This window comes from Phacochoerus africanus, chromosome 5 (genome assembly GCF_016906955.1).
Source record: "Phacochoerus africanus isolate WHEZ1 chromosome 5, ROS_Pafr_v1, whole genome shotgun sequence".
Lineage (NCBI taxonomy): Eukaryota > Metazoa > Chordata > Mammalia > Artiodactyla > Suidae > Phacochoerus > Phacochoerus africanus.
This window is the reverse complement of record NC_062548.1, coordinates 25,529,049-25,601,137: the sequence shown is the minus strand read 5'-3', so window position 1 is coordinate 25,601,137 and position 72,089 is coordinate 25,529,049. Positions and strand designations below refer to the sequence as shown.

The window sequence follows — 72,089 nt, the reverse complement described above, 5'->3', positions numbered from 1 at the left end:
ATCAAGATTAAAGACTTTTTTGCTTCAAAGAACATCATCAATAAAGGGAAAAGGCAAACCGCACAGTGAGAAAAATATTTACAAATTATATATCTGACAAAGGTATATATCCACACTACATAAAGAACTCTTACAACTCAACAACAAAATGACAACTCAATTTTAAAATGTTCAAAGGGAAATTCCCTTTGTGGCTCAGCGATTAATGAAACTGACTAGTATCCATGAGGATGCAGATTTGATCCTTGGCCTCACGCAGTGGGTTAAAGATCCAGCTTTGCCATGAGCTGTGGCATAGGCCAGCAGCTACAGCTCTGATTCTAACCCTACCCTGGGAGTTTCCAGATTCAGCAGGTGCAGCCCTGAAAAAAAAAAAAAAAAAAGTGAAAATGTTCAAAGGATTTGAACACATATTTCTCCAAAGATACGCAAACAACCAATAAATACATGAAAAGATGCTCAACATCATTAGTCATTAAGGAAATACAAATCAAAACCAAATTATTGCTATATAGCAGAAATTGACACAACATTGTAAATCAACTATACTTTAATTTAAAAAAAAATTTTTTTGCTTCTTTTTAGGGCCTCACCCACGGCATATGGAGGTGCCCAGGCTGGAGGTGGAATAAGAGCCATAGCCACTGGCCTACGCCACAGCCACAGCCACAGCAACGCCAGATCTGAGCTGTGTCTTCAACGTACACCACAGCTCATGGCAACACCGGATCCTTAACCCACTAAGTGAAGCCAGGGATCGAACCTGCATCCTCACGGATCCTAGTCAGATTTGTTAACCACTGAGCCACAAAGGGAACTCCCAATAAAAAAAATTTTTGAAAAAAAAAACCCACCCAATAAAAAACATTTGGAAAAAAAACTCCCAATAGAAAAAGTTTTGGAAAAAAATCCATTAGATTGTTGTAATAAAAAGAAAAAAAAGAAGAAGGACAATAGTAAGTCTTGATAAGGATGTGGAAAAAAAGGAGCCCTCATACATTGCTGATGGGAGAGCCAAATGGTATAGCTGCTATGGAAAATGTCTAGTGAGCCTCAAAAGTTCAATATAGAACCATACAACCCTGCGGTTCCATTCCTATACCCCAAAGAATGGAAGGATCTGTCAACATAAACACTTGTACATAAACATTCATTCTGCATTATTCAAAAAAGCCCCCAAGTGGAAACCATCCAAATATTTATCAGTTGATGAATGGATCAACAAAACTATCCAGTGGTATATTATTCGGCCAGAAAAAAAGCTGGATAATTATTCCACAAAACATACCAATACATGCTACAACATGAGGGATCTTGAAAATATGAATAAATCCTGAAAACATGATGCTCAGTGAAAGGTGCCAGACACCAAAGACCACAAACTGCATGATTTCATCCACCTAAAATATCCAGAATAGGCAAATCCATGGAGACAAATGATTGTTTGGGGCAGGGATGGGGAGGAGCGGTCAGGAAGCATGAAAGAGGAGTGACAGCTAATCGGTGCAGGGTTTCTCACGGGGGTGACAAAAATGTTCTAGAATTAATGCTGGTGGCTGCATAAGTCTGTGACTCTACTTAAAGCTGCTGAATTGTGTACATTTAAAAGGTAGGCGTTCCCGCTGTGACTCAGCAGGTTAAGCACCTGACCTGGTGTCCATGAGGGTTCCAGCCCTGGCATCACTCAGTGGAAAGCAAAGGAAGGAAGGAAGGAAGGAGGGAGGGAGGGAGAGAGAGAGAGAGAGAAGGAAAAAAAAGAAAAGAGAGAGAGGAGCTCCCGTTGTGGTTCAGTGGTTAATGAACCCAAATAGCATCCATGAGGACACATGTTCAATCCCCGGCCTCGCTCAGTGGGTTAAGGATCTGGCGTGGCTGTGAGCTGTGGTGTAGGTCGCAGACGTGGCTTGGATCTGACATTGCTGTGGCTGTGGTGTAGGCCAGCGGCTACAGCTCTGATTCCACCCCCTAGCCTGGGAACCTCCATATGCCACAAGTATGGCCCTAAAAAAGCAAAAAAAAAAAGAAAAAAAGAAAGAGAGAGAGAGAGATGCCATACATCTTGACTGTGCTGTTTGGTACGGAATTGTATGTGTCTGCCAAAAATCAGAAAACTGTAAATTAAAAAGGGTGAATTTGGGGCGGTGGCGGGGCGGGGGCGGGGGGGGGAATGGTGGATGTGAGAGTTCCCTGTTAGTCTCATGGTTGGGACTTGGCTTTGTCGCCACTGTAGCCTGGGCTCAGTCCTTGGTCTGGGAACTAAAATCCCACGTTAAGCTGTTGCACAGGGCAGCCAATAAATAAATAAATACATAGTGCTATGGGAAAAAAAAATTTTTTTTTTTTAGGTTTTCAGGTGCGACATATGGAAGTTCCCAAGCTAGGGGTCAAATGGGAGCCACAGCGGCCAGCCAGATCTGAGCCACATCTGCAACCTACACCACAGCTCAAGGCCATGCAGGATCCTTAACCCCCTGAGCGAGGCCAGGGTTCAAACCCGCATCCTCATGGATCCTAGCTGGGTTCTTTTCTGCTGAGCCACGACGGGAACACCGGGGGACCTTTTTTTTTTTTTTTAAAGAGTGAATTTTTCTGTATGAATATTATGCTTCAATGAATCTGACTTAGAAAGAAAAAAAAAAGAGTGGGGGGAAGTGTTTTTTCCTCTCATATGGTCAAAACAATCATTTAATTCCATTTTCCCTTCCCAGAAAGCAATCACTTTTACCAGCTTGTGTGTCCTTTCAGCTTCTCAGAAATATGCTAGGTATATACAAGTGCATATGTATGCATGCATGTATCCATATATATGCATACACAAATATGTATACATATAATTTTAGAAGTCTATTACACACTGGTTTTTACTGTGCTTTGCGCTTTATCTATTTTGAGCATCCTTTCATATCCACGCGTAGCAGGCTGTCGCACTAATTTTTTTTTTTTAAGCAGGCAGATAACTTGACCAAACACAGACTGCAAACTGCCATCCCTGGGGTAATCGGCAGCTGACGAATCGATTCACTTTGTGGAACTGTAGTGGGAGTTACCCGGTATACAAGTGTCCTGCTAGGGATTTGGGTAGGATGCGTATAGGAAACTGGGGGTTTCTGCCTTTCCAGGATTGTCCCCTCCATTTCCAGAGGCTGTGTTCGGGCACAGGATGCCTTCGGGTTGATGCTTCAGGCCAGAAAACCCAGGGATTCTGGAAGACTTGTAGCCAGGCATCCCCCCTGACCCCCACCCCAGCGCAGAACTGTACCGCTTTGAAAGTGGGACACCTACCTGGTCCTGTCCCTTTCTTTCATGTGGCAACACCCCGGGAGCATCTGCTTGTTTTCTGGTCATTCCCCAATGCCCTCGGGTAATTAATTTCTTTTTATACTTTGTCCAGAGTTCATAGCTGTTAACTGAACAGGATTGATCTGGGGCATGACTCTACCATGACTGGGCATGGGATTTGACCTCACTTTTTTTTTCGTCTTTTTGCCTTTGCTTGGGCTGCCCCCTCGGCACATGGAGGTTCCCAGGCTAGGGGTCTAATCGGAGCTGTAGCCAGTATCCTACGCCAGAGCCACAGCAATGACAGATCCAAGCCGCGTCTATGACCTACATCACAGCTCATGGCAACGCCGGATCCTTAACCCACTGAGCAAGGCCAGGGATCGACCCCACAACCTCATGGTTCCCAGTTGGATTCGTTAACCACTGAGCCAAGACAGAAACTCCTCACTTTTTTCCCCTCCCTCCCACAATGTGTAGTAGCGTGATGTGAGAATCTCAGTTTCCAGACCAGGGAGAGAACCTGGGCCACAGTAGTGAAAGCATGGAATCTTAACCACTAGGCCACCAGGGAACTCCCTTGCCCCATTCTTTTTTTTTTTTTTTTTTTTTCCTGTTGCAATTGAGGCATATGGAAATTCCTGGGCCCGGGATCAAATTCAAGCCAGCTGCAGCAACATCGGATCCTTAACTCACTGTGCTGAGCTGGAGATAGAACCTGCGCCACCTCAGACAACTCCAAGCCTTAACACACTGCACCACAGCAGGAACTCCACTCTTTGCATCTTTTTTTTTTTTTTTTTTGGTCTTTTTATGGCCGTACCCATGGCATATAGAAGTTCCCAGGCTGGGAGTTCCCATCATGGCACAGCAGAAATGAATCCAACTAGGAACCATGAGATTTCAGGTTCGATCCCTGGCCTCGCTCAGTGGATTAAGGATCCGGCACTGAATGAGCTGTGGTGTAGGTTGAAGATGCGTCTCAGATCTGGCATTGCTATGGCTGTGGCTATGGCCAGTAGCTGTAGCTCCAATTAGCCCCCTAGCCTGGAAACTTCCATATGCCATGGGTGCGGCCCTAAAAAGTTAAAAAAAAAAAAGAAAGAAAGAAAAAGTTCCCAGATTAGGGGTGGAATCGGAGCCAGAGCCACAGCAACACCAGATCCAAGCCACGTCTGCAACCTACGCCACAGCGTGCAGCAACATGGGATCCTTAACCCACTAAGTGAGGCCAGGGGTCGAACCTGCATCCTCAAGGATACTAGTCAGATTCTTAACCTGCCAAGCACAGCGGGAACTCCCCTTCCCTCATTCTTTTTAACTGCCACATTTCACCTTAGGACAAGCCTGCAAGAAAGATATTATTTATGCCTCCTATCTGCAGAGCAATGGGTTTTATGGGCCCGTTGGACCCGAGATCATTTGAGCATTTTGGAATGAAGTGTGTGTGTGTGTGTGTGTGTGTGTGTGTGTGTGTGTGTCCCTCAAGAACTTTATTTGATTTTATTAACCATTTTTTAAAAGTGAAGTATAGTTAATTTACAATGTTGTGTTACTTTCAGGTGTACAGCAAAGTGATTCAGAATATATATTTTATATATATACACACATACATACGTATATATATATATGCAGATTCTATTTCAAATTCTTTTCTATTGCAGGTTGTTCTAAGACACTGAATTTAGTTTCCTGTGCTATACAGTATGTCCCTGTTGCTTATCATCTGTTTTGCATCTCAAACTTCGAATGCATCTCCCCCCCACCCACACCTCTTGCCATCAATATCTCCTTTAGTAACCATCAGTTGTTTTTCATTGTTGTTTGTTTTTTACTTTTTATAGCTGCACCTGCAGCATATGCAAGTTCCCAGGCTAGGGGTCAAATCAGAGCTGCAGCTGCCGGCCTACATCACAGCCACAGCAACACCAGATCTGAGCCCACTTTGCCACCTACACTTCAGCTTGTGGCAACGCCAGATGCTTAACTCATGGAGCGAGCCCAGGGATCAGACCCACATCCTCATGGACACTATGATGGGTTTTTAACCCACTGAGCCAAAACAGGAATACCCATAAGTTTGTTTTCTATGTCTTTGAATCTATTTGTTTGGGGGGGGGGGTTGGTTCTTTTTTTGGCTGCACCCACAGCATGTGGAAGTTCCTGGGTCAGGAATCACACTGGCACCACAGCAGCCACCTGAGCCACCACAGGGACCACAATGGATCCTTAACCAACTGCACTACCAAGGACTCCAATTTCTGTTTTGTGAATAAGTTCATTTGTACTTTTTTTTTTTACTTTGGTTTTTGTTTTATTGCTTTTTTTAGGGCTGCACCTGTGGCATATGGAGGTTCCCAGGCTAGGGGTCTAATCGGAGCTACAGCTGCTGGCCTACACCACAGCCACAACAATGCCAGATCCGAGCCACGTCTGTGACCTATACCACAGCTAATGGCAACGCCGGATCCTGAACCCACTGAGCAAGGCCAGGGATCGAACCTACAACCTCGTGGTTCCTAATCAGATTCACTTCCGCTGCGCCACAATGGGAACTCCTGTACTATTTTTTTGAGATTCCAGATGTAAGTAATATTATATGATATTTGTCTTTGTCTGACTTACTTCACTTAGTATGATAACCTCTAGGCCCATCCACGTTGCTCCAAATAGTATTATTTCATTCTTTTTTATGGCTGGGCAATATTCCATTTTATATATGTACCATATCTTCTTTATTCATTCATCTGTTGGTAGACAATTAGATTGCTTCCATGTCTTGGCTATAGTAAACAGTGCGACTATGAACATAGGGGTGCATGTATCTTTTTCAAATTAGAGTTTGTCTTTTCTGGATGTACACCCAGGAGAGGGATTGCTGGATCATATGGTAGTTCTATATTTAGTTTTTTGTTTGTTTGTTTTTGCTTTTTGTAGGGCCACGCCCAAGGCCTATGGAAGTTCCCAAGCTAGGGGTCAAATCAGAGCTACAGCTGCCAAAGCCACAGCAATGTCCCAGCCATGTCTGCAAGCTACACCACAGTTCAAAGCAACGCCAGATCTCCGACCCACTGAGCAAAGCCAGGGATCGAACCCTGCATCTTTGTGGATACTAGTCAGATTCTTTCCACTGCGCCACAAAAGGAACTCTTTTTTATTTTATTTTATTATTTTTTTTTTTTTTTGGCCTTTTCTGGGGCCACTCCTGTGGCATATGGAGGTTCCCAGGCTAGGGGTCTAATCGGAGCTGTAGCCACTGGCCTACACCACAGCCACAGCAATGCGGGATCTGAGCCGCGTCTGCAACCTACACCATGGCTCATGGCAATGCCAGATCCTTAACCCACTGAGCAAGGCCAGGGATCGAACCCACAACCTCATGGTTCCTAGTCGGATTCGTTAACCACTGAGCCATGATGGGAACTCCTCAGTGGGGTTTTGATTTGCGTTTCTTTAATAGTCAACCCCATGGAGCACCTTTTCACGTGCTGGTTGGCCATCTGTATGTCTTCTTTGCAAAAATGTCTCTTTTGGTCTTTGTCCCATTTTTGATTGGGTTGTTTTTTTTTTTTTGGTATTAATATGTAAGGGCTGTTTGTATATTTTGGAAATTAATCCTTCGTCAGGAGCATTGCTGGCAAATATGTTCCCCCAGCCTATGGGTTGTCTTTTGTTCATTTGCTTGTTTGTTTCCTTTGCTGTGCAAAAGCTTTTAAGTTTAATTAGGTCTCCTTTGCTTATTTTTGTTTTTATTTCCATTACTTTAGGAGATGGATCCAAAGGCAATATTGCTGAGATTTCTCTCAGAGTGTTCTATGTTTTTTCTCTAGGAGTTTTACAGTATCCAGTCTTACATTTAGGTCTTTAATCTATTTCAGGAGTTCCCATTGTGGCTCAGTGGTTAATGAACCAGACTATCCATGAGGACACAGGTTCAATCCCTGGCCTTGCTCAGTGGGTTAAGGATCCGGCATTGCTGTGAGCTGTGGTGTAGGTTGCAGACATGGTTCAGACCCTGCCTTGCTGTGGCTGTGGCATAGACTGGCAGCTGTAGCTCCAACTGGACCCCTAGCTTGGGAACCTCCATATGCCTCGGGTGAGGCACAAAAAAGACAAAAAAAGATTTTGAACTTATTTTTGTAAATGGTATTAGAAAACATTTCAATCTTTTAACACGCAATTGTCCAGTTTTTCCAATGCCACTTATTGAAGAGACTGTCTTTTCATCATTGTATATTTTTGCCTCCTTTGTCAGAGATTAATTGACCATTGGTGCGAGGGTTTATTTCTCGGTTCTCTATCCTGTTCCACTGATTTATGTGTCTACTTTTGTGCCAGGATCATACTGTTTTTATGACCATAGCACTGTAGTATAGTCTGAAGTTAGGGTGTCTGATTCTTCCAGCTCCATTCTTTTTTTTTTTTTTTTGTCCTTTTAAGGCCACACCTGTGGCATATGGAAGTTCCCAGGGTAGGGGTCGAATCAGAGCTGCACCTGCCAGCCTATGCCACATACAGCAATGACAGATCCTTAACCCACTTAGCAAGGCCAGGTACAAAACCTGCATTCTCAAGGATACTAGTCAGGTTCTTAACCTACTGAGCCACAATGGGAACTCCTCCTCCAACTCCATTCTTCTTTTTCTAGATTCCTTTGGCAATTCTGGGTCTTTTGTGTGTCCATACAAATTAAAAATTTTTTTTGTTTTATTTTTTATTTTTTGTCTTTTGCCTTTTCTAGGGCTGCTCCTGTGGCATATGGAGGTTCCCAGGCTAGGGAACCATTTAATCAGAGCTGTAGCCGCCTGTGTATGCCACAGTCACAGCAACACAATCTGAGCTGCATCTGCAACCTACACCACAGCTCACAGCAATGCCAGATCCTTAACCCACTGAGCAAGGCCAGGGATCAAACCCACAACCTCATGGTTCCTAGTCAGATTCATTAACCACTGAGCCACGATGGGAACGCCTAAAAATTTTGTTTTAGTTCTATGAAAAATATCATCGGTAATTTGATAGGGATTATGCGTGTGGATTTTGTTTTGTTTTATTTTGCCTTTTTATTTTGGAAAATAAAATACTTTCGGTATGAACTTGGAAAGGTCACTTAGCCTCAGTTCGCATTTGTAAATCTGACTATATTGATGATGCTTTCCTTACAGGATGGTCTTGAAAGTCAATGAAAGAATTCAACAATGGCTACTGTTCACATGGCCGGCACTGCTCTCAGGTGCTTTATTCTTGGCAATAGCCTGGGTGAGGTCCCATGATCCTCAGCTCCATCTGATGGTGACGAAACTGGGACACGGCAAGCTTGCCTAACTCGCCCCGTGCCCCTCCTGTAGTCCATGACAGAGCTGAGATTCGCACTAGGGCTAATGTGGTGCCTGCATCTGTGTCCTGGCCGTGGTTCTTAATCCTGGCAGTGCATCAGAATCACCTGTACATCCCACCAAGCCCTGCTGCATCAGATTCTCCCAGCTCTGCTTTGGGAACAAATTCCATGCCTGGGCACAGGGTCCATGCTCAAATATGGACATCCTCTTGCCCTCCCAGGCTCCCTTTTCCTGCCTCCCTGGGGAAGATTTCTATCAACAGCCCCTTCCTCCACCAAGTCTCAGACCAGGATCACAGGGTTACCTCTGACCTATTCCTGCGGGATCTATGTCATCAGCCAGCACGACAGGTGGAACAGGTTCCAGGAGCTGGAGGAAGAAACAGCTGTGCTTTGGATCATCCTTCCCCACCTGTCTAAAGCCATAACCTTGTCACATGACTACTGGGAACGATGCTCTGAGACACCGAGTCTGCGCCACCCAACCTCTGCCTTCCAATAAACCACACCTGACAGCCCCATGCTATCTTGGCCCCTTCCAGTTCCCGGAACCTCCCAGATGCTTCTGAAGGTAATTATAGTTCAGCTATGGTACCAGCCATATGCAAATTGCCCTGACTATTCACAGGGGAGGGTCCCACATTCTCATACCCCTCTAGGAAACGCCTCTCGAAATCACAATTTGTTTACACGGCTTTTGTGGTCCTAGGTGATCGGATTCCTGCTTATGTCTCTGGCCTGAGTCCTCTTTCTCCCATCCTTATCCATACTTCGGCCATTCCTGCCTTCTTTTTTTTTTTTATGTGAGCTTTGATCAAATTTTTAAATTTTTTAAATTAAAGTAGAGTTGATTTACAATGTTGTGCCAATTTCTGTCACACAGCAAAGTGACCTAATTATACATATATACACACATTCTTCTTCTCATACTACCTGCCATCATGTTCCATCCCAAGAGATTAGATATATATATAATCTGTATATATCCCAGCCTTCTGACTGAGACTTAATCACACCTCTGGGCTCTCTCTCTCTCTCTCTCTCTCTCTCTCTTTTTTTTTTTTTTAGGGCCACACCCACAGCATATGGAAGTTCCCAGGCTAGGGGTCAATTCAGAGCTGCAGATGCCAGCCTACACCACAGCCACAGCAACACTGGATCCAAGCTGCATCTGTGACCTCCACCACAGCTCATGGCAACTCCGCTTCCTCTGAGCAGGGTCAGCGATCGAGCCCATGGATACTAGTCGGGTTCTTTACCACTGAGCCACGGGGGAACTCCCTCTAGCTCTTACATGTGCCACTCACCCCACCTAGAAACTTCTTCCCCTGGAATCTCCCACAGTTCACTCAAGTGTCCCCTCCTCCCAGAGCCTTTCTTGGCCACTGCCCCCGTCTCTCTCTTGCTAACCTGGCTTAATTCTCTTCATAGCACTTATCACATTCTACCATTATCTGCTCTTTTCTGCCTCATTGCTATTGCAGCTCTCCCCAGCTAGAACAGAAACTCCAGATAGAGTCCTTGTCGTGGCTCAGCAGTTAACAAACCCGACTAGCATCCATGAGGTCATGGGTTCGGTCCCTGGCCTCGCTCAGCAGGTTAAGCATTGCCGCGAGCTGTGGTGTAGGTTGCAGACATGGCTTGGATCCCCCATTGCTGCGGTTCTGGCGTAGTCCAGTGGCTACAGCTCCAATTGGCCCCCTAGCTTGGGATCCTCCACATGCCACAGGTGTGGCCCTAAAAGACAAAAAGCCAAAAGAAAAAAAGAAAAAGAGAAACTCCAGGATAGCAAAACTCTTGCATGCCATATTTACTGCTGCCTAGATCAATGCTAGGAACAAACTGTCACTCAATAAGCATCTCTGAGGAGTTCCCTTCGTGGCTCAGTGGTTAACGAATCCGACTAGGAACCATGAGGTTGTGGGTTTGATCCCTGGCCTTGCTCAGTGGGTTAACGATCCGGCGTTGCCATGAGCCATGGTGTAGGTTGCAGACGTGGCTCGGATCCTGCGTTGCTGTGGCTCTGGCGTAGGCTGGCAGCTACTGCTCCGATTCAACCCCTAGCCTGGGAACCTCCATATGCCATGGGAGCGGCCCAAGAAATGGCAAAAAAAAAGACAAAAAATAATAATAATAAGCATCTCTGAGATGAAAGATGCCTTTGCCATCAGCAGCAAACTGAAGGCAAAGTGAGTACTCAAGGCAGGCACAGGGGACAGATATGACAAGGAATTCCCTACAGCGAGCGTCAGCTCTCCCACTGGAGAATACCGGCTCCATCACTCCTAGCTGTGACCTTGGCCTCACCTCTGGGAAATGAGTTTGGACTTCCCTCTCCAAACCTCAGTTTTCCTCTGTGTAAAACCAGACAGAGAATCAGACCTACCTCAGGGGATTGTCATAAAGCGATCCTGCGTGTTCAGCAGGTGACACAGTGCCGGGGCCGGGGCCTCAGCCATCCTGGATGATGAGTAGGGGAGGAGCATGCGCAAAGCCTGAGAGATGGCCTGTGTACCAGAGCACACAGAGTCACCCCCCTGCCCGCTGGCATTTTCTCGAAGGGTGGGTTCAAGGCCACTGCCTTGCTTTAATCTACCAAGCTTGTTACTCCTGGAGAAGCCAGTAAGAACCACTCCTCAGGTCATTTTGGGGCTCCACAAATAATTACCTCGCAACTGCCAGGTGCCCGAGGGAAAATATAGATGAAGCAGCCGACATCTGTGCCCTCAGAGAACTTAATCTGGGAGCAGAGACAAGATAAAATACAGGATCAAAGATAACAGAGGATGAGTGTGAGATGGAAGAAGGTGGGGGGGAGTGTGTTGGCAGCCTTACTGGTACCCCGAAGAGAAGGAGTCCTTTCCTGTGGGTCCCTGCGTAGGACACCTCTGCTGTCAAATAAGAGTCAGTGATTAAGAGACTGCCCTTCCCAGCCAGGCACACCCTGCTTTAAATCATGGATCCTGTGTGACCTTGAGCACATGAGTTCACCTCTCTGAACCTCATTGCCTCGTTTATAAAACGGGGATACTATTGGGGACCTATCGGCAGAGGTCTTGGGAGAGTTTAAAGAGGTTTGCGTTAAAGCTTTTCTTGGCACGGGGCGTGGTGAGTAGGAAACGGGTAACAAATGCCAGCCACAGTTGTGGTGGTGGTGGTATGTTCACTCTGATTGAAACACTCCAAAGAAACATCGCAAGCGTTTGCCATTTGAATTTATTTTCACGGCGCTCTGTCCCAAGCACTGTCAGGGAATTGCTTTAATGACTTTATGAGGAAGATACTATTTTTTTTAATCCCCTTTTGAATTTGTTTAATAATCTCTTTGATAAGCCAACTATGAGCTTGACATGTAATATAAATACGGTCTGAAAATCAGTTTCCACTCTTTTATTATCTTGGGCTGAAGATGATTTCAAGTCCTTCATGTTCATTTCATAAGACCCATGAAGATTACAAGTTGAAAGATACTATTTTGTGTGTGTGTGTGTTTTTTACACATAACATAAAACTTATTTATTTATATAATCTTTTTCTTTCTAGGGCCGCACCCAGGCTAGGGATCGAATCGGAGCTAAAGCTGCCGGCCTATGCCACAGCGACAGCGACACCAGATCCAGCCTCGTGTGACCTACACCACAGCTCACCATAACGCCTCGGATCCCTGACCCACTGAGCGAGGCCAGGGATCGAACCCACATCCTCATGGATACTAATCAGATTCGTTTCCGCTGCACTGCAACAGGAACTCCCGAACAGAAACTTTTATCATCGTAACCATTTTTTAAGCATACGGTTTAGCAGTCTTAGGTGTATTTACTTTGCTGTGCAACAGTTCTCTAGAGCTTTTTCATCTGGAAACTGAAACTCTTCCTATGTCCCCTTCCACCCACCGCTAATTTCTTTTTCTAGCAAAGGACTCTTTTAACTCTGTTGCACAAATCGAGAAACCCAGACTGGCTACTGGGGGCAAAATGAAAATGAAAAGTATGGGGGCTGCCAAGCTGGCAATTGCAGAGCAATAGACAAGCACAGGGCCCTTCTGAGCAGAGTCATACAGGGCTCATGAAACAAGCCCCTAGAGGAAATCAAGGACCAGAGAAGTTCAGGTATTTTTCCCAAGGTCACACAGCACGTTTTGGAGCCTCTAAAATGACATGACTCCTTCTTCTTCTTTTTTTTCTTTTTTGTCTTTTCTAGGGCCTCTCCTGCGGCATATGGAGGTTGCCAGGCTAGGGGTCCAATCGGAGCTGTAGCTGCCAGCCTATGCCACAACCACAGCAACACAGGATCCGAGCTGCATCTGCAAACTACACCACAGCTCGTGGCAATGCCGGATCCTTAACCCACTGAGCAAGGCCAGGGATCGATCTCGCCACCTCCTGGTTCTTAGTCATATTCCTTAACCACTGAGCCACGACAGGAACTTCACATGACTTCTCTTACTTATCGCAAACTCCCTGCAGGCCGTGGCTTTGATATGTTCCCTGCAATTGCCCAGCACCCAGCACAGTGCCTGGCACACACTGATACTCATTGCAAGTTAATATCTAAGGAAGTGAACTAATAAGTCATGTTCATTCAAAAAAGAAGAGGTTTCTCTGGGGGTCTGTGCTTTGCCTCATCTCTGGCACAATAGCATCCTTTTCCCACTCCTCTTCTGTGTTTCCCTAGAGCCCTTGCATTCCTAAGAGAAGCTAGTGTGGCGTGCATCTGTCTGTACATAATGTCCTCTGGCATTTTTATGAGGCCCCACGCCTTCAGAACATTCCTGGGTTTGAGTCCCTCTTTTTGTTTTTTGGCCACACCTGTGGTATGGAGAAGGACCCAGGCCAGGAATCAAACACATGCCACAGCAGCCACCCAAGCCACTACAAGTGGCAATGCCAGGTCCTTTACCCATCGAGCCACTGGGAAACTCCCTCAAGTCCTATTTTTATGATGCAAAGTGAAGTTAGAAGACATGGGACCCTGTCAGGTCACTGGTGGCATGTTCTGGCTCCTGGTCCCCAGGTCACGCGCAGAGTCTGATGACCAAAGTTCCCCTTCTGATCTGAACACAAGAAAACTACAACTGCATTATAAAAGCATAAGCACAGGAGTTCCCGTTGTGGCACAGCAGAAATGAATCCGATGAGGAACCATAAGGTTGTGTGTTCGATCCTTGGCCTTGCTCAGTGGGTTAAGGATCTGGCATTGCCATGAGCTGTGGTATAGGTTGCAGAGGCGTCTCGGATCTGGTGTTGCTGTGGCTCTGGGAGTAGGCTGGTGGCTACAGCTCTGATGAGACCCCTAGCCTGGAAACCTCCATGTGCTGCAGGTGCAGCCCTAAAAAGACACAAGACAAAAAGGAAAAAAAAAGTATAAGCACAACATTGTTCTATTTACAGCTATGGCAGGAAGCGCAGCAAGAGTTTAGGGAGCTAGGCTAATTGGGGTTTTTCTGGAAAGGGACTTCATCTTTCTGTCTGGTTGTGAGCTCCTTTGCTGGCAGCAAAGAAGGGAGGGAAGGAAACTCAGGACCACATCAATGGATTAATCACAATCCAGACCTCATGACCTCTTGTCATCATTGTTCTGTGCACGGCTCCCTTTTAGCTTGAGGACAAGGTCATTACCAGTAACTGTAGCTTCCTTCTCTGTCCCTCATCCTTCCTTCTCAGAGGTAATAAGTATTCCGAATTTTGTGTTTTCCAGTTGTCTTTTTGCAGATGTGTTATACATGATTTGCTGTTTAGTTTAACTTGGTTTTGAAACTCACAGAAAGGGTATTATATAATATGTCATCTTCTGAGACTTGCTTTTTTTTTTTTTGCAGGCAGGGGGTGGGGGGGGCACTGTTCACATGGCACGGGGCAGTTTCCAGGCCAGGGATCCAACCCACGCCCCAGTAGTAACCAGAGCCACAGCAGTGACAAGTCCAAATCCTTAACCCACTGAGCCACCCAGCATACTCCCGAGACTTCCTTTTTTGATTCAGGAACAGCGAAAAAGATGGAGTTCCCGTCATGGCTCAGTGGTTAACGAATCCGACTAGGAACCATGAGGTTGCAGGTTTGATCCTTGGCCTTGCTCAGTGGGTTAAGGATCTGGCGTTGCCATGAGCTGTGGGGTAGGTTGCAGACACGACTCGGATCCTGGATCCTGAGTTGCTGTGGCTGTGGCATAGGCCAGTGGCTACAGCTCCGATTAGACCCCTAGCCTGGGAATCTCCATATGCCTCGGGAGCGGCCCTAGAAAAGGCAAAGACAAAAAGAACAGCTAAAAAGATCCCATCACCATATTATTGCACACAGCTCTATTTTTTCTTTTGCTTTTTCTTTTCACAGCTGCATCTGAGGCATATAGAAGTTCCCAGACTAGGGGTCCAATCAGGGCTATGGCCTATGCCACAGCCACAGCAACACCGGATCCAAGCTACATCTGAGGCCTATGCCAGAGCTTGCAGCAATCAAAACTACTGACAACAGAAAGAAAACAGGAGAATCTCCAAATACTTAGAAATTAAACATTTGTCTAAATAACTCATGGTTCAAGAGGAAGTTGAAGGAAATTACAAAATATTCTGAAGTAAACAAAGAGTAAAAGACACCATATGAAAATCTGTGGAATGGGATTCTGAACCCACTGAGCCAGGCCAGGGATCAAACCTGCATCCTCAAAACACTGTGTTGAGTTCTTAACCTGCTGAGTAGAAACGCCATGTAGCCTTATTTTATTTGGTTTCACCTCTGTACAACATTCTAGTGTCTGGATGGATTTTAATGTATTTATCTATTCTCATATCACAGGTATTTGGGTTGTTTCAGCTTTTTGTTATTGAAAAAAAAAAAAAAGGTTCCAGGAGTTCCCATTGTGACTGGGAATCTGACTAGGAACCATGAGGTTGTGGGTTCTATCCCCAGCCTTGCTCAGTGGGTTAAGGATCTGGAGTTACCGTGAGCTGTGGTGTAGGTCGCAGACTCGGCTCGGATCCCACGTTGCTGTGGCTGTGGTGTAGGCCAGCGGCTACAGTTCCAATTAGACCCCTAGCCTGGGAACCTCCATATGCCACAGGAGTGGCCGTAGAAAAGGCAAAAGAAAAAAAAAAATAAAAGGTTCCAGGATTTCGTGCTATGGTGCAGTGGGATCAGTGGCACCTCTGCAGCACTGAGACTCAGGTTCAATGCCCAGCATAGCGGGTTAAGGATTCAGTACATCGTAACTGCAGTTCAGCTCTGTTCCCTGATCCACAAATTCCACATGCCGTGGGGCAGCCGGAAAATTAAAATAGAAAGAGAGCTTCCATGAAGTTCTTGTGCAAGTACACATGATTTCAATTTTGCCTTGGATGTATAACCAATAAGATATGAAAAAGGTGCTATATTTTTGGTCTGTCTTTTTTTGGGGGGGGGTGCTCACTGCAGCATGTGGAAACTCCCAGGCCAGGACCTGAACCCAAGTCATAGCGGTGAGTCAAGCCAGATCCTTACCCACTGAGCCACACGGAAACTCCTTTTTCTTAATTTTTTTTTGGGGGGGGCCCGCACCCTCGGCATATGGAGGTTCCCAGGCTAGGGGGCTATTTGGAGCTGTAGCTGCTGGCCTACACCACAGCCACAGCAACACCAGATCTGAGCTGCATTTGTGACCTACACCGCAGCTCACGGATCCTTAACCCACTGAGCGGGGCCAGGGATTGAACCCAAGATCTCACGATTCCTAGTCAGATTTGTTTCTCCCTTATCTCCACAATGGGAATGCCTCCTTTTTTTAAAAAAACATAACGCAAAATGTATCATCTTAACTATTTTTAAGTGTATAGTTTGCTAGCCTTAAGTACATTCACTTTGTGGAACAACAGATCTCTAGAACTTTTTTCATTCTGCAAAACAAACCCTATACCCACTGAACATTGTCTCCCTACCTCCCCCTTCTCCAGCCCCTACTTTCTGCTTCTAGGCAAGTAGTATCTTAACCCTGTTTCACAAATTAAGGGATGGAACTACTGATTCAAGGGGTATAGGAATGCTCAATTCTGCGAGATTTTTTCCCAAGATGACTCTTCCAGTGTAGACCCCACCAAGGATCAGAGGGAAGCCCATTGCTCCTCACCTCCAATGCACGACTTTGTCAAACTTCATGAAGTTTGCCAATTGAATGTGTTGAACAAATAAACGAATGAGTGATGGGATATTGATAGTAGGCCACTCATATCAGTTTTTAAGATCTCAGCTCAGGGAGTTCCTGTCCTGGCGCAGTGGTTAACGAATCCGACTAGGAACCATGAGGTTGTGGGTTCGATGCCTAGCCTCGCTCAGTGGCTTAAGGATCCAGCATTGGTGTGACCTGTTGTGTAGGTCGAAGACGCGGCTCGGATCTGGCACTACTGTGACTGTGGCGTAGGCCGGTGGCTACAGCTCCGATGAGACCCCTAGCCTAGGAACTTCCATATGCCACAGGAACAGCCCTAGAAAAGGCACCAAAAAAAAAAAAAGCTCAATTCAGGTGAACTCCAATGGCCTGGTTGAGGATCCAGCGTTGTCACTGCTGTTGCACAGGTTTGATCCCTGGCCCAGGAACTTTAGCAAGCTGTGGGTGCCGGGGGAAAAATTTTTTAAAAAAATTGCTGGAGTGGGGTGTGGAGAAAAGGGAACCCTTCTACACTGTTGGTAAGAACATGAGTTGGTGCAGCCACTATGGAAAATGATATGGAAGTTCCTCAGAAAACTAAAAATAAAACTACCATATGATGCCACAGTCGGGTACATAACCAGACAAACCAGACAAAATTGTAATTCAAAAAGACACATGCACGGAAGTTCCTTTGTGGAACTTGCAAAGGAAGATCCTTTGCAGGTTAAGGATCTGGTGTTGCTGCCGCTCTGGTTAGGTGCCAAGAGCAGTAAGCGTTCCCTCCCTAGCCCGGGAATTTCTACGCCGCTGGTGGGGCCAAAAAAAGAAAAAGGAAAAACAACTCGGGTCGTACAATAACTTAATCAATGACCTTTAGCTTTCAATAAATTGTGCCTTAAAATGCTACTGAAGGAGTTCCCATGGTGGCTTCCATAGATCGTGGGTGCATCCCTAAAAAGACAAATAAAATAAAATAAAATAAAATGCTACCAAAAAGACAACATGGAGTCAACTACAATGTAACACAAATCTTCTAAGAACTAAAACCATCTCTCTGTTTTAAATAGCCAAAAAATAAAAATAATCAAAACACCAAAGATAGAAAGTCCATTTGTGGAGTTCCCATCGTGGCGCAGGGGTTAACGAATCCGACTAGGAACCATGAGGTTGTGGGTTCAGTCCCTGCCCTTGCTCAGTGGGTTAACAATCTGGTGTTGCCCTGAGCTGTGGTGTAGGTTGCAGATGCAGCTCGGATCCCGAGTTGCTGTGGCTCTGGCGTAGGCCGGTGGCTAAGGCTCCAATTGGACCCCTAGCTTGGGAACCTCCATATGCTTCGGGTGCGGCCCTAGAAAAGACAAAAAAGACAACAACAACAAAAAAAAGAAAGTCCATTTGTTAGACCATATTGTGTTTGAATCAAGTCATAATATATATTTATGATTTTTCTTTTTTCTTTTTTTGTCTTTTTGCTATTTCTTGGGCCGCTCCTGCAGCATATGGAGGTTCCCAGGCTAGGGGTCTAATCGGAGCTGTTGCTGCTGGCCTACACCACAGCCACAGCCACAGCAACGTGGGATCCGGGACACATCTGCGACCTACACCACAGCTCACAGCAACACTGGATCCTTAACCCACTGATCGAGGCCAAGGATCAAACCCACAACCTCTTGGCTCCTAGTCAGATTCGTTAACCACTGAACCATGACAGGAACTCCACTTGTTTCTTTATTAACAATATCTTTCACAATTTTGAAAGGAAAAAATAATCCTCACTCTGTATTATCTCCTCTACACAAAAATATTCAAATAGAGTTTAATTTAAAATCCAGAAGGTCATTCATAAGCTAGAGAGAAACATAAGCAAATAAATATCTAAGGTGGGTACTGAATGGCCAGAAATAGCTTTTGTTTGTTTGTTTGTTTGTTTTACTTTTTAGGGCCACACCCTTAGCATATGGAAGTTCCCAGGCCAGGGGTCGAATTGGAGCTGCAGCTGCCGGCCTACACCACAGCTCACAGCAACGCCAGATCCCTGACCCACTGAGAGGCCAGGGATCGAACCCATGTCCTCATGGATTCTAGTCGGATTGGTTTCCTCTGTGCTACAACAGGAACTCCAGGAAGTACTCTTTTAAGTATACAGGTAACAGTAAAAACCATGCAGGAAAAAAGATTGATGGATTTTTAAAATGCAAAAAAAAAAAAAAAAAATTCTTTTGGCTCTGTCTGGGACTTGAAGAAATTCCCAGGCCAAGGATCAAACCCAAGCCACAGCAGTGACAACCTTAACCAGTAGGCCACCAGGGAACTGCAAAAATGTAAAAGTTTTTGTAGACTACAATATAGGTAAATAAATACATAGGTGATATAAAGGCAATCAATCATCTGGGGAAGGGACATTGGTGATAGGGCAACATATGTATTTCCCAGGCTAGGGAACAAATAGGAGCTGCAGCTGCAGGTCTATGCCACAGCCATGCCATGCCACAGCCACAGCCACTGCAATACTAAATCTGAGCCGCATTTGCAATCTACACAACGCTGGGTCCTTAACCCACTGAGTGAGGCTAGAAATTGAACCCAGGAGTTCCCGTCGTGGTGCACTGGTTAACGAATCCGACTAGGAACCATGAGGTTGAGGGTTCGATCCCTGCCCTTACTCAGTGGGTTGACGATCTGGCATCGCCATGAGCTGTGGTGTAGGTTGCAGATGAGGCTCAGATCCTGCGTTGCTGTGGCTCTGGTGCAGGCCGGCGGCTATAGCTCCGATTCGACCCCTAGCCTGGGAACCTCCATATGCCCTGGGAAGCGGCCCTAGAAAAGGCAAAGAAAAAAAAAAAAAAGAAAAAGAAAAAAAGAAATTGAACCCAAATCCTCATGGATACTGTCAGCTTCTTAACCCACAGAGCCACAGTGGGAACTCCCAAATGCAATATTTTGTCAATTAGTCAAGCAACTTGATTAAATATGTTTAATGTGGGTTGTGGGTTATGTTTTGACCTGTTTGATGTGATATGAAGTGAGGTCTTCATAAACGAGTGCCCAGGGTGAACAAAGATTTGGAAAGGGCTCTTGGCTGAGGATAAAATTTGGACCAACCAAATCATGACACTGATCAGGATATTCTCAGAAAGGACACTTTGTCCTCGTCTGGCAAGGTTCTGATCCACTCTACCCCACGGGAACGGCCTCCTTTAAATCAATCAGGCTGATTTAATTAAGTTGGGTTTGGAGGGGTTAGCCAGAGATGAGTGAAAGGATAGAGATTCGCTACATTGAAGGCAGATGAATACCAAGATGATTTGTCATTTTCTTGTCCAGTTTTTCTTCTATTAGGTGTGACACTCCCCCTACCCGCCCCGCCCTCTTTCACGCAGAGATTTTTTTTTCCAAGAAAAGCAGCTGTTCTAAAGTGGACCCAAGAGCAAGAAAATTTTAGCAAGTTACCAAAGAAGATAAAGGTGAGGGAAATTTCTTTTTTATTTTTATTTATTTACTTATTTAGTCTTTTTGCCATTTTCTAGGGCCGCTCCCGCAGCATATGGAGGTTCCCAGGCTAGGGGTCTAATTGGAGCCGTAGCTGCAAGCCTACGCCACAGCCACAGCAATGCCAGATCCGAGCCGCGTCTTTGACCTACACCACAGCTCACGGCAACGCCGGATCGTTAACCCACTGAGCAAGGCCAGGGATCGAACCCGCAACCTCATGGTTCCTAGTCGGATTCGTTAACCACTGCACCATGACAGGAACTCCAAGGGAAATTTGTTACATGTGAAAAGCACAGGTGATGATGTGGTTGAATTACACTGTGTATGTTTGGATGCAGCTGCCATTGATTTGCCAAAATCTTATGGCCACAGTATTTCTATAGATCACATAAAAATGTATTTATTCACACACATTTATTTTTATTTCTCATTATTATTATTATTTTTGCTTTTCAGGGCCGCACCTGTGGCATATGGAGGTTCCCAGGCTAGGGGTCCAATCGGAGCTATAGCTGCTGGCCTATATACAACAGCCATAGCAACATCATCAGATTTGGCTGCAAATTACACCACAGCTCACGCGACGCCAGATCCTCAACCCACTAAGCAAGGCCAGGGATCGAACCCACAACCTCATGGTTCCTAGTCGGATTCGTTTCTGCTGCATCACAATGGAAACTCCTTCAACACATATTTATTGAGTGCCTATTCTGTCCAGGCAGTGTTCTAAGAGCTGGAGATACAGCGTAAGCAAAAGAGGAAAAAAACAAAACAAAACAAAACCCAAATCCTTTTCTTGGCTGGGGGGAGAGAGACGATTTATTTATTTTTGTCTTTTTGCCTTTTCTAGGGCGACTCCCGCAGCATATGGAGGTTCCCAGGCTAGGGGTCTAATCGGAGCTGTAGCCACCAGCCTATGGCACAGCCACAGCAATGCGAGATCCAAGCCATGTCTGTGACCTACACCACAGCTCATGGCAACGCTGGATCCTTAACCCACTGAGCAAGGGCAAGGATCAAACCCACAACCTCACGATTCCTAGTCAGATTCGTTAACCACTGCGCCACGATCGGAACTCCAAGACAGACAATTTAAAAGCAAACATAAACCTTATGAAGTAATGTTGAGTGCTTGGAAGAAAATAAAGAGAAAAGAAATGGAGAATTTGAGAATGATGAGAATAAAAAGTAAAGGAAATGGAGAATGGAGAATGATGAGTAAAGGAATGGAGAATTTAGATAAGGTGGACTCCGGAGATTTTCTGATGAGATGATTGATTTAAACTGAGTTCCGGTAAGAATTTGGAGTGTGTATCTAGGAAGTCCCGGGCAAACTTTGCCACGTCACAGTCATATCTTGGCTGAGTGATCTTGTTCTCGTCAACGAGCTTCTGTGAGCCCAGCCTATAAAATTCGGAGGCTGCAGAAAATGCATTTGTAAATATCAGTGATGATTGAAGTTCTGTGGCACAGTGGGTTAAGGACCCTACGTGGTCACTGCAGCAGCTCAGGTCACTGCTTTGGCGTAGGTCCAGTCCCTGGCCTGGGAATTTCCGCATGCTGAGCGTGAGGCCAAAAAAATAATAATTATAGTGATTATTGCAGTTTATGAATACAATTTTATTACGTTATGAATTTTATGGATGTAATCACTTCCCCAAGCACCAAGGAAAAACATATTTTCATCCATTGAGGGGGTTCTTGGTACAGCTCCCTGAATCTATTATTAGTGATGGAATTTCGGACCCCACCACTGGGCAGACAGTCCCCTGATTCTGCCAATTCAGAAAATGCATGATCGCTAGCTTCAGTTCCCTCATCTATAAATTGAAGATAATGGTAGTGCTGACCACCTCCGGTTTTCTGTTGATGTTGTTAAAGTCACATTTGTTGAGCCACATTGAACCAAGTGCGAGGCATGGTCCTAAACAATGGAAATGTATTCATTTATTTAACCTATAACAACCCAGTAGATCAAGTACGATTTTTAATGGCATTTTATAACCAAGGAATCTGAGGCACGGAGGAGTAACCAGAGTCCCACAGCCAGGGTTCCAACCCAGACAACTGGGCTCCAGAGCATAGCAAAAAGAGTTTAGCCCTGTGCCTAGTACGTAGTAAGAACTCAAGAAACCTTTACAGTAGTGATTGTTGTCATCAGCCCTAGCCCGGGGCTGCTGCAGTTCTTTCTCCGTAGGACAAGCTTTCGGTAGCCAATGTGTTGGCAGGGGAAGTCAGGGGGGGGATGCTAGCATAGCAACCATGGCCTACGGCATAGCAACCATATTGTTTACTTAAGCTGGGGAGCTTGAGGGAGTAGAAAGCGGCTATAGGGAAGGGGAAGTTGGCCCGCCAGCCCTCCGCACGCCACTCTGGCGTGGAACCTAGAGCAGCAGCGATCAAAATCTGAGCTCCCCGCCCCCGGAACCACCCGATGAGCCGGTCCTCTTTGCAGCCTCCCCCCCCCCCACCCCGCCCTTTGAGGCAGATGGTTTCTTCCATTCTCCCGGCAGCTTCAGGTTCCGCGCTCCGGAGTCACAAAGCGCGGGGTCACGTGGGCGGGCCGGTGCGCTTTGTGACGCCACGGGCCCCGCCCCTCGGCCCGCCTATCCGCGCACGCCAGCCCCGCCCCGCGCGCACCGCCCGTGCAATCCCTGCTTAAGAGACCCCGGAGTGGGGCGCTCGCCCGAAGCCAGGCCGCGTCCGCCATAGTGCCTGGCTTGGAGGTGTCGCCGGCGCCTGGTGAGGGCCCGAGAGCGGCAGGGGGGCGAAACAAAAAAAGGGAGCCGGCGGAGCCCTCGCCCTTGCCCGGCGGCTTCCGGGCCTAATCTCGCGGTACTGGGCCGAAAGGCGACGGGAGCGAAAGGCGAGAGAAGCGCGGAGCACTCGGCGAGAGGAAGCGTCAGGGAGCCTCGGCGGCGTCGCCAGGGTCCGCCGAAGCCCCGCGGCCGCTGGCTGGGGCCCGGGGTGGTGAGGAAGCGCTGCGAGGCCTAGCCGAGGCCTAGTACCGTCTTTGTGTCTGAGGCGGCGTTGGCGGCGGCGGCGGGGGGGAGGCGGAGCCGGGGGCGGCCTGCGGGAAGGCCTCTCCTCCGCCGACCGCGCGTTTCGGCCTAGGCCGTGGGGCCGCCCGTGGCCTCCGGGAGGCAGGCGAAAGGGGTCTGTGTGTGGTGGGGGCCTGGGCCTGGGGCAGCCGACGGCGGTCGTCCGGAAGCCAGGAGGAGGCGAAAGGCCGCTCGTGGACTCCGGGCCTAGGCCCTCTCCCCTCAACCTTCTCCCGGGGCCTGGGTCACCCCCATCCACGGAGAGAGAGAGAGAGACCAACCGGGAGGTGCGGCCGCGCAATGGACCCCTGACCCCGCGGGGTCACTCGGACTCTTAACGTGTGGACTGACCGCAACTGACTGCACCGCCTGCCCCCGTCTCCTGCCGGCCCTTAGCATGAGCGAGGGGGACCCAGCCGGGTGACATTGTGCCCGTTGGCGGATTCTCGCTTGCCCCCTGCCCCGTCCTCGTCCACCTCCTCCCACATGAAGCGCTTCTGAATATCCGGGGGCGGGTTCTGGATCATTGTTTTTACGAACCCCTGCTTGTGGTTGGGGGGGTATTTAATCTGAGGCCTTAGGGTCCTTCGGTGTCTCTGAGTGTTTTGTGTGTGTACATATTTTGCTCTTAAGTTTATAAATATACACATATTGAGCGTGTCCACGTCTCCTCGCTGAACCTTAGGCATCCTTTGGCACCATGTCCTGTGTGCATTATAAGTTTTCCTCTAAACTCAACTATGATACCGTCACCTTTGATGGGCTCCATATCTCCCTCTGCGACTTAAAGAAGCAGATTATGGGGAGAGAGAAGCTGAAAGCTGCCGACTGCGACCTGCAGATCACCAACGCGCAGACGAAAGAAGGTAAGGGCCGCGTGGGCTCCAGATCCCTGCTGGGTGAAGATAGATGCTGGTGATGAGGTGCCTGGCAGGAGACTAACCGCCATTACGTCTCTTGTTGACTTCGTTCGAACACTTGGGGTGCGACTTAAATTGATAGCCTAGGGTTGCAGCAACCAGCTTCGAGTTTAACTGACTCGATTTCTGCATACTTGGATGATCGGGGAACAGAATAATCCCAGATCGTGCGAGCCTGCTGATTCCTCCCCAGAGGCTTTTTAAAGTGAGGATTGGGGTGGCACAGGGTGAGGGGGTGTCATCCAGGTTCTTTGAGTGCTTGCCCTGGGGTGTTTTCGAACCTGTTTGTCTTCGGAGGGGAGGAGAGCATAAGCAGGGCTTGTTTGTTAAAGTAGCACTAGAGATACTTCTCTAACTTTCTAACCAAACAACGTTTGGGGGTTTAATGGCAAATTTTATGTTCTCCTTTTTCTTCCTCTTCCGATGTTTTAATTTAGTAACTTAGTTTTAATTTTGGAGTTGCCGGTGTTGTGAAATCCTTACTTTTAATGTTTTTGAGGGTGTATATAACGCAGCCAGTCTTTAATGTTGAAATTGCTTTTGGAACTTGGTATGCACTTTTGTCTTGGGTGTAAATTCCAGAATTACTCATATAGTAATCAAGTATTTGAACTATTATTTCATCACATTATTCCTAAAATTAGCAATTTTGTAAAGATCAAAAAGTAGATTTTTCTTTTTTAAAATAGTAATTGCTAGACTTTACATGATTGTGTTTGATACAGGATACTGAAAAGTAGTAGGCTGCTATGACAAGAGTATAAGTCGGTCCCTAATTGGAATCTTTAAGTTATTTCTCCTTTTTAAAAGCATTTTATATGATACTGAGAATTTAACATAGATTTGAGAATGTGACAAAACAGCCTTTTCAGGCTCTGACTTTCAAGTTGTTTTGGTTTCTGTTTCTCAGTACTGTAATGCTGATGTGTAGTTTTTAGTAGGTCAGTCTTTTGAGTTTTATTGATGGGATGAGAGGTAAAGTGAAGTTCCAGTTGGGATATTTTATTGATCAGTAAATTTGGCTTAACGTGGGACTTGGATTCTTTTAGTTGAAGTTAGGGGTGTGCACTTCTAGCATTATAGTTTGGTAAATAGAGTAAATCTTATGTTGTACAAGAGCTGTTTCCATTTACATCCAGACATAAGTATAATCATGTTATGTTAAGGAACAGTACCAGTGGCATTTCACAACTCCGAAGTACTTGGTAAGGAAAAACTTAATTTACTCATGTGGTAATACATGAAATATTCTCCACTTACCCACTTTTTTCAGTGTATCATACCTAGGCTTTGGTAATTTTTCCTCTACTGAGAGGAAAAATTGTTGGTGATCATGAACAACTTTTAAAAATACTACTCAATAAAATATCTTTAAGGAAATATTCTTTCTTTAAAACCACAAAAGTATCCCTGAAGCATTATAGTCATATTTAACAGATGGATTTGTAAGAATTTTTTGCCATCGTGATATGTTAGTGATACTGAGAAGGAAGAAAATATAAATGAAATTGGAGAATATTAAGGCAGCTATAATCATCATATAATGTGCAAGTTTTGTATTTTACTGGAGTATAACACAATTTAGTCATTTAGGGTTAGACTCAGTCCATCTCTCCACCTAACGATTACAACTTTGTTAGACTGGAGTAAATTATGGCTCTTGGAATTTTGGTCCACAAATTTGTGATAGTGTTATTCTTTTTCAAGCCGGGAAATTATGTGATGTTATTTTTACAAATGCTGAGAGCAGCATATTTTTTTATATATTTGTCAATTATCATTATTAGAGATAGTTTTGCTATTAGATTGGCTAAGAAAAAATTCACATCTTATGTAATCTTTAAATTGGGAGAAAAAGACATACAGTCACTTGATGAGTTTTATGGGAAATAGTACCCAATGTCATAATGCCACTTGGTATTAGCACCATCCAGTGAAATAAAAGAGAATAGAATAAATATTTATAGCTTCAGAGTTAGGATATTGCCTAGGAAAGAATGCCGAACTGGATCACTTTAGTTTGTTTGAATTAATATTTAAATTATCTAATCTATCATGTTTTTATAAAACATTCTTTAAAGTTTTGGAAATGTGTCCATGTTTAGGACTCCTAAATCTTGGACGAAAATGCTTGAATCAGAATTTCATGGTTTAGGTTTAAGAATCCTGCTTCTTTATTTTTAGACTATTTCAAAATGGATATCAAATCATCTTTTTGTATTTTTTTTCCTATACAAACTTATTTTCCTACTTTTCTACTTATTTGTAATTAACCCCCCCCAAAAAAACCCAACAACAAAACAGCTTTTACTTTGAACTTAATGAGAAAGATTCATAATCTGAGGATGAAGTATTTTCAAAAGGTTTTTTCTCTATTTCTTAATTCCCTGTTTTTCATTTCATCTATGGTCTTCATGTTTTTAGATTAAAAATGATGTGTCGCATAGAAAGGGTCTTTTGATACTAACAGGCTACTAAGGAGATATTTTAAGGGTGGGAAATCATCAGTGTACTTTAAAAGGTCACTTAGAAAGTATCTGGCATCAGGGCACCTGACACAGTGCTGCGCTGATTGAATAAGTTGTCTTGGAAAGGGATCCTGAACACATTTGCTACTTGTTCCACAGGGAACTCTTTTGAGAGTTGTTACATAGTCAGAAACTTAGCTATGAGATGTTTGACACTGTTGTTTCTAGAATTTTTTGAAGATTCCTCATCTCCCCTGTTCCTAGCTGTTTTACTACATAAGCCTAGAATGCTTATAATATGTGATACACTTAAAAATAATTAGAAGAACAAAGCCATTTGAAACAGAAACTTAAAAAAACTAAGTAAACTCAGTAATCTTAAAAGAGTTGGGAGTTCCTCTCATGCCTCAGTGACCAAGAACCCAACTAGGATCCGTGAGGATACAGGTTCAATCCCTGGCCTTGCTCAGTGGGTTAAGGATCCAGCATTGCCTTGAGCTGTAGCATAGGTCACAGACGAGGCTCAGATCTGGCGTGGCTGTGGCGTAGGCCAGTGGTTACAGCTCTGATTAGACGCCTAGCCTGGGAACCTCCATATGCTGAGGATGCAACTCTATAAAGCAGGAAAAAAAAAAAAAAAAAAGGAGTGATTAAGGTAAATGGGTACATTGTTATATCTGTCTCCTTGTAGTGGATTATTTTTCTTTTTGGTAACTTTACTAGTTCCTTTCTTAGCAAAAAAATTTTTTAAACCATAATTAAATTCATTGGTCATGTTTCTTTCTTTCTTTTTTTTTTTTTTTGGTCTTTTTGCCATTTCTTGGGCCGCTCCTACGGCATATGGAGGTTCCCAGGCTAGGGGTCGAATCAGAGCCACCGGCCTACGCCAGAGCCACCGGCCTACGCCAGAGCCACAGCAACTCGGGATCCGAGCTGCATCTGCAACCTACACCATGGCTCATGGCAACGCCGGATCCTTAACCCACTGAGCAAGGCCAGGGATTGAACCCGAAACCTCATGGTTCCTAGTCGGATTCGTTAACCACTGCACCACGATGGGAACTCCTCATGTTTCTTTTTTAATCTCATTCTTGCAGAAGTATTGCAAGTTTTGGTCTGAAGAATAGAAAAATCCTTCCTTCCTGTTTGTGTTCTCAGAAAGTGACATCCCTGTTCATCCAGTTGCTTAAGCCAGGAACCCAGGGACAAATGCCTGTTTCCTTTTTCTCCTTCATTTCCACCCCAGATCCCAATCCATTGGAAAGCCTTCAGTTCTACCTTAAAACATTTTGACTCTCGATTTCTCTGTCACATTCCAGAACAGATCATTATTCCCTCTTACCTGAGCTACCCAGCAGTCTCCTTATTAGTCATCCTCCTTATTAGTTTCTCTTCTTGTTCCCCTGCAGGTTCATTTTCCACTTAGATATCAGAGTTATCTTTTTAAAATGCAAATCAGATTGCCATCATTTCTGTTTAAAATCCTTCAATGACTTCTTATTGTAGTTAAAATATAAATCGGTGTATATAATCTATACCTTTCTTCCTGTATTTCAAGTCATCTCCTCATTTTCATTAACTGTTCTGGCCTTTTTGTGTCATTTTTTTCACTTGCTTTTCTATCTGAAACATTCTCTGTCAAGCGTTTTTGCACTCTGGTTGACTTCTCAGTTAAGTCTCAAATGTCAGTTCCTCAGACAGGCTGCCTTTGAATCAACATGCATCTTTTAATTCTTTATTGCAAAGCCCTTCTGCATTCAACGTGCCATAATTTATTTGTTCAGTGTGTCTTTCCCAGTAATACTCATTTTTGGGGCTCAGGAGAGAGAATTTTCTCATTCTAAATAGCATAATTTTTCTCCTGTGGTTCAGATGTTTAGCATTACTGGCCACAGTGGAGAATGACAGTCTTGCTGAGATTTGGGGTTCCACAGAGGTAGAGGTGCCAGAGCCACGAACCCAGTGATACTATTTGGTATCCTTTAAGGAGAAGCCCTTTAAGGCTTTGGGCTTTTGTTCTGACAGTATCAGTAATCTAGATGCAAGGAACATGTAGTTATTAGTGCTCCTTTGTATTTAAGATTATTTCCCATAAAATTTATGTTTGGAAAAAAGAAATTTATATTTGGTTGAAGTTTTCTAATTCTTGAGGCTTACTGGCTTACCCAAATCTCCAAATAGAAATTCAACTCTTTATATTTTTATTTACAGAGTATACTGATGATAATGCTCTAATTCCTAAGAATTCATCTGTAATTGTTAGAAGAATTCCTATTGGAGGTGTTAAATCTACAAGCAAGACATATGTTATGTAAGTATCAAATCCCATGTCTTTAATAAAGTTCTCAAAATAAACTTTTATTTTATGAAAAAGAACGGGTACATTTTTGAACGGAACTCATTCCTTTACCCTAACCAGTATGTCTTTATCTTTAAATTATGAGGACGGGTTTGTTTTTTTTTCCCTGATTTCTTCTTCCAGTTTCTTAACATGTAGTTAGGAGTAAAGAGTAAAAGCTATTAGGAAGACTTTTTGCTCTGTGTAGGGAATATTTACAAAGAAAAGAAAACAGTGTTTAGTGAATAAATATTTCTATCCTCCTCTTTGGTTTTTATTGACCTGCACACATTTTTTCCTTATTTTTTCACTATAAAAATGTTTGTGTCCTAAGAGACCTGTCCTAAATACTTTGTCGGCGTCACACTGAATACAGTAATAGTCACTTTTGCTCAATAAGGGGCTTTTGTTGGGAAGCTGCAGCATTTATAGGATTTGTGAGCACAGACACTGAAATCAGGCTTTAAGGTTTGACTCCATTTACTGCTTCACACCAGTAGCGTGACTTTGGACAAGTTACGTAAAGTCTGTGCCTCAGATTCCTCAAAATAGGAATATGAGTATTTAACTCAAGGGAGTTGTAGGAATTGAATAGTACTTAGCACATGGTAAATGCCCTTTATTGGAATAAGAACACAGTAGTATTTTAGGAGTAGACTAGAGCTTAAGAAATTCACTATAAAGGGGCAGGCTTAAAACTTTAATTTTCTCAGCTTTCTTGCAATTTTAATGGTGATAATAGACTTATAATACTTGAGGAGTTCCATGGTGGCCTAATTGTTAAGAATCCTGCTTTGTCACTCCTGTAGCTGGGGTTTGAGCCTCAACCATAAGAACTTCCACATGCCATAGTCCTGCCCAGAAAAAGAAGAAGAAGGAAAAAAGATTATAATATATGAAAGGGTAGCAACATGGGCTCTTTAAAGGGTAATGATTTTTACTTAGAGGCCTTGAAATTCTGGCAAATTCTGCTTTTGGTCAATGAAAAATTCTGAAATTTGCCAGTCGTGGGAAATGGAATGTGTTCTTGGAATTGAAGTAAAATAAAATCATTTCCTGGAGCTTTACCTTATGTAGGCAAGTTTCCATTCTAAGGATATTCTCATTACGTTTAAGGTAAAGTTATATTCCATATCTTAACATTTGAAGGTTCTTTGTGTAATTTCTTCTATATAGTAACAAAAAGCTGAAAACTTTTTCATTCCGTAAATATCAAGTGAACCATGTGTCTTTCTCATATAATCGTTGAGAAGTTATATGGGAACTTTAAATTCTATATAATTTTGAGAAATTATATAAGAAGAATTAATTTCTAGAATCTAGTGTGACGTTGTTCATTAAGTTACCACTGCTTTTTAAAAATAGAAAATGTTCAGTTTCAATAGATTTTTTTGATATTCAGAGATTTTGGGGGAAAGAATTGTTTAAAGTATATGGGAAAATAATTGCCTCTTGCAGAATTGCATGTTAAATCACTGTGTATACAATTTCTTTTGTAATACATTTGTCTCATGAAATGCCTTTGAATTTGTAGAGCAAATACTAGTAAATGAAACTTCATTTTTATCTCTGTATTTCCAGATCATGTACAAACTTAGAAACTCCTTTCAAATGCTATCTAACATTTCTCTGTAGTCAGGATAGTATAAGTTTAAACTGAGCCTAAAAGGCTGTATTTTAGCACCTCAGTGAAATATAGTTGATTTTCTTGAGCTTATCTGTATATGAATTTGTTCAATTGTCTGTAAACACTTAACTCATTCTTTTAAAATATTCTGTCAGACTGTGTGGGATTTTTCTGTAATCTAACTTACAGAAAAATCTCATTGAATCTTTGGTTATTGTCTTGAGACCTAAAAAAAATAATAAACTGCCACCTTGTCTTTCTAGATTTGAAATTTAGTTTTTAGAGCACAGCAATTTCTCGGGGATCCAAATTACAGAATGTTACCAGCAGTGGTCTTGCTTTAAGGAAATCGGATGTATGAAAATTCACATTTGTACCTATTAAAAAACTGGGGAATAATATAATTGTTCAATCTATTAAGAGTTTACCACAAAATTTTGAAATAACGAAAATCCTCATACTACCCTTCAGAAAACATTTTTCGTGAGTGCCAAGATGCACAGAATTCCCCAGTGTGTGTATCTGTGTGTTTCTTTTGGCCCCACCCATGGCATGTGGGAGTTCCTGGGCCAGGGATCAGACCCACACCACAGTTGCGACCTGTGCCACAGCTGTGGCAGTGCTGGATCCTTAACCCACTCACTGTACTGCAGGGGAACTTCCTGGATTCTTTTTTTTTTAAACCAGAAATGCTTCTTAAACGTGGGAAGGATTAATCAAGGTAGTATATTTATTACTTTGGAAGTTGGCTATTTTTAAATCTTTGTGCCATGGAAAAAATTTGTGTTCTTAAAAATATGTTATTGGAGAGGTGTTTTTAAAAAGCACAAAAATCCGTTAATAGCTACTCACAGATAGCTAATGCTGTTTTCCTTTTTGTTCTTTTTTAGAAGTCGAACTGAACCAGTGATGGGAACTTCAAAAGCAGTATGTAAAAACACAATCTCACACTTTTTCTACACATTGCTTTTACCTTTATAATGTAGCAGTGAAGTTAATCATTTTAGAACGTAATATCCAACCGATCATAGTACATATTGTAAATAAAGTGTATTTCGATGACAGCTCAGTTGAATATGGATATATGTGGCATAATTTGCACACTTTATTTTGTAGAAACGGGTAATTTGTGCCCCAAAATCACTGTTTCATATTAAATATGATAGCATTCTCCCTGTATGACACTGTGTTGTACAGTTAATGTATGATCCTTTTTAGGTCGTGTAGGTTTACACTAATGAACATGGTAACATGTTCTACATCTGTCTGTCTATAGTTAGTATTTTGTATGTATGTACAGGCTGTTGTGTGCTTTTTGTTTCTTGCAATAAAAAAATGTTTGGAGTGTATATTTTGCCATTTTCACGTTGTATCACTTAGTTTTTTTTTGGTTTTTGTTTTTTTTCCCTGCCTGATTGATGGCTTTGAAAAATGCGTTAGCAACATCCAAAGCTCATATTTAAAGTTTGATGCTTTCTCCAAGTTCAGACACATCATAGAAAAGAGCTTTCCAGAGATCATTGATTCAGCTTTTATTATTTAGTTTTGCTTTATTTGGCGATTTTGAGCTCCTATTCTTTGTTTATATCTGTACTGTAAAATGAAACCTGAAATTGGGCCCCCTACAAGTATATTTTCAATATCTCGTCGATGATTTTGATGAATTTATACAATTGAGTACGTCATTCTCAAATTTTAATAGAAGTCTTCTAGTCTGCTCAGCCGTCCAAATTAAAGGATTTCCCTCTCACAAGATTAAAATGCCGCATTTAATTGTAAGGTGACTGAAAACTGTAGTTTTTTTCCAAGTTTACTCCCCTTAACCAGGTTAACATCTTAATTTTTATGATCACAGATTAATCTTAAGTATGACACCATTTTGATTTTGAGTTTCTAACTAAAAGGTAGCAGCATTCCTAAGTTGTGGGGCAAAACGTCTGTTTGAGAACAGAGGTCTGTAGCATTTGGGTTCTGTAAACTTGATGGTTCTCTAAACATTGCTCAGGCTTGATTTGTACACAATCCAAGATGTCTGAAATCTTCACTTAGAATTGAAGGGTATTGCTTGCTGTTTCACTTTATCCTTTTTAAATTCTACTGATCTTTTTAATTGTGTATCAGGCATTTCACTAACCTTGGATCATTGGATCTTAAACATGATAACATAGAATATCTGAACTTTGGACTTATTCTCTAAAGTATGGCCTTTAGTTCTAATGGAACTAAATGTAGTGATTCAAAAATCAAAGCTTAGCGTTTTGGGGTTTTTTCCCCCCTCTTTGGGATATATGGGGGGTTTTTGGTTTTTTTTTTTTTTTTAAGCGATAATGCTGTAAAAACTGTCCACAAGTTTCTGTTTTGCTGGTGATTGGTTTAAAACTGATTTTTATGTATCCAAATGCTAGCACAAATTAGATTGACTATCCTGGTGACTGTAGTAGTTAATGTAACACATTTTGTGTAAAGTACATTTTATATAGTATTTAAACTAATTCAGATGAAGTTTTATTTCTTGAAAACAGTTATTTCCTTTTTGTTTATTAGCATGTGTATAAACACAGATCACATGTTCATAAATAAAGTTAACATTCTATTAGCCTTGTGTGTTCCCTGGCATGTCTGTATTACACTTAAAAAAGCAGTTTATTTTATGCTTATTTAGGTTTCTCTTTTCTTTCTTCTTCTTCCTCTTTTTTTTTTTTAAATAACTTTAAAAGTGGCCTTAATTTTTAGAATTATTTGAAGTAGAGACATTAGATAACTTAATATCCCCATCATTTATTCGCTTGGGGGTACATTTGCTGACATTTAGGATTTGGAAGACTATATTCATAAAGCATAATTAGCGCCCATCCTAGGAGACCTACTGTGCACATTCAAAAAAGCCAATTAGGACAGGGTCGCTAAACCAGATTTTAAAATTCTGACTAGTAAAAGTAAGTGTATGTACATTTTTGGTAACTTAAGCCAGCTCTAAATAAGGATGGCTGTTTCTGTCTATATAGTTTTGTTTGGAGTCATCCTTCCATGTTGGTACTCAAAAGCTGCAGGTTCTTCCTGCTAACTAGACATCAGAATTACATTTTGTAAGATCTTTTCATTTGAAGCAAGAAAAGATTTCAGATTCTTAGTCCGAGAAGCAAGACCACAAATTAGATAGGAGGAGTTGGGTTAATTTTAATAATGTCTAAAGTGTACATTGATCAGGTTTTTTTGAGACTCCTTTTTTAAAGTAGTTTTTTAAATATCTGAATGCTGCTGTGTTTATTGATGTTTATCACATATAAATTCCTAGTCATTTTTAAACCATTCCCTGTCAGCATTTTACACTTATTTCGTAGTACCTCACTATATGTAGAAAAAAATTGGATGCCTTTCTAAATTTGTGGTGAATTTGACTTCCTTGTGTATTATAAGATGCTGAAGTGCTATAGGGATTATTTAGTGGAGAAAACTAATGTAGATGCTGTTGAATATCTGAAGCCTTTTTAACTAAATAAATATACAGTACTAATAAGTTGGCAGGAAGCTAAAAGAAAGGATAGGAAATTTGGGCATAAAAACCAAAAGACAGTTTAGGAGTGAGGAGAACAAAAAGTGATATATTTTTTTTTTTCTTAGTTCCAGCAGTGAAAAAAAAAAGTCATATAACTGCTTTCTTTCTGAGGAAATGATCAGTATGCATATTCTAGATAGTAATGGGCTATTTTTAAAGGGTATTAATTTGTTTCATTGGTTAGAAACATAGTATAGATGATGGGTAACAGCAGTTTGCTCTTGTTTCTTAAAATGCAGGTAATTTAATTCCTGGTTGACGTAAAGTGTTACCCTCTTCAAAATAGTTTGAATAGGTCAAAATTTATATGGGATAAAAATAGCCTATTCTTTCAGTTTTTATTTTTGTAACTTAACTCTTGAAAGACTGGTTCTTTAAAGAAAGAACACTTCAGAGCTGAACAAGAGTGAGAACCCACTGGTGGATTATATGGTTAGGAATGTGGGATTATGCATTATGGACTCTATAGTCCCTCAATGTGGAGCTAAGTACCTTGTTGAAATAAACATCCCCGTAATATTTATAAGCTGTATTTTAAATTTAGCCAACATTAGTTTTACTTCCATTTATAGAATTCCTACTGTGGTGGGTGTTGATACTCATATTGAAACAGGTTACATTTCTCTTCGGGGTTCTAAGTCATGTTGCTTTTATTATCATACCCTTAGCTCTCTGGAATACTTGAAAAATACATAAAGACTCACTTTTTTTTTCTTTGATCCAGACATCTTGTTGCATTCTCTCCATTTTAAAGAAGAGTTCTGACCCATAATGCATGAGAAATTTATAACATTTTGAATAAGCAACCCACTTAGTACATAGGAAGCTAATACTGTTTTCATTTTGGTACACTTGTAGGGAAATCATATTTTTAGAGTTACATGCTGCAGGGGTGTGTGTGTGTGTGTGTGTGTGTATACATACACATACATAAACACTTTTTTAAAAAACTGATATTAACATCATTTCAGGGGAACAAATAATGAATTTTTAAATGTTGCCTTTAAAAATACATTTTTTTAAAGTCCTCTTATATCCATGTTTACTACTTGCTCCATTTGATTAAATTAACTTTATTTTCTCTGCATATTGAAGTCCATCCTATAACTGCTCTGTTTGCCCTTGCCCCAGAGTGCCTTTTGTTTTCCTTTATTTGCCTTACCATCTTTGCCCTGATAAAGCTGTGGTTTCTTTGGCAAGAAGCTGTTGTTAACTCTTTGTATGGGAGAATAAACTTATTCAGACTGAGCAGTTCATACTCAAAGAAGAAAAACGTAGCAGTTATCTGGGAGCTGTTTTATTAAAGCAATTATCTGAGCCTTTAAAGAGCTGCTTGTTTTTACAAGGTTATATAATGGCATTACAGGAAAGTTAGATTTCTTATTCTCTCTTCTAGTGTACCTTGTCTTGAGCATTATCAGATTTAGAGACCATTGCTAGACATGGAACTCTTGGTATTTAATCACCACTCTGAACAATTTTTCTATGTAATAAACTTTTCTTTACCCTGTTTTCTCATTGTGATGAGTCCCCCTCAACAGTTAGCCTTTATTTACTGTACATGAGATGTATGGAGAAGGATAAGTGAGGTGAGCTACATTTCAGCTTTAAAACAAGATAACATTCTTTAGAAAACTGCTAAGAAAATGCCCAATACTTGAACATTAGGTGACATTAGGGACTAAATGATCACTTTCAGATGTTTTCAGTGTGGAACTTGAATGTGTGTTTAATTTTTTGTGAACAGATTGATGACTCATCTGCGTCTATTTCTCTGGCCCAGCTTACAAAGGTATATACATATATATATATATATATATTCTTGAAAATATAAATCTTTTTCTAACATCATTTTTTCTTTAATGTGGAACAGTTGTTTTAAGAGGGGTTGGGGGAGGAGATGTTTTGCAGAAGCATTGTACGTATTATAACTATCCTGTAAAGAGTAGTTGCTGTTTTGAGAAGATAGGGGGAGTATTTTGTCAGCTTCACCATAATGATGGAGTATTGTTCATCTTCAAGACAGAAGAAACAGGAAGCTACACTTACTTTTTTCCCTCATTCATTTTGTTTAATTATACATTGGAAACTTAACAAATTTCTGGAGGAATTCCCTGATTTTGGCTGTCAATTATGTGGACTTTCTTTAAGCAGCCAAAATAGAAGCTTTTTTTTTTTATACGGACGATTGCGTTGTTATTTCTTGACTATTTGAATTGATCCCATAAAGGTCAACATTTTAAATGTTATACAATTGTTTCTTTATGCTATAGACTTGTAGTCTGTCTGCATTAGAAAAAGTTTTAAACAACCTAATTTGTTTGAACACAGACTACATGAATTGTGTAAATGTGTAAGGTTGTTTGCAGGAGTATACCAATGTGTATGTTTGGCAGAGGGGCCAATTGTTACCTCCTGAAATCATTGTACATGCCATGTTTTACAATAAGATTGCTTGCAATTTTCTGCTCAACAATGTGTACCTTTTGTTTGGGAAAGCACTAGTGATGGATGACTTTTTAAAACAATAGACTTAGTTTTGCAAATCATGCCTCTTAGGGGGGAAACAGGCAACAATTACAGAATAGGCAGATTTGGGGGCCAAGAAGGAAGTTTTCCATTTTTGCAAAAAATCCTTTTTTCCCTACTATCAAAATATAAAACCAAATTTAGCAACTGAGGTTAATGAGTAGATGGGTTTTCCATTAGTGCTGTCCCTATCTTGTCCTTGGCTTTATTGTTACAGGTTTTGTCCTTACCCCCTAGAATGTATCCTCCCCAAATGTCCTAGTAACAAATACAGCTTTTTAAGTTCCTCTTTGGGAAAACTAAACATTAAAGTTGATGATTCTAAAACATAAAGTGGGCTAAAACCAATCTCTATAATAATGCAAAGTGTTTTAGCGTAGAGTTAACATCTTTAGCAGCTTATAGTTCATTGTTTTAATTCTTATGTACTGTAAGGACCATATTTGAGTTCTGATCTATTCCTACCGTTGTTTGTGGGAAGCAGTTGGGGATTTTTTTTTTTTTTTTAACTATTTGTAAGTTAATGTTTGGGTTCAAACAAATTAGTTGTTCAACATCTGTAATCCAGTTTTCTGTAAATGTTGCTGTTGTTCTAAGCTCTGTTAATGTTAAGCATTCTTTGTATATAAAATTACAATAAAATGTTAAAACTGGTTGCTTGTTTTGTGAATGAATGTAAAGATAAAGCCCAATGAATGGCCGATACGAGTGCTAGATGTTTGAAGATTCAAGCTATTAGGACTCACTCCCTTAGACCCTGCTTATATCTAGACTACTGTATGTAATACCTTAAAGATGAAATTCATAAATTTTTGGAGAGTTGGATTTAAAATTTGAATGCTCAGTGCATGTGCTTTGCATTTAAAGTCAAAAATTTGACACCAGCACCTAAAGAGCCTTCTGACTTCTAGTATCTGCTATATAATATGTTCAGTTGTTCTACCCCCAAGCCTACCTTCAAGTGTGTGTTTGACATTTGATGCTTAATGCTCTGACACTTGAATTATTTTTTAAGGTTTAAAAACATCAAGTGTTTCTCTCCTAACTTAATCTGTTTTTAATTCTTAGGGGAGCAGTATGCAAATCTTAATGTAAGGTATAAACAGGGTCTAAGGTTTGAGTGTCCCCAGAAAGACTGTTTTAGCCCCGTAGACACCCAAACATCATGTAATGACCTAAAGAGCTCCCAGTGCCTCTTGTAGGCTGTACTTGTCAATAACTTTTTATGCAAGATTAGATACTGCTCTTTACAGGATGAGTGGTGTTGTCTTTGGCTGTGTGGTCTTAAATGTGTTTCTAATGTGTGTGTCAAATAATTACCTGTTAAACAGACTGCCAATCTGGCTGAAGCCAATGCTTCTGAAGAAGATAAAATTAAAGCAATGATGTCGCAATCTGGCCATGAATACGACCCAATCAAGTAAGTTCATAAATACTTTATCCTAATAGGTACCCACGTCAAACCTAAAGCATTTTTTTCAAGTCTTTGTGTACATGTAATTTTTCTTCCCCTTTCAGTTACATGAAGAAACCTCTAGGTCCACCACCTCCGTCTTATACCTGTTTCCGTTGTGGTAAACCCGGCCACTATATTAAGAATTGCCCAACAAACGGGGTAAGTTCAAAGGAGAAACTATGATAACACCTTATTTTTCTTAAAATTTGTGCTTAGCCATGTTATTTTTCTTGGTAAATACTGGCTCCTCTTGTTATAATGGCAAGTGAGCCTAGCCTCTGAAGCCACATTGCCAGGCTTCAAATCTTAACACTGGCACTTCACAGCTGATTGAGCAAGTTACTTGATTTCTCCAAGCCTGTTATTTCTTCTCTGTGAAATGGAGATAATAATAGTACTTACCTCAGATGGCTGTTAGGATTAAATGAGATCACATATGTAAAGTAGTACAAATAATAAAAGCAGTTAATAGGCACTGCGTGCTAGCTAATATTAAATAAAGGTAACTGCTTTTTCTCTTCCTCCTCTCTCCTTCCCCATCTGTACAGGATAAGAACTTTGAATCTGGTCCTAGGATTAAAAAGAGCACTGGAATTCCCAGAAGTTTTATGATGGAAGTGAAAGATCCCAACATGAAAGGTGCAATGCTTACCAACACTGGAAAATACGCAATACCAACTATAGATGCGTAAGTATTCAATTAGGTGTGGTCTGCGGAGACCTCAGTCAGTCCAAGTGATAGTGTTTTATTTAATCTTGGGCTCGTAGCTTGGCTACTTGGATTCCTTATTCAACATTGCATACCAAGGCTAGGTCTGCACATGTCGTGTTTCCGTGTTAAGAATGAGAGGCTGCAGTCTGCTCCATTTAAAGTGAATTTAAAATGGATTTGGGGTGTTTTTTTGTTGTTGTTGCCAGTGAGTGCCACTTCCCTTGTGGTCTTCTGATTTTTCTTTTCCTGTCATCCCCTGCTTTATTCTTCATTCATATACATACTCCCACATAATCTTATATGTTATTCCCATTTTTTAAGTGAACAAGTTTAAGTTTCTTAAACTTTTTGAGAAACAAGAGGCTTAAGAATAAAAGTTGTGCAAGATGTCAGGGCACATTTAAGTGCCAAGATTAAAGGAAATACTGAGGTATCTTGCATTAGTTTGGATATACTGTCTTAAGATTCCGAACTACAGTTTATTTTTTAAACCATTAGTGCAGATCAGCTACAGCTCTGTGAGCTATGCCTTAATGCTTATTTTTAATATATTTTCAGGTTTTTGTCTAAGAGCCAATTTTTAATGAAATGGATAGACATGAAAACCTAATGGCATGGTTTCAGCTAGATAACTTCCATTTTATCTGCTTTTATTAATACATTTAATTACCTTTTTTATTACCCTCAACAGTTACAAACTCAAAATATACAGCATAATATTAAGCATTCTTTGGACTACAGTTCTCTGACTTTATCATGCATAAAAATCTCTTACAAAAGTGTGTTAAACAATCGGGTATCCTGCCCCTCTGGAGATTACACAGCGGAATTCTGATTCTGCTTTTTTTTCTTTTTTCTCCTTTTTCATTTTTGGTCGTACCCTCAGCATATGGAATCAGACTGAATCAGGGACTGAATCAGAGCCATAGCTGCAGCAATGGCAGATCCTTAACCCACTGTGCCACAGCAGGAACTCCTGGTTCTGCATTTGTAACAACTCTTTCAGGAGATGATGAGGTTAGGGGATCCTCAGGACGAACCTTGAAAAGCATCAATTTAGAGACTAGATAACCACATTCTCGATGATGACAAAATGTCTTTTTAGGGCCGAACGTATGGAGGTTCCCCAGGCTAGGGGTTGAATAGGAGCTGCAGCCGTCAGCCTACACCACAGCTCATGGCAATGCCAGATCCTTATTATACCCACTGAACAAAGCCAGGGATTGAACCTGCATCTTCATGGATGCCAGTCAGATTAGTTTCCGCTGAGCCAGGATGGGAACACTGACAAGATGCATATTAAGAATAGTTTTCTGGAGTTCCCGTCGTGGCGCAGTGGTTAACGAATCTCACTAGGAACCATGAGGTTGCGGGTTCGGTCCCTGCCCTTGCTCAGTGGGTTAACGATCCGGCGTTGCAGACGCGGCTCGGATCCCACGTTGCTGTGGCTCTGGCGTAGGCCATTGACTCCAGCTCTGATTTGACCCCTAGCCTGGGAACCTCCATATGCCGTGGGAGCGGCTCAAAGAAATAGCAAAAAGACAAAAATTAATTAATTAATTTAAAAAAAAATAGTTTTCCTCAGCTTCATGCTATGTTGTCAGAATGTAGTGAGCAGGTCAGGACAGTGAAAATGGCTATGCTATTGAATGGTACAGAAAAAGATTGTTTTTGAGTCGGTACTTCAGTAAATACATTGTTTTAATTCGCAGATAAGAATCAGTGTTTTCCCCTGCCCTGCTCACTTTCTCAACTTCACCCCCATCTATTTTTTATCACTGCACCATCCTGTGTTGTTGTGGTTCATCCTAGAGCAGTCTGTTGTTAGCCGTTTCTAATTCAGACATTTCATACATGCTTCCAACCAGCTTTAGGTTGAAACTGATGACTTTTACAGACACAATCTAAGAGCAGACTGCTTCGTCTTAATATAATATGTAGGTGTAAAAGTATTTAAATAGAAATTTGTGTTGGAAGAAATTAACATCACCTGTGAACCATTACTAATAATTAACTTCATTGCATTTTGAATACTGAAATACAAAAGCCCATTTGTGCCAAACACACAGTGAATACTGGGGAAAATGGGAACCCAAATATTTTAAATGAAGCTTTCACCCTCTCCACTAACACCACTGATAAGCAACTCAGACTCTTCTTCTGTTTCTTTTTCTATCCTCTGTTCTCCTCTTTTTTTTTCTTTTTTTTTTTTTTTCTTTCTTTTCTTTTCTCTCTCTTGGGCAGTGGGAGACTCCTCTTTCACAAATTGGGAACAATGGGGCATAAGCAAATTGATACTTATTTCTGGAATCGTGGTGATGTCTATGGAGCAACTGCAACACAAATAACACACCTAAGGTACCCTGCTCTGTCCAACTGAGCAATTCTTTCATTTTCAGCATTGAGATGAACACACCTTTTTCCTAAGTAAAATAAAAGAGATTTCCCTAGGAATTCTGTGTTTTACGAGTGTGCCTGATTACAGACAAGATGGGGGTGTTGGAAGCAGTGGTGATAAGCCTTGAGAATAGCATATATTTTTAAATTTTTAATATATTTAATATGTAGCACTTCTGCAGAATACATTTCTACCAAAAAATAGACCCCGAGTGTGTAATGAGGTGTTACAAACACACATTCTATTTAACTCATTAATATTTCTTAATCGACTATAAATAGATTAATCACTCTTTTAAAATATTAAATATAAGTAGACCACTGACTTTGCTGCCTAATTCTGGCTATTAATTATTGGTGTGGTTAGTGACATATTTGCCTTGAATTATGCCCTTTAATTGTGTAATGTCAATACCAATTTGGGTTTCCCATATTGTGGCATTCATGCTAGTGTCTTCACAGGTTTGGGGAACTCTTTAAGATTATGGATGAAAAAAAATTTTTTTTTTCCTGAAGAACATGACAAGAGACAATTGTGATTAGGGTGTAGTCATAGCTTAAGTTCGAATCCCATTTCTGCCATTTAAATATAACTTTGTGGAATGAATATGTCACTTTACCTCTCTGGCTTTCAGAGTTCTAGATTCTAAGATCCTTGTAGCCACTTTTATAGCATTTTTTTTCCTTTGTGTTATATTTGTTTAGGATTTTATTTTATGTCTTTTTGTTTAGGGGAGGATGTTCATAACTGCTCCCTTATTTTGGAAGGTACTACACTTGTGTAAACTAAATTTGACATTGCACTGAATTATGCGTTCCCATTATGGTATAGTAGAATATATAAATATCTTGGAAATACCTTGCCTTAGCCATGTTAAAACCCTAAAACTTTCTTTTACAGAGAAGCATATGCAATTGGAAAGAAAGAAAAACCGCCTTTTTTACCAGAGGAACCATCTTCTTCTTCAGAAGAAGATGATCCTATTCCAGATGAATTGTTGTGTCTCATCTGCAAAGATATTATGACTGATGCTGTTGTTATTCCCTGCTGTGGAAACAGTTATTGTGATGAATGTAAGAAATGTTGAACCTTTGAAGAAATTTATTTTAGAGTATGTGATTTTCCTTGGAAAGACTCCTAGCAATATTGTATATTTTAATAATAAAATAGTAATTACTGATAAATTCACCAATGAGCATATAATAACTCTTTTCTTTGCTACTTTTTTTTAAACAACAACCTCTGGGTCCTTTTAAATATGAGGGTTATCCACATTCTTTACCTTCATCAGGGTGACTTTACAGAGGTTTTATAAAATGTAGGATTTTTGTTTCCCTTTTTTTTTTTCTTTTTTCAGGGCTACACCTTGGGCATGTGGAAGTTCCCAGTTTAGTGGTTGAATTGGAGGCTGCAGCTGCAGGCCTACCCCACAGCAATGCCAGATCCGAGCACATCTGCAGCCTACACTGCTACTCACCGAAATTCTGGATCTTTAACCCACTGAACAGGGCCAGAGATCGAACCTGCATCCTCAAGGATACTAATCGGGTTGGGTTCGTTACCACTGAGTCTTAGATGGTCCCAGAAATATTTTTAAATGATACCCAAATCTCTTTCTAGAATTGTGACAAGTAGCTTATTCTAAAATTCCCAAGTGTGATTAAGAACTACTCCCCGTAGACATACTACCCAACATTTTCAGTGGGGTTAATTGTGATGCTTTTCTCCAGTCATGTATATTAGCACTTGATTTTTCTTCTGCCACCTATCTTATCTTTGTCCCTTACCCAGATGAAAAGGGTGTCATCTGAAAACTTCATTGCTCAGTGCTGCCCTGATCTTTTTCATTTCTAATGATAGTTTTGGAGTACAAATCTTTGTTTTGGGGCCTCTCGGTGAAGACCAAAGTCAAGAAGAGGTCTCTTAGGACTTGCTTCAAAGTATGTCTTGGATTTAACAAACTACTTATGACTGGATTTTTTTTTTTTTTTTACTACATTGAAGCATAATCAGTGCATCTATACTTTAGTGTTTATTCTTTTTTAAAAAAATCTTTTTATTTTATGGCATGTGGAAGTTCCCAGGTCAGGAATTAAATCCAAGCCAAAGCTGCAACCTACACCCCAGGTACAGCAACAGCAACGCCAGATTTTTTTAACCCGCTGTGCCAGGTGAGGGATTGAACCTGCTTCTCAGTGACCTGAGCCACTGCAGTCGGCTTCTTAATGTGCCACAGCAGGAACTCCCAAGTGATGCTTTTTAAAAACCCTTATATTAGCCATATAAAATTTTAGTCTCTAGACTGTTTTTTGTTTCTCTTATAATATTCCAGTTACTAGCTAAGCAAAGAATAGTATTTGGGAAAGAGCATTTTTTTCTCTCAAATGTTTGTTTAGGTTATATCCATCAGTTCTGTTTTTAAGGTAGAAAGGTTAGAGCAGAGGAATGTTCCCAGGAGAGAAATTAAGTTTTTTAATCTTTTTTTTTTTTTCCCCTTTTCCTCCCCTTTTGGTCTTTTTAGGGCTGCACCCATGGCATGTGGAGGTTTCCAGACTAGGGGTCAAATCAGAGCTGTAGGTTCTGGCCTATGCCACAGCCACAGCAACACAGAATCTGAGCCATCTGAGCCGCGTCTGACCTACACCACAGCTCACAGCAACTCCACATCCTTAACCCACCCCACTGATCGAGGTCAGGGATTGAACCTGCGTCCTTGTCCTCGTCCTTGTCCTCGTCCTCGTGGGTGCTAGTCAGATTAGTTTCTCCTGAGCCACAACGACGGGAACTCCAAGTTTTTTAATCTTACAAGTGTTTAGTGATCATTGGAAAACAGTAATGTAACTGAACACAGGTAAACTTTTTAATTCATTCCCTAAAAACTGAGTTCCTACTATGCTTTTATCTTATACATAGGTATAAGAACAGCCCTCTTGGAATCAGATGACCATACCTGTCCAACATGTCATCAGAATGATGTGTCTCCTGATGCTTTAATTGCCAATAAATTCTTACGACAGGTAGCTATGTTTGTATCGTTTTTTATGAATTCTTTTTTTTAATTTTGTTTTAATTGTACTTGAGTAAATACATTTTTCTGCGTTTTTGTGTTTGGTGTCCGTAGGCTGTTAATAACTTCAAAAATGAAACTGGTTATACAAAAAGACTAAGAAAACAGTTACCCCCACCGCCACCCCCATTACCACCTCCTCGACCCCTCATCCAGCGGAACTTACAACCTCTGATGAGATCTCCGATATCAAGACAACAAGATCCTCTGATGATTCCAGTGACGTCTTCATCAACTCACCCGGCTTCCTCTATGTCTTCATTAACCTCCAATCAGTCTTCCTTGGCCCCTCCTGTGCCTGGAAATCCATCTTCTGCCCCAGCCCCTGTACCTGATATAACTGCCACAGTCTCCATATCAGTCCACTCAGAAAAAGCAGATGGACCTTTCCGGTAAGTGTATTTCTCCCTCTTCGGAAACAAATGGGATCAGTGCTTTTTATTGCATATTGTTTTAACAGTTGTATTAGTAACCTCCAGTATGTAACATCCTTGTAGAACCACTGTGCTCGGTAAGGCAGGTGACTTAGAAGAAAGGATTTAGTCTCATTGGAGAAACTGGCGAATGAGAGAGATTCATTTGCAAATGATTAAGCATTCCAATGTCAAAAACTACACAAATTGCCAACATCCCCTATTAGATGTTTAACATACCCCATAACAGCGCTGTAGTTCACAGGAGGGAGAATTCACTTAGGGTCATAATGATGGTATTAGGAAATAGAGGCCTTGAGCAGAACCAGGAACAATTTGGATAGGTAGAGAAGAGGGGATGAAACAGAGAGGTAGAGAGGTCAGACATAATAATTGCCTGGGAGCATCATTATGTAGGAGAGAAGAGAAAACTCACTTAAATCCTACCACTTCTGTAATGAAAAGGACTTTTGATTGCATAGTCTAATGGCTCATAAGGTCTTTTAAAAAATCAATCCCTTTTTTTAAAAAATAGATTCCAGGGGTCTTTTCCAGAAGCAAAATCTTTAGGAGTCAACCTTTACAAGTCTATTTAAGAAATCCCACTGATCTAGTTTAGCCTTTTATTTGATTAATAGTGGGAATAAGGCTCAGAGAGTTGATTGACTTATCTAAGATTACACTTTTGATTAAGTGGTAGAGCTAGAAGTAGAATTTACTCTTAATTCTTTTTTTTTTTTTAAAGCTTTACTAGTCTTAAAACTGAACCAATTTCTATCATATCTACCACAGAGAGTACTTCTTAATCAGGTTCCTTCATTTTATATTTCACTTACATGTAAGGAACTCTTCAGAAGTCAAATCCTCTCTCCCTTTATCTCAGAAGTTTTCATCATCTTTAAGTTAACTCTTCTTAATGCAAGTATAATGGATAAACAGTGACAAGATGTGATTTTTACTTTTTTTTTTTTTTTTTTTTTTTTAGTAGCTGTACTCTAGCTGTATAGAAATTCCCAAGCCAGGGATTGAGTCCGAGCCCCAGCTGTGACATATACCGTAGCTGTGGTAACACCAGATCCTTTAACCCATAGCACTGGGCCAGGAACCTACTCCTCCACAGTGACCCAAGCCATTGCAGTCAGATAGATTTTAACCTACTCTGCCACAACAAGAACTCAGTTTTCACTTGATAATTTTTATTCTTTAATGCAAAAGGAAACCTTATAATCCTGTTATTACAGATTATGCATTCCTGAAACGAGAACATTTGTGCAATGCAAACATTTTATTTTTCAAACATCGCAAGTGTTGTAGAGGCCTCTTAAATATGACACACTCTTTGTAACATGAAATTTTTTTTCCAAAAATATGGAAAATTAGGAGTTCCTGCTATGGCCCAGCAGGTTAAGGATCCCGTGTTGTCCCCAGTGGCTTGGGTCTCTGTGGAGGTACGGGTTCAATCCCCAGCCTGGCACAGTGGGTTAAGGATCGATTATTGCCGCAGCTGTGGTATAGATCAAAGCTGTGGCTTGGATTCCATCCTTGGCCTGGGAACTTCCATACATGGCCATAAAAGAAGAAAAAAAAAAATAGAAAATATTCTCTCTCATTGTTTGCTTATATATTTTCCAGTTTTATTGAGAAGTAATTGGCATAGAACAATTACAAGTTTAAGATGAACAGCATGATGGTTTGATTTGCATATATTATAAAGTAATAACCATATTAGGTTCAGCTAACATATACCTTCTCACATAAATACAATAAAAAGGGAAGAGGTTTTTTTCCCTTGTGTTGGGAACTCTTAGGATCTGTGCTTTCTTATCAGCTTTCCTATATACCACAGAACAGTGTTGGCTATACTCATCATGTTGTACATTATATCCTGAGTGCTTATTTCTCTTACTTAACTGGAAGTTTATACCTTTATTTATTTATTTATTTTGCTTCTTATGCTTTTTTTAGGGCCGCACCCTCGGCATACGGAAGTTCTCAGGCTAGGGGTTGAATTGGAGCTGCAGCTGCCAACCTACGCCACAGCCGCAGCAAGGTGGGATCTGAGCCTCGTCTTCAACCTGCACCACAGCTCATGACAACACCGGATCCTTAACCCACTGAGGGAGGCCAGGGATCAAACCCACATCCTCATGGATACTAGTTGGTTTCATTTCCACCATGCCACAGCGGGAGCTCCCTGGGAGTTTATACCTTTAATCCTCCGTTTCTGATGACTTTTTTAATGTATTGTAAATTATATTATGTTTTAGGGATTCTGATAGTAAAATACTGCCAGCTGCAGCTCTTGCATCAGAACATTCAAAGGGAGCCTCTTCACTTGCAATTACTGCTCTTATGGAAGAGAAGGTACGTTTTACTGACTTTTAAATTTAAAGATTTTTCTATATTACAGTAGAGTGTGTGTACCTGAAGTTCCTGGGCCAGGGATAGAACCTGTGCCACAGCAGTGATCCATGCCCCTGCCCTGACAACACTGGATCCTTAACCCACTATGCCACAAGAGAACTCCTGAGGAGTTTTTTGGGGTTTTGTTGTTGTCGTTGTTTGTTTTTTAACTATTCCTTTTTATTTTGTGTTTTTTCCTAAAGGGTTACCAGGTGCCTGTACTTGGAACCCCATCTTTGCTTGGACAGTCATTATTGCATGGACAGTTGATCCCCACAACTGGTGAGTAAAAACATTTTGGTTTAAACTTTTTTTCCTTAAATAATTTTAACTTTATTTAACATTTATTTATTTATTTATTTAAATATTTAAATATTTATTTTATATTTACTTATTGTTTGGCGGTTTTATTTTTGTTTCCAAGGTCCAGTAAGAATAAACACTGCTCGTCCAGGTGGTGGTCGACCAGGTTGGGAACAGTAAGTATATGTGTAAAATAATCTTAAGATGATTGCTTTCAAACTAGATAATGGAAGAAATTACAGTCTAGGCAGTGTGTTGCTGAGTGTCTTTTATTGTAAACTCCTCTTTTATATACCATGTTGACAATAGTTTTTATGTAAAATGTCACACAAATTCAAGACTATATGAGAATTATTTTCTAAAAAAAGAGTAATTCTTCTCTAAAAAAAGAATAAATTCATATAAATTCTTTTTTATTTTTATGACTTAAAAATAGTAGTCTTGGCAGGATCTCAGTTAATGAACCAGATAAGAATTACTTGAAAGGATATTTCAGGTACTGAGTCAATTACTGTCCTATTAGTAGATTAAACATTTTCCTGTCTTTAATTTGGATGGTTCAGTGTTTGAGTAAATAAGCACACATTAAGATTAAATCTACCAAACATAAAATTTCTCATTTTGAATAGCTGTGTCTGAGATTTTATTGCGTATTAAAATCTATAGACTCTGGGAGACATTGCTTTTGTGAAAGATCTCTGGTGTTCCCCTTACTTCAAGTAATAAGTCCTTCCTTCTCCCTGGGGGGGTGGGGGAGATATATAAAGTATGACTTTCTGCCCTGAAGTGCTAAGAACTTTGATCTATAGGATGTCCTATGGCATTAAAAGTCAGATTTATTCATTGTTTTTATACAATTATTTCTGTTTATATAACCCATGTAAATAGGCTCCTAAGTTTATGTAAACTGACTTATATTCTGTGACTTTGATCTTTTTGAAAGATAAACCAAATTTCTTAATAGAAAAAAAATGTTGAGACTAGCAGAATGTATCAGCGGGAAGAACACGGGATTTAGAGACAGACTTTAGAGACAGACGTGGGTTTCAATCCCAGCTCTTGCAATTTACTAGGACAGTGGGTGTGCGATTTTACTTCTCAGCCTCCATTACCTCATCTGTAGAACTGGAGTGTTGCCACTTCACATGTCACATGCCTCTGCGTAGTGCCCAGCAGATAAAAGGGCTCTATTTCTTTTCTCTAACAATAACAGAGAAAACTTTAAGAATGCACATTAATCACAGAGTAACTTAAAGAATGCAAATTAAAATATAGTATCACATAAAATATTTATTGAGGCGTAATTGTTTATAATTTTAAAAATACTTGATTTTAAGTAAAGACTATACTAGTTCATATCTCCTTTATCTGGAACAAGCTTAAGAATCAAGATCAGTGAATTAGGAAAAATTTTCAGAATAGCTAACATATTTAAAAGTCTATACATGGGAAGGTCGTGTACTATACTCAAGCCTATTTCTTTCCACAGTTCCAACAAGCTTGGGTATCTGGTTTCTCAACCACAGCAAATTAGAAGAGGGGAGAGGAGCTGCTACAGGTAAGCTTGCTAAAAATCTTGAAAAACAGCAATCTGATGATACCCTGAAAACTATTACACAAAAGCACAGCAGTGGCAGGGTGAATGAGTTCATTTGGTTTACACTTACCTCACTTAAGTAATTGCCCTTAAGAGGTCTGGAAAAGAATATATTACATTTACTATTTTAAATGATGTTTTTTTTAAGGCTCCGTCTTTAATACTCCTTCCCAGGGACTACTTTCTCCCTGTCAGCACACAGCAGAATATTAGTTTGTTGCATTTACTCTCTTGAATATAGAAGGAAGTCAGTAAGTAAGGCCCAGACATTATCTAAGGTGGCAGTGTAATTAAAGATGAGTGTTAACCAGCTCAGCTCTCAAGTGTGAAGCTGCATTTTATTTATTTCTCCCCTAGACTCAGTTGTCCCAATCTTCTCCCACCTTACCTTCCAAAAGAAGAGACAAGAACGTTGTTAGGGGCCTTTGCCCTGGACAGGCACAGGCAGTGGTAATCTAAGAAAGCATATGCGTCTTACCATTTAGGCCATACTTAAAGGTGTATTCTAGTGTTCCAAAGAGAATTGCTAAGCTTATGAAAGAAAACTACTATATCATTCAGACTAATGGAAAGAAGCCTAAAATCTAAACCCCTGCTGCTGCTGTTGTATACCTGTTACCTGTAATTTATTTTTTAATTTTTTTGCTTAAAGTATATTTCTTTACACAACATTGTGTCAGTTTCTGCTGTAAGCAGAGTCACCCAGTCATTCATATATATGTGTGTGTGTGTGTGTGTGTGTGTGTGTGTGTGTGTGTATATATATGCACACATACACACACATTGTTAGCTATAATTTAAAGATCTCTGTAGCTTAACAGAAATAAGCCCACACTTTAGAAGAAGCCACTGTTTCTCTGATAAGGCAGAATTCAGAAACTTTGGCCGGAGTTCCCATCGTGGCTCAGTGGTTAACGAATCTGACTAGGAACCATGAGGTTGCGGGTTCGATCCCTGGCCTTGATCTGTGGTGTAAGTCGCAGACGCGGCTCAAATCCTGCGTTGCTGTGGCTCTGGTGTAGGCCGGTGGCTGCAGCTCCGATTGGACTCCTAGCTTGGGAACCTCCATGTGCTGCGGGAGCCGCCCTGGAAAAAAAGGCAAAAAGACAAAAACAAAAAACAAACAAACAAACAAAAACAAAAACAAAAAAGAAACTTTGGCCAGCATTGTTATTTTTACCTGACTCTTTGAGAGGAAAAACTGAGATTTTTCAATAAATTATAAATGTTAAAACTAGTGTTGTTTTTACTTTGAAGAATCTCTACTTATCTCCTCAAAAATACTATAGGAAGTGTTTTTTTCTTCATTGGAACTTTTTTGGTCTTAGAAGGCATTGGGGAGAACTAGGTCATAGATAGAGACTTGAACCTATCAGTTCCTTTAAGGGACAGATAAGGAAGTAACAGGAGATCATTGTGGAGTGATAATCTGAACTTCACAAAAGAGAACTTTTAAATAGAGCATCTCCATATAGAGAAGGCCTTGTATACTCATATCATCTTAGTACCTACTTGGCCTTAAAAGTTATTCTTACATATAAGTGATGTCACTTTTACATATACATGGACAATATAAGCATTGTCCCAATGTTTATTCGAATAGTTGATTCTTTTCCATCATTTGTAAGTTAGAGAATAATTATGGATAGAAAAGATTAGCTTAACTTGTCTCAGATGCTTTAATTATGGGAATAACATCTTGGAATTTATTTTTCCAGAAGTATAAACCGTGGACGACACCACAGCGAAAGATCACAGAGAACTCAAGGCCCATCACTACCAGCAACTCCAGTTTTTGTACCTGTCCCACCCCCTCCTTTGTATCCTCCTCCTCCCCATACACTGCCTCTCCCTCCAGGTGTTCCTCCACCACAGTTTTCTCCTCAGTTTCCTCCTGGCCAGCCTCCGCCTGCTGGGTATAGTGTTCCCCCTCCAGGGTTTCCTCCAGCTCCAGCCAATTTATCAGCACCTTGGGTATCATCAGGAGTCCAGACAGCTCATTCAAATACCATCCCAACAACACAAGCACCACCTTTGTCCAGGGAAGAATTCTATAGAGAGCAACGACGACTAAAAGAAGAGTAAGTGTTTTAATTTGAAATTATTATACACTTTCATTTTCTGATGTAACATTGAATAGGTATCTTTGGAAGCATTTTCCAGTGTTTCCAGTTAGTATAAGAAAAATCACCTAAAAATTAAACCAAAGCCATACAAGCAACTTCCTCAGGGATTCTTAGTTATTTATAGTTTTAAAGTGGAAAACTAATGGCAATTTCATTCATTTCATTCATGATCTAATTACATTTGTCTTGTTAGTTTTCTTAAATGGTTTTTGTTAACTTTCACTCTTTAACTTTATTTTACTAGGGAAAAGAAAAAGTCCAAGCTAGATGAGTTTACAAATGATTTTGCTAAGGAATTGATGGAATACAAAAAGATTCAAAAGGAGCGTAGGCGCTCATTTTCCAGGTTAGTGTTTTGCAAGCCTTCACAACAGAATTACAAATGGGACTTTTTGAATATCCAGGGATTAGCTATGGATATAAACAACATTGCACTTTACGGAATTTTTCTGATTCGGTCTAGGTTTATAGAAATGGAAATGTAGCTTATTTCCCAATATCTGTTTATTGAAATAATGTCTCACTGTAAATTCTATTGTGTAGAACTAGCAGTTATGGGGATTAAACTGCCCTTGTCCCTTGAAGTTACTTACAGCGTGAAGTGATTGGGAAATGTTTGTGCAAGGAAAGAAATAGAGGACTAGCGAAAGATTTCATTTCTGAGGACCCTTTTACCTAAGGCTACAGCATCTTGCTGGAACATTAACCTGTGTAATTATGAAGTAAGAGTAGAATACAAATTGCTTTATTGATTTAAAAAAAAAACTGAATTATAAAAATTCCCTGGAAGTTTGTTTAAAAGACTTATTTTTTAAGCTCACACTTGAAATGTGGATCTTTTTAAAGCTAGAGTATTGACCAATATAGGACCAAAAAAAAAAAAAAAGACTGCTTCTACTTAAATAATCAGCTAGGAAGTAAAATTTAAATTTAATTGGCATTTTGTTAATGTTAATTAGCTCATATAACTCACGGTACATTACTGCACTTCACTCTAATTGTTAGATTTCACTTTTGTTTTGTAACGATTGCTCTGATCTTTGTGTACTTTATTCAATTCCAACAGAGGTCACTGTGCCTCTTTAATCATCTAAGTTGAAACTTGCTATAATTGAAAGATGAAACCGTGAGGAGAACATACTCAAATCTGAGAGTTTGTGTTTTATTTTGTATATATTTCTCAACTGTCAACTATTGTTTTATTTTTGTTTTTAGGTCCAAATCTCCCTATAGTGGTTCATCCTATTCAAGAAGTTCATATACTTATTCTAAATCAAGATCTGGTTCAACACGTTCACGTTCTTACTCTCGATCATTTAGCCGCTCACACTCTCGTTCCTATTCACGGTCACCTCCATACCCCAGAAGAGGCAGAGGAAAGAGCCGAAATTACCGTTCACGGTCTAGATCTCACGGGTATCATCGATCTAGGTCAAGGTCACCCCCATATAGACGATATCATTCACGGTCAAGATCTCCTCAAGCATTTAGGGGACAATCTCCTAATAAACGCAACGTGGCACAAGGCGAAACAGAACGTGAATATTTTAACAGATACAGAGAAGTTCCACCACCTTATGACTTGAAAGCTTATTACGGGAGGAATGTTGACTTTAGAGACCCATTTGAAAAAGAACGTTATCGAGAATGGGAGAGGAAATACAGAGAGTGGTACGAAAAATATTATAAAGGCTGTGCTGTTGGAACACAGCCTAGGCCATCAGCGAATAGAGAGAACTTTTCTCCAGAAAGATTTTTACCACTTAATATCAGGAATTCTCCCTTCACAAGAGGCCGCAGAGAGGATTACTCTGCTGGACAAAGTCATAGAAGTCGAAATGTAGGTGGCAACTATCCAGAGAAGCTTTCATCAAGAGACAGTCACAATCAAAAGGATAATACAAAGTCAAAAGAGAAGGAGAGTGAAAATGCTCCAGGAGATGGCAAAGGAAACAAACATAAGAAACACAGAAAAAGAAGAAAGGGAGAGGAAAATGAAGGCTTTCTAAACCCAGAGTTATTAGAAACTTCTCGGAAATCAAGGGAACCTACAAGTGGTGAAGAAAATAAGGCAGACTCATTGTTTGTTCTCCCAGGTAGAGATGATGCTACACCTGTTAGAGATGAACCAATGGATGCCGAGTCCATCACTTTTAAATCAATGTCTGAAAAAGACAAGAGAGAAAAAGATAAGCCTAAAGCAAAAGGAGACAAGACCAAACGGAAAAATGATGGATCTGCTGCATCCAAAAAAGAAACCGTTGTAAAACCTGCTAAAGGACCCCAAGAAAAACCAGATGGAGAGCGTGAAAAATCTCCTCGATCTGAACCTCCACTTAAAAAAGCCAAAGAGGAGACTCCAAAGACTGACAGTGTGAAATCATCCTCCTCTCAAAAAGATGAAAAGATCGTTGGTACCCCCAGAAAAGCTCACTCCAAGTCAGTAAAAGAACACCAAGAGACAAAACCAGTCAAAGAGGAAAAAGTAAAGAAGGACTACTCCAAAGACATCAAGTCAGAGAAGCTCACTAGTAAGGAAGAAAAGGCCCGGAAGCCTAATGAGAAAAGTAAACCTCTTGATAGCAAAGGAGAAAAAAGGAAAAGAAAAACTGAAGAAAAGAGTGTCGATAAAGATTTTGAATCCTCTTCAATGAAAATCTCTAAATTAGAAGTAACTGAAATAGTGAAACCATCACCAAAGCGCAAAATGGAACCTGATGTTGAAAAGATGGATAGGACGCCTGAAAAAGACAAAATTTCCTCGTCAACTGCTCCAGCCAAAAAAATCAAGCTCAACAGAGAAACTGGTAAAAAGATTGGAAGTACAGAAAACGTATCTAATACAAAAGAACCCTCTGAAAAATTGGAATCAACATCTGGCAAAGTCAAACAAGAAAAAGTCAAAGGAAAAGTCAGGCGAAAAGTAACGGGAACTGAAGGATCCAGCTCAACACTCGTGGATTACACCAGGTATTTGATGATGGGCGAGTTGATGAATATGTGAACTGAGAATGTATTGATGTTGGGGGTTAGGCTAGTTTACTCTTGTCTTTGAAGAAAGGAATTGTTAAAGGTAAGGTCGTAAGCAGAGTTGGGGGGGGTGAGCCACCTTTGTTTTTACATAATACACTTAAACCATTTATAGCTCAGAGTAGCCTAAGTGGCTTTTTAAAGTTAAGAAGACGTGTGTTTATTAACATTTATACGTATCAGTGTTTGATAATTAAAAATTCTTCATTAACTGAAACATCTTTTAATTCTTTTTAGTACGAGCTCAACTGGAGGCAGTCCTGTGCGGAAATCTGAAGAAAAAACAGATACAAAGCGAACTGTCATCAAAACGATGGAAGAATATAATAACGACAACACGGCCCCTGCTGAAGATGTTATTATTATGATTCAGGTTCCTCAATCCAAATGGGATAAAGATGACTTTGAATCTGAAGAAGAAGATGTTAAAGCCACCACACAGCCTGTATCAAGTGTAGGAAAACCTGCCAGTGTTATAAAAAATGTTAGCACTAAACCGTCAAATGCAGTCAAGTATACTGAAAAAGAAAGTGAGTCATCGGAGAAAATTCAGAAACTCACCAAGGAAGTGAGCCATGAAATTACACAGCATGAGGTCAAAAGTTCAAAAAACTGTACATCTAGTGAAAAAGGGAAAACCAAAGATCGAGATCATTCAGTGACAGAAAAGGAAAACCCAGACAAGAGGAAGACTAGCGCCCAGCCAGAGAAAGATAGTAACCTGGACCGTCTGAATGAACAAGGAAATTTTAAAAGTCTGTCTCAATCTTCCAAAGAGACTAGAACTTCAGATAAGCATGATTCCATTCGAGGTTCCTCAAATAAAGACTTCACTCCCAACAGAGACAAAAAAACAGACTACGACAACAGAGAGTATTCAAGTTCCAAACGTAGAGATGAAAGGAATGAATTAACCAGAAGAAAAGACTCTCCTTCTCGGAGTAAAGACTCTACATCGGGACAAAAAACTAAGCCACGGGAGGAGAGAGATTTGTCTAAAAAAGGAACAGGAGATCCCAAAAAAAGTAATTCCAGTCCCTCAAGAGACAAAAAACCTCATGATCATAAGGCCGCTTATGATACTAAACGTTCAAGTGAAGAGACAAAATCCGTAGATAAAAATCCCTGTAAGGAGCGTGAGAAGCATGTGTTAGAGGCAAAGAGTAATAAAGAGTCAAGTGGCAGTAAAGCACTTTGTGTGCTTAACCCACCAGACCCACAGATGGAGAAAGAACAAGTTCTTACTGCACCAGTTGATAAGAACACCGTCAAGCCTAAGCCCCAGTTAAGTCATTCCTCTAGACTGTCCTCCGACTTAACTAGAGAAACTGATGAAGCTGCTTTTGAACCAGACTATAATGAAAGTGACAGTGAAAGCAATATATCTGTAAAAGAGGAAGAAACTTCAGGGAAGACGTCTAAGGAACCGAAAGATAAAGTAGTGGAGAAAGCGAAAGAGAGCCTGGACGCAGCAGCAGTCAGCCAGGTGGATGTGACCAGGAGCCAGAGTCAAAGCAGCCCTAGTATCAGCCCCAGTAGAAGTCACAGCCCTTCCGGAAGCCAAACTCGAAGCCACAGTAGCAGTGCCAGCTCTGCAGAAAGTCAGGACAGCAAGAAGAAGAAGAAGAAGAAGGAAAAGAAAAAGCACAAGAAGCATAAAAAACATAAGAAGCATAAGAAGCATGCAGGCACTGAAGTAGAATTGGAAAAAAGCCAAAAACACAAACATAAGAAAAAGAAGTCAAAGAAGAGCAAAGATAAAGACAAGGAGAAGGAGAAGGATGACCAAAAAGTGAAATCTGTCACTGTGTAAAAGGGCAGATTTTAAAAATTGACTTAATTACTAAGTCATCTGTATTAAATTTTGTTATAATGTAAAGAGATTCAAGCCTTGTAAATAATGATATGGAAGACCCTGTGCTGCACTTAAAATATTGCTGCTTGATTATTTGATTTTTACATCAGAGCTTTATAACACGAACTTTTGTACAGAATTGTGAGTTGTGACCATGTAACATGAGAGGTTTTGCTAGGGCCTATTATTTTTAACCACCATTAATTAGTTGGGGTGGAGTTTACTGTACTGTGAAATTTTCACATTTGAATTTTTTTAATTGCCTGGCAAAAAAGCTGATATCAGTTCTAAAATATCAGCAGAATGATTTGCTCAATTCATTACAACCCCGTTATGTCACTTTTTGATTACAATAAAAGTTTTCAGTAAACTTTTCAAATGTTGAACATTTGCCTTATTTGAAGGAAAGTGTCATGTCTCTTTCCCCTTCCATTTCTCTCTTTAAAATATCTCTGGAGCCTTTAGTATAAGCTGAACTGTATGAAATTCTAAAGTAAACCTTAGTGGACTGGTGGTAGGTGACCAGAAAGAAGAAGTCATGGTTAATGGGCGATCTGGTGGAATAAATCCGGAAGGGTCTTGGATAAAGTAATGAGAAGTTTGGACTTGAATTTTAGAGGTGAGGAATTATGATTTGTTTATAGTAGGGTATTTTTCTTGAAACTCTGATAAAGGAGTATTAAATGCCTTGATCGAGTACTAAATAAATAGCACCCATCAGTGAGCCTCTGAGGCTACGTGTTCCATTTCCGGTTGACAAGCAAGTGGCAGTAGGTCCTGAAGCGCTAGATAAGACTATGATGGATTTCTTTAATGGCTGTAGTTCAGGAACTTCTTTGTGGGCAATAAAAAGCTACTGAAAGGATGTGGGGAGCTGGGGTAAATAAGAACGGTGCTTTAGAAACATAGCTGTATAAACAGATTAAGAAGACAATGGCTCGGAGGAGGAAGAGAGACCAGTTCTCTCCTGTGGTGGTGATCCTAAGGTACCCCGGCGGGGCGCGTTGGACTGTGGTGGTGGAAGAGGAAAGGGTTTACGGTAGTGGCCACTTGGTTTTATTAACTTCCTGTCTCCTTGCCTGATTATTTCCAGAGTGTACCGTAATTACAGGTCTGTATACCACTGTTGCTACTTGGTTTTAGGTGGTAAACAAACATACTTAAAAGTATAGGGTTTGGGGGTTTTTTTTGTTTTGTTTTTTGTCTTTTTGCCATTTCTAGGGCCACTTCTCGCGGCACATGGAGGTTCCCAGGCTAGGGGTCTAATCAGAGCCGCAGCTGCCAGCCTACGCCAGAGCCACAGCCACGCGGGATCCTAGCCTCGTCTGCGACCTACACCACAGCTCACGGCAATGCCAGATCCTTAACCCACTAAGCAAGGCCAAGGACCGAACCTGCAACCTCGTGGTTCTTAGATTCGTTCATCACTGCGCCACGACGGGAACTCCAGTGGAAGGGGGGGTTTAATGCGACCTTTAATATTAAAGGGAAAACATGAAGTGGTTTAAAGGAAAATTCTAGGAGTGATAACATGAATGCTGTTAACATCATGAAAGTCATTCAGGACTGAGTTATGTTTGGGGAATGCTGGCTGCCTTTAAATGAAACCAACATAACTTTAAAGGGTTCTGCTTTTGTTGTCATTCTTACTCCCAGACATCTCGGGATGGGATGCCTGTTCGACACACTGCCAGCCTCACCCCATCCTACCCACAACGCATACCACTTGTACTTTGTGATACTCCAGCTAGACGGCGCTCCATTCTTACTGATCTTAACCCCAAATCCAGACTATCTCCCACATTCACTGAAGATTTTGGCATCTGAAAGTCAATTTTTATTGTAAATTCCATCTTGCGAGGTCAATTTCATTGCCTAGATGCACTGTCCCTTATTTTAAGCTCAATGGACCTTCACTCTAAGGGCAGTCCACTCCTATGACAGTTTTCTGGAGTTAATCATCACCTGTGAGTCTTCCCATCTTAAACTCCAATCTGTCATCTACAACTTTGTGTTGAATGCTATTGAACAAAAATGAAAAGGCTTGAAAGAAAATTTAAATAACTTTGCCAGGCACCATGCTAGGTTCAGGTCTTACCTGATCCTTAAAAATTGTAATGGCTCATGATGTCTGATGCTACTTGAAGCAGGAAGCTCCCCACTGCCTGTGAAGGTTCTGCCCAACCTTGGATACTTCAGCTAGTGCCTGATTAGTCCACCTCACCCCTGCCATTTGGAGTTGGACATGTGAAACCCACCTATCTTCACTGGTCTCCAAAAAGGCCATGTTATTTATATCTCCTTATTTTTTTCACTTGGCCCTTTCATCTGGTTGGAATTTCCTCCCTCCTCTGCCTGTCTCAAGTTCCTACCCATTGTTTGAGAGTCAGCTTGACTTGGAGTTCTCTCACCATGCTGCCTGCCCACCCCCATACACACTCAGGATGCCATAGCATCACTGAATATGCTGTAGGGACACCCCAAACCGCTTACTATGGGCTCCTGTTGTCTCTGTCACTGCAGGAATGTGTCTGATTTATATTCCAGAAGCCAAACCATGCCTGCCTTGCCCATCATGTTTGAATTGATCACATGAAATAACTTTTTTTTTTTAAGCTTTGAAGTTAGTTTTGCAAACTTTGTGGAAACCAGCGATAATGTCAACATTTTAAAGACAGGAATATTCTCGAGCTACTATAGATTTAGGAGATCGCATCCATCCAATGGACCGGCTGCTTCAGTATACCAAGGGTACTCCAGAGGCCTACAATCAGGGAGTCCCCACTGTGGCTCAGTGGGTTAAGGACCCAACATCTCTGAGATTGTGGGTTCAATCCCTGACCTCACTTCATGGGTTAAAGATCCAATGTTGCTGCCAGGTGTGGCATAAGTCTCAGTCTGCCGCTCAGATCTGGCACAGCTGTGGCTGTGGTAAAGGCTGGCAGCTGCAGCTCTAATTTGACCTCTCACCCAAGAACTTTCATATGCCACAGGTGTGGGCATAAAAAAAAAAAAAAAAAAAAGACCTTACAACCAGAGACCTAAAATGAATCCCTTTGCTGGTATGTCAGTATTCCAGATGAATGAATAAAGTTAAATCCCCTCCGAAACGCTTAAGGCAGGAATTTCAGAGAGGTAGAAAACTGGTTAATGGTTTATTCATCCTGATTTGTGCAGATGTCCCCATCTACGCCTCACGTTTTCCTGCCTCTAATTCCTTTCATGAGCACTGTCCTTACTGTGCAAAACTGTATACAACAAAACCTCTGATTTGGAACATGCTCTTTCTTTTGAATCCTTTTATACGACTTCCATTGCCTTAACTAGCTTCTGTGGGGGTCTCTTAACAACGAGAAAAGTCTCATACACGGATGTCGTGTACCCTGCTTTTTCTTTTTGTGTATCATAATCACGTCCTTTTGACATTAACATGTTTCATGTTGTCAAGAACTGAGAATAATCATGGGAGAACCAAATAAACTACTTAAATCCTTGATAAAGGGTAAGGTGGAGCTGCTCTAAGTGAATAATAGGTATACAATATGAAAGAAATTAGTTTAACAGGAATATTCAAAGACTTCACATGAATTCTTTAACTAATCTCAAGTATAAACAGTTTACCAAGGACTTTTGTGTTGCCTTTGAGGTTATTTTGAAGATTATGTTAAAAGGACTTTTGAAAAATAGCTATTTGTAATTTCATTATGCTCTTAAAACTGGAGGGCGAGCAGTGCCAGCCAAAACCAGCATGAATCTTGCTTTTCCACTTCGCAATTTGTCTATTGAGTAATTTGCTATGAAGTTGGATTGGCCAGTATGAATCTTTCTCAGTTGAGTTTACCATTTTTATTTAGTGGTAAAAGATACTAATACAAGAGTGGACATACATTTAGGATTTAAAATAAAATACTCTTTGTAGAGATATTGGCACCTGAAAATTTTGATAATTGTTTATGTTTTTACTTAGGCTTAATGCTATATGAATAAAGTTAGTAGACTGCTTCTTTTTCATCTTCTAAAAATGAATGACATTTAATGAAAAACAAACACACAAACTGTACCAGTGCTAGAAGCCAGGGAAAGTATAGGAGGGGCAGACACAGTTAAATGTGTAATTTCTGGAATTCCCGCTGCGGCACAACAGGATCGGTGGCATCTCTGCAACACCAGGACACAGGTTTGATCCCTGGCCAGGCAGAGTGGGTTAAAATGATCTGGCATTGCTGCAGCTGCAGCCACAACTGTGGCTCGGATCTGATCCCTGGCCTGGCAATTCCATATGCCTTATGCCTTGGGGCAACCGAAAAAGAAAAAAAAGTTCCCGTCGTGGCACAGTGGTTAATGAATCCAACTAGGAACCATGAGGTTATGAGTTCAATCCCTGGCCTTGCTCAGTGGGTTAGCAGTCCAGCATTGCCGTGAGCTGTGGTGTAGGTCGCAGATGAGGCTCGGATCCCGCGTGGATGTGGCTGTGGTGTAGGCCAGTGGCTACAGCTCTGATTCAACCCCTAGCCTGGGAACCTCCATGTGCCGAGGGAGCAGCCCTATAAAAGGCAAAAAAAGACAAAAAAAAAAAGAAAGAAAAAAAGAAAAAGTGTGTAATTTCTGCCACAATACCACACTTTTTTAAAAAGTTGGGGTTTTTTGGTTTGTTTGTTTTGTCTTTTTTAGGGTTAAACCCATGGCATATGGAGGTTCCCAGGCTAGGAGTCAAACTGGAGCTGCAGCTGCCGGCCTACACCACAGCCACAGCAACGCAAGATCTGAGCCGAGTCTGCAACCCACACTACAGCTCATGGCAATGCTGGATCCTTAACCCACTGAGTGAGGCCAGGGATCGAACCCTCATCCTCATGGTTCCTAGTCAGCTTTGTTAACGCTGAGCCATGACAAGAACTCCTCCGAGTTCACTTTTAATATAATGGAAATTGCCCTTCAGGTTTCTTTACCCTGAAGCATAGGCTATAATGCTGATGGCTAAATGGGAAGATTCTATCCAAAAATAGGCGGCTGTACTCTGGTCTCACTGCAGGAAGGAGGCTAGGCCCACAGGCCATATTTCCCTGGCCGTTACAGGTAAGGGGAAAAACACTTAAAGATGTATAATTTTCAGGAGTTCCCGTCATGGCGCGGCTGTAAAAAAGGCAAAAAGAAAAAAAAAGATGTATAATTTTCAAATCATTATGGTATTGGCAAGGGCAGACAATTAAGAGGAATTGAGTAAAGTTCTAGAAATTGATTCAAATATTAAAAAGTAATAAGAGCTTCACCATAAATAAATGTGAAAAGGATCGATTTTTCAGTAAGTAGCTTGAGGGAACTGGCTAGCCATTTAAAGTGGTTTTTGGTTTTTGGTTTTTTAACATCTTAAAATTCCAGATGGACTACATTTTTTTTTTGTCTTTTTGCTATTTCTTGGGCCACTCCTGCGGCATATGGAGGTTCCCAGGCTAGGGATCAAATCGGAGCTGTAGCCACTGGCCTACGCCAGAGCCACAGCAACGCGGGATCCGAGCCACGTCTGCAACCTACACCACAGCTCACGGCAACGCTGGATCGTTAACCCACTGAGCAAGGGCAGGGACCGAACCCGCAACCTCATGGTTCCTAGTTGGATTCGTTAACCACTGCGCCACGACGGGAACTCCCATTTTTTTTTAATCCAAACTTCTTATTTTATGACATAACCCAAGTGTTGACCAGTTTTCCTCCGCCTTCTAGGATCACCTTCTCTTGAAGAGTCTCGGTCTTTATTTCCCAAATTGACCTGTCACCTGGAAACCCAGGTCCTTCCTCAATATTTCTGATGGTCCTTGTGAGCTCTGGTTTATCTTGGTGTATCTCTTTTTGATTTCCTGGGGCTCATTTTTCTCTTCTAATCTCGCTCTACTAGAGTCTCAGTCTTCCTAAGTTTTATGACATTTCTCCCAGAACACATCACGTCCTCTCATTTTCCTGTGTCCAGCATTATCCTTTTCTGTCCCACACTGCAGGCTCTTCATCTTTTAAACAGAAATTAATCATTAAGGTATTTTTCCGAACCAAGAAACAATTCCCCTGTGGTGAATTATGCCATTAGAGGGCAGAAGAAGCTGCGGTTGGTTCTTTAAAAACAGTAACTTTTTTTTTTTCCCTCCCTCTACAACTTTTTAAAATTACACACTCTGCTATGACTCAGTAATACAGATGGCCAATTAACATTTGAAAAAGATGTCACTGGTAATAAAAATGCCAATAAAGTTGCATTGCCCTCTACTGTTCAGAATTACCTACAAGTCCAAAGCCCGCCTAATTCTCCATCCTCCACCTGCTTTGACCTTTCTACCGGGATTTGTCTCTGATGGTTAGTATTTTCATCATGTTCACCCAGATCATGAGACACATTCTCAATCTGCAGGCTTATAAATTTTTTTTTCTTTTGTCTTTTTAGGGCCACACTCACAGCATACGGAGGTTCTCAGGCTAGGGGTCGAATCAGAGCTGTAGCTGCTGGCTTATACCACAGTCACAGCAACGCCAGATCCGAGCCACATCTGTGACCTACACCACAGCTCACGGCAATGCCGGATCCTTAACCCGCTGAGCGAGGCCAGGGATTGAACCCGCAACCCCATGGTTCCTAGTCAGATTTGCTTCCACTGCACCCATGGCAGGAACTCTTTTTTTTTTTTGGCTTATAAATTTTTAAAATTTTGTTTTTTACCAAAGTCGTACATAGTTCTAAAAGTCATAAATTTCTCCAAGACATATTTTTTTTCTTATTTCTTAATTTTTTCAGTTTCAGGTATTAACCATTACTGACTTTTGCTCGTCCTTGTCCCCTCCTGCCCCACCACATATATATCCTCTCCCATCCTCCAAATATAAGTTTTACTATTTAGGCTCAATCGAATGATGTATACATTATGATGTCTATATATAGTGTTCAGAATCATTTGGTGTAAGAGGATTTCTTGAAAATTTTGGTTTCTCCTGGAATTAATAACTGGCTCATTTTAAAAAGTGTTTTGTTTTCTATAGCTCAGCAGAAATGTAAGTCACCTCTCAGTATGTTCGAATAAATCTTGTTCCTTAAATTTTTATCTTTCTTTTCTTGTGATAACTTTCCTAGAACCTTCTTGCTGTTCCTATAAAAATAGGTTCTCTTCTAGGCCTGCCACACAGCTATGGTTCTGCAAGCTCGTTTGACTGTCCTGGGATCTTTGTGGTTTGCATCCTGTGTCTCTCTTTCTAGGTTTCTCTCCTCATTTGGGGTGGAAGGCACAGGCTCTAGTAAATGCTTGAGAACGGCTCCATGAGAGGTACATTTTTTGGAGAGCCTATAATATTAAAAGTGTCTTACTCCACCCCGACATTTGATTTATGGCCTGACAAGGCATAGGAATTCTAGCTTGGAAATTTCCACTCATACTTGGAGGTCTTTTTCTTAATACGGCTTCTGGCATTGCTGATAAGGAGTTCAAAGCCATTCTGACTCCTAACGCATTTATATTTGATGGTTTTTTTTTTTTTTCCCTCTCCCAGGAAACTTTGGGGAACTTTCTTTAATCCTGGGTGCATTAAAAAAAAAAAAAGCCAGTGATGTGTATTGATGTGAACCTTTCAAAGTTTATTTTGCTGAGTGCTCTATAAGCCTTTCAATCTGGAAACTCATGTCCTTCAGTTCTAAAAGACATGCTTTTATTATTTGTGAGGTAATAGTCCCCCATTCCATTTTTCTCCTGAGAATTATTATTTAGATGGGAGATATCCTGGACTGATGGTCTAATCTTCTTACTCCTTTTCTCTTGTTTTCCATCTATGTTTTTTTGTGGCGAAGATTCCTTAACATTTTCAAATTGTTATTTTTACTAGCATAATTGTAACTTCTCAGAATTCTTTTTTGTTTTATTGCCTCCCTCCACTTTTATTTTATTTTATTTTATTTTACTTTATTTTATTTTTTTGCCACGGCAAATGCAGCTGCTTGATGTGGGATCTCAGTTCCCAGACCAGGGACTGAACCAGGGCCAAAGCAGTTGAAAGTGCTGGATCTAACCACTAGCCCACCAGGGAACTCCCCTATTGTTCCCTTTTTTATAACATTCATGGACAAAATAGGACTTATGGAGAGAGGATGAGTTTGGGGTTTTGTTTTTTTCTTTTGATTCTTTTATACTCCTTGCATTAGAAACTGTGTAGGAGTCTACGGCCAAACCACCCTGAACGCACCCGATCTTGTCTGATCTTGGAAGCTAAGCAGGGTCAGACCTGGTTAGTACTTGTATGAGGTTTGTCAAGTCAGTTCTATTGTTCGTTTTGTTGTTATTAGTATTGGGTCCTTTCATTAGGGGATCCCCAGGTGCTAGGTTTTCCAGGCATTTTCCTCGGGCTAGTGTCCCCAGAGAAGAATTTTCTGATCTTCAGTATGGGATAGAAGAGGTGCAATATAATCACACACCTGGCTACCAAGAACTTTTTTGGACCAGGTAGGCTTCCTTCAGTATATAGACTTATATTTGACCTTCCTGTTCTCATTACAGCTCCCCTGCTTACAGCTATGCCTGATGTCCTCAAATCCAGAGTTTAGTGGTTCTCAAAGGGTTGCATATTGGAATTACCCGGGGGGCGGGGGGGGGGGGGGAGGCGTTAAAAATACCGAAGACAGGGAGTTCCCATTGTGGCTCGGTGGGTTAAGGGCCTGACTTTTTTTTTTCCTGTGAGGATCCCTGGCCTCTCTCAGTGGGTTAAAGGATCTGGCATTGCCACAAGCTGCGGCATAGGTCAAAACTGCAGATCCAGTTAGACCCCTAGCCTGAGAACTTCCATATGCTGCTGGTAAGGCTGTAAAAATAAAAAACTACTGAAGACTGGCTGGATGCCACTCTCCCCACCCAGAGTTTTGATTTTATGCATCTCCCCAGGTGTTTCCAATGTGCATCCAGGATTGGGAACTATTGCTCTGGTTGAAACTCCCTAAAAAGCTAGCCTCCATTCTTCAGCAGGATGAGCTGCTCTCTATTCATCCTTCTGTCTCTAACTGCAGTCCTGCTTTTGTTCTTTTTTCTTTCTTTCTTTTTTTTTTTGTTTAGAGCTACACTCACAGCACATGGAAGTTCCCAGGTGAGGGGTTGAATCGGAGCTACAGCTGCCGGCCTATGCCACAGCCACAGCAATACCACATCCGAGCCATGTCTGCGACCTACACTACAGCTCACTGCAATGCTGGAGCCTAACCCACTGAGCGAGGCCGGGGATTTGGACCCATGTCCTCAGGGATACTTGTTGGGTTCATTACCACTGAGCCATAATGTGAACTCCATCATTTTTTTTTTTTTTGGCCACGTCCAAGGCATGTGGAAGTTCCCTGGCCTGGGATCAAATCCATGCCATGGCAGTGACTTGAGCCACAGTAGCAACAATGCCAGATCCCTAACCTGCTGAGCCACCAGGGAACTCCCTGCAGTCCTGCTTTCAGTTGTATCTGTCACCTATGTATTCTGATTCTTTCTGGGCTTCTATGTGATAAATAGCCTGGTTTGGGGCTACTGATTTAGACCTCTGATTTTCTGATTTACTTGCCCATATGAATTTTACCTTCTAAAATTGTATTGTTATTATTTCCTCTCCTGTTCCTGTTCACTTGCCCCTTTCCCCCTTTTATTATCATTATAGTGCACTTTCAAGTAGAAGCAGAAGGAAATATATTCAGTCCGCTAATGTTTAGCTGGAGTCCCTCAATCCTGTTTGCTCTCATCAGTAACAGTGTCAGCTGGAGGCTTGCTAAATTCCCCAGATTAGCAAAACTTGAGCCTATAGAATGTCAAAATTCCCCCCCCCCTCCACTCCAGATTCTGTACATTTCTGGACTGCTCATGTTTTCAGGACCATTCTAGACTTGTGACTTCCGGCTCATTGGTCAACTATATCCGCCTGTTTGTTCTTTAGGTCAGGAATTTTTCTTCCATTAATTCCTTATTTTTTTTCTATTCCTCCTTCACCTCTTTCTTTTATTCCTTCGGTAACTCTCATTATTTGTGGGCTATAGCTAAGGGGTTTGTGTTCCATTTACCTTTTAATTAGATTTTTTTTTTTTTTGGATCAAACCCATGCCACAGCAGCCACCCGAGCTGCCACCATGACAATCCTCAACTCAATCCTGCCACCAGATCCTCAACTCGCTGTGCCACAAGAGAACTCCATGAGTTTTTTTTTTTTTCAAGTTAAAAACATTTTTATTGAGTCGTAATACAATAAAAGATTAGTTTCAGGTGTATAATGTAGTGAGTCTGTATTTTTATACATTATAAAATGATCACCATGGGAGTTCCTTCGTGGCCTAGTTAGGATTCAGCTTTTTCACCGCTGCAGCCCAGGTTTGTCCCTGGTCTGGAAACTGAGATCCCACATCGAGCTGCTGCATACCACAGCCGAAAATTAATTCATTAATAAAATAAAATGATCACTGAAATAAGAGCAGATACCATCTGTCACTATACAAAGTTGTCACAATATTATTGACTGTATTTCTTATGTGTACATTACTCCCCGTGACTTGTTAATCTTACAGCTGGAATTTGTACCTCTTAATCCCCTTCGCTTATATTGTCCATCCCTGACTCAAGCCACTCCCCGCCCCACATCAACCATCACTTTTTTCTCTGCATCTCTTTATGGCTTTTTGTTTATTTTTGTTTTGTTTTTTAGATTCTACCTGTCAGTGAAACCAGAAGGCATTTGTTTTTCTCTGACTTATTTCTCTGATCATACTACCCTCCAGGTCCATCCATGTTGTCACACATGGCGAGATTTCATTCTTTTTTGTGACTGAATATGATTCTCTTGTATATACAAACCACATGTTCTTTATCCATCCATCTATTGAGGGGCACACAGACTGCTTCCACATCTTGGCTATTGTAAATAATACTGCGAGGAACATAGCAGTACACATGTCTTTTCAAATTAGTAGTTTTGTTTCTTTGGCTAAATACCCAAAAGTGGAATTGTGAATTCATTTATTAGTTCTAAGGCTGCACTTGTGGCATATGGAAGGTCCCAGGCTAGGGGCTGAATCAGAGCCACAGCTGCCAGCCTACACCACAGCCACAGCAATGCCAGATCCGAGCCATGTCTGCGATGTACACCACAGCTCATGGGAACGCTGGATATTTAATCCACTGAGTAAGGCCAGGGATCAAACCCACATCCTCTTGGATACTAGTTGGGTTCATTACCGCTGAACCACGATGAGACACTGGTGTGGAGTCTTTAGGGTTCTCTATATATCATGCAGATGCCTATCATGTCATCTGCAAATCGTGACAGTTTTACTTCTTCCCTTCCAGTTGTGATACCTTTTATTTCTTGTCTGATTACTGTAGCTAGGATTTCCAATACTGTATTGAATAAGAGTGGTAAGAGTGGGCATCCTTGTCTTACTCCCGAATTTAATGAGAAGTGAAACTGTCCAATTTAACCAAAAGACAGCTGTCAAGTGAAAAGTTGAAAGCCTTCTCATTAAACTCAGGAATAAGACAAGGAAGCCCACTCTTTGTGGCTATGGATTTATCACAAATGACTTATATTATGTTGCGATGTGTTCCCTCTATACCCACTTTGGTGAGAGTTTGGGGTTTTTTTAATCATGAATTGTCAAATTTGTCAAATGCTTTTTCTGTGTCTATTGAGATGATCATGTGGTTTTTGTCTTTCCTTTCATCAATGTAATCACATTGATTGACCTGTGTATGTTGAACCATCCTTGTAATCCTGGAATGAATCCAGTTTGATCATGGTGTATGATCCTTTTTATGTATTGTTGGATTCGGTTTGCTAATATTTTGTTGAAGATTTTTGCGTCTATGTTCATCAAAGACGTTGGCCTGTAATTTTCTTTTTTTGTAGTGTCTGTCTTGTTTTGGTATCAGAGTGATTGATGGCTTCATAGAATGAATTTGGGAGTGTTCCTTCCTCTTCAATTTTTTAAAATAGTTTCATAAGGTATAGGTTCTTCTTTGCATGTTTGAGGAATTCCCTAATGAAGCTTCTGGTCCTGGACTTTTTGTTTGTAAGGATTACAACTATAAACTATTTTTATGAATATATAATATATTCATATTGTTCAAAAATTATGTATGTATATATGTATGTGTATGAAGAATTTTCATTTCAACACCTTTTTGCACAGCCTCCATCAATAACCACCCCCAACCCCACCCCAGGTAACTACTGTAAATTAGATGTTTTTACTATCCTTCTTTATACATATACTAACACACATGCACACACTCACATTTTTATTATCTTTCTTTTTTTCGTCTTCATTGGACCACACCCATGTCATATGGAGGTTCCTAGGCTAGGGGTCCAATCAGAGCTGTAGCTGCCAGCCTACACCAGAGCCACAGCAACGCAGCATCTGAGCCGAGACTGCAGCCTACACCACAGCTCACAGCAATGCCAGATCCTTAACCCCCTGAGCAAGGCCAGGGATCGAACCCGCATCCTCATGGTTGCTAGTCACGTTTGTTAACCGTTGAACCATGAGGGGAACTCCCTATCTTTCCTTTTTATATAAATAAGTTTAGAACAAAGCAGTAATAAGCACACCATTTTGTCCTTTGTGATTTTCACTTACTAATATACTTGGACATCTTTGTCAATACATAGAAAATGCCCCCTATTCTTTTTTTAATACCCTGTTGTGTATAAGTGGAAGATAGTTTATTTAACTGGTTACCTATTGATAATTTAGATGGCCAACTTTTGTGACTCCATACAGTAAGTGTGGTAATATTGAATTCAATAGTTACTTTCCTTTCTTTTCTTTTCTTTTCTTTTTGTCTTTTTGCCATTTCTTGGGCCGATCCTGCGGCATATGGAGGTTCCCAGGCTAGGAGTCAAATCGGAGCTGTAGCCGCCAGCCTACGCCAGAGCCACAGCCACACGGGATCCGAGCTGCGTCTGCAACCTACACCACAGCTCATGGCAACGCTGGATCCTTAACCCACTGAGCAAGGCCAGGGACCAAACCTGTAACCTCATGGTTCCTAGTCGGATTCATTATCCACCGCACCATGATGGAACTCCAATAATTATTTTCTCATAGTCTGACTAATTATTGTTGCAAATACTCAGACATCATGGTCTATTTTTAATTCTTTTTATTTTAAACAATTTTATTTAGTTCGAACTATCATACAGTCTGCACATTAAGCTGCACATAATTAAACTTTACAAAACAATCAATTTTGGCATATATATATATACACCTGTAAAACCATTCACCATCACTACAATCAAGATAATGCATCACCCCTAAATATTTTCTTGAGCCCTTTTGTAAGCCCCTCTCTTACCCTTCCCTATTCCCAACCCCTAAGAAGCCACTGAGAGGCTTTTTGACACTATAAATTACTTTGAATTTCTTAGACATTAATATACATGGAATCAAACAGTATGTACTCTTTTTTTGTCCCATTTCCTTCACTGAGCATAATTATTTTGAGATTCATCCATGCTGTGGCAGGCATCATTCCTTTTGTTGCTGAGTAGGATTTTTTTTTTTTTTTTTGGTCTTTTTGCCATTTCTTGGGTTGCTCCCATGGCATATGGAGGTTCCCAGGCTAGGGGTCGAATCAGAGCTGTAGCCACCGGCCTACGCCAGGGCCATGCCAGATCCGAGCTGTGTCTGCAACCTACACCACAGTTCACGGCAACACCGGATCCTTAACCCACTGAGCAAGGCCAGGGATTGAACCTGCAACCTCATGGTTCCTAGTCGGATTCGTTAACCACTGTGCCACGACGGGAACTCCAGTTTTTTGGGTTTTTTTTGTGAAGTCAAAATTATATGTTCAGCTTTTTTTTTTTTTTTTTTTTTTTTTTGCTTTTTAGGGCTGCACCCGCGGCATATGGAAGTTCCCAGGCTAGGGGTGGAATTGGAGCTGTAGCTACTGGCCTATACCACAGCCATAGCAATGCCAGATACAAGCCCCGTCTTCAATCTACAGCACAGCTCATGGCAACACCAGATCCTTAACCCACTGAGCAAGGCCAGGGAGGGAACCCGCATCCTCATGCATACACATTTCCACTGTGCCACAAGGAGAACTCCCAGCCTTTTAAAGACTGGGCTTTTGATTGGTGTTTCTAACAGGCCTTTGCCGAACCCAAGTTCACAAATATTTATTTCTATGTTTTCTTCTAAAAACGTTATAACTTTAGGTTCTACACTTAGATCTATAATCCACTTTTTAATACCAGGTTTACTGAGATACATTTCACATACCATAAAAGTTACCCTTTAAAAATATACAGTTCAGGAGTTCCCGTCGTGGCGCAGTGGTTAATGAATCCAACTAAGAACCATGAGGTTGTGGGTTCGATCCCTGGCCTTGCTCAGTGGGTGAAGGATCCGGTGTTGCTGTGAGCTGTGGTGTAGGTTGCAGACACGGCTCGGATCCTGCGTGGCTGCGGCTGTGGTGTAGGCCGGAGGCTACAGCTCCGATTTGACCCCTAGCCTGGGAACCTCCATATGCCGCAGGAGCAACCCTGGAAAATGCGAAAAGACAAATATATATATATATATATAGTTCAGTATTTTTAAGTATATTTGCAAAGTGGTGCAACCATCACTGCTCTCTAATTTTAGACACTCGCATCAGGTCCCAAATGAAACCCCATATCCATCAGCAATCATGCTCCATTCCTTCTCCACCTCTGCTCTTAGCAACCCTGAATCGACTTTCTGTTCCTGTGGATTTACCTGTATTGGACATTTCATATAAATGGAGTCATACACTATTCAGCCTTTTGTGTCTGATTTCTTTCACTTGACATACGTTTTCAAGTTTCTTCCATGTGGTCGTATGTGTCAGTGCTCCATTCCTGTTGGTGACTGAATATTAACCCTTTTTTCTTTCTTTTGGGGGGGGACTTTTTTAGGGCTGCACCCATAGCATATGGAAACTCCCAGTAGAGGGGTCAAATCCGAGCTGTAGCTGCTGGCCTCAGCCACAGCCACAGCAACTCGGGATCTGAGCCTTGTCTGTGACCTACACAACAGCTCACAGCAACGCGGAATCCTTAACTCACTAAACGAGGCCAGGGATGGAACCTGAATCCTTGCAGCTACTTGTCAGTTTCATGACCGCTGAGCCACAACGGGATTGCTGATTTTTTTTTTTTTTAAATAATCCTTTGTATGCCTCTACCACTTTTTGCTGCCCCTGCCCCTGGTGGGCATGTGGTTTGTTGCTCCTTTTCGGCTGTTATGAATAATGTGCCATGATCATGCAGGTACAAATTTTGCTGTGATTGTATATTTTCCGTTCTCAATCTTCAAAGTGGATTTGCTGGATTCTATGCCAAATTGGATTCCAAAGCAGCTGTACCATTTAAGAGTCGCAGCAACAGTGTACAGAGAGTTCCAATTTCTCTACATTCTCCCTAACACGTTTTTGTCCATCTTTGTGTTTATAGCCATTCTGGGAGGTGTAAAATGGTATTTCACTGGGGTATGGATTTGAATCCCCTCATTCCTAATGATGGTATGTATCTTTTCATGTGCTTATGGGTGATTTGTGTAACTTCGTGGAGAGAAATGTCTAGTCAAATCCTCTGCCCATTTTCCACTTGGGCTATTTGTCTTTTCATTGTTGAGCTCTAAGTGTTCTTTACGCAGTCTGGATACAAGCCCCAAGATATATGATTTGCACATAACTCCTCCCATTCTGGGGGTTGTCTTTTTATTTCTGTCATGGTCTCTTTTGAAGCACAAAAGTTTTTAATTTTGATGATGTCCGGTAGATCTTATTTTTTCTTTTGTCATGTTTTGTGTCACATCAAAGAAAATCTGAGGGTCAAGAAAATCTACTCTTATAGGTCTTTTTTTTTTTGTCTTTTTTGCCTTTTCTAGGGCCTCATCCCGCAGCATATGGAGGTTCCCAGGCCAGGAGTCCAATTAGAGCCGTAGCCACTGGCCTACACCAGAGCCACAGCAACGCGGGATCCAAGCCGCACCTGCAACCTACACCACAGCTCACG

The 72,089-nt window shown here is 41.1% G+C and overlaps 1 protein-coding gene across 2 annotated transcripts; it reads left to right on the top strand.

Annotated features, from left to right (window-relative positions):
- Positions 1–22,853: 22,853 nt before the first annotated feature.
- On the top strand, positions 22,854–56,439 carry RBBP6 (RB binding protein 6, ubiquitin ligase). Of its 2 annotated transcripts, XM_047780288.1 has the most exons (18): positions 22,854–24,128; positions 28,862–28,961; positions 31,506–31,542; positions 35,919–35,963; positions 38,032–38,120; positions 38,219–38,315; positions 38,705–38,844; positions 42,167–42,339; positions 44,180–44,283; positions 44,388–44,725; positions 47,014–47,110; positions 47,353–47,431; positions 47,574–47,628; positions 48,942–49,010; positions 50,768–51,130; positions 51,420–51,521; positions 52,391–54,145; positions 54,443–56,439. In XM_047780288.1, the coding sequence occupies exons 1-18, from the start codon at positions 23,963–23,965 to the stop codon at positions 56,016–56,018; spliced, it is 5,385 nt and encodes a 1,794-aa protein (XP_047636244.1). In that variant the 5' UTR covers positions 22,854–23,962; the 3' UTR covers positions 56,019–56,439. The 2 variants fall into 2 exon arrangements, with proteins under 2 accessions (XP_047636244.1, XP_047636245.1); XM_047780289.1 differs by lacking the exon at positions 51,420–51,521.
- The last annotated feature ends 15,650 nt before the right edge of the window (positions 56,440–72,089 follow it).

Bases quoted from the DNA above. Each gene is read 5' to 3' on its own strand.
- RBBP6 (XM_047780288.1), top strand. From the start codon at position 23,963: ATGTCCTGTGTGCATTATAAGTTTTCCTCTAAACTCAACTATGATACC. The intron at 38,845-42,166 runs GTAAGTATTCAA...TTTCTTTTACAG, and splicing joins GCAATACCAACTATAGATGC to AGAAGCATATGCAATTGGAA. The intron at 42,340-44,179 runs GTAAGAAATGTT...TCTTATACATAG, and splicing joins AAACAGTTATTGTGATGAAT to GTATAAGAACAGCCCTCTTG.